The sequence below is a fragment of the Miscanthus floridulus genome, chromosome 15, assembly GCF_019320115.1.
Source record: "Miscanthus floridulus cultivar M001 chromosome 15, ASM1932011v1, whole genome shotgun sequence".
NCBI classification, from domain to species: domain Eukaryota; kingdom Viridiplantae; phylum Streptophyta; class Magnoliopsida; order Poales; family Poaceae; genus Miscanthus; species Miscanthus floridulus.
In genome coordinates, this window is record NC_089594.1 from 5515301 (window position 1) to 5585419 (window position 70119).

The window sequence follows — 70119 nt, forward strand, 5'->3', positions numbered from 1 at the left end:
TTCGACTTGTTGTTTGGGAACGGTGGATGGGATAGCGGCGGAAAACAAAATCACAGCAACGGGCGATTGAACTACGACCACGAACACAATCCTAAACCAGCAACAAGACTCGACCACGGACACAAACTCAACAACACGAATCTGAAACGAAATTGCAAAGGCACAAAGGGCGATAGGACAGCGGAAATTGAAATATTTTTGGGCTTTTTGTGGACTCTAGGGAATGAACAAATATGAATCTAAGGCAAACGAGATTATACCTCGCGGTAAACCTGAAATCTCTGATACCAATTGATGAGTACAGGCCCGATCTTCCGAGAGGTAGCCGGTAAGTTCGATTTGTGGAGATCTCGACGTTGGCGATCCGGCTTCAAATCAGACACGATTCGAACCCTGCAACCGTTACACCACTGCTCCGTTGGTTATCAACCAAGCACAACTTGATTGACCTCGCCAAGAAGGCTTTTTCTGCAAGCGAATCGAAGAGCACAAGCAAGAAGGTAAAACACGCAATCTGAAATTGCAAATATGAATGACGCGAATATGAATAGAGGGTTCAAGAACTCGGTTCCAAAGGACTAATCGACACAGTGGAGGAGATCAAGAACGGGGGCCCTGGATCACTGTAAAAGGATTTGTCACCACAGTTACAATGAACGATTCAGTTTCTCGATGGAAAACTAAACTCTAAACAAAACCCAATTGTGTAGCAGCGGCGGCGGCTGTGTTTATAGTCTAAGACTCGACCTAGGGTTGGGGACGGCCAGGGGTTGGGCGCCCACAACTTGGGCTTAAGGCCCGACACGATACATGGCCAAGTTGGCCCAAATAGGTGACGCAGCACCTTGCCGTGGTCACACAGAATGATCCACGGACCTTCTGGAGCTGGGACCAGATCCAAAACGACGGCATCGTCGTCCCCTTTCCAACGCATCCAAGAACGGCCCGTTTCGATGTCGTATGAGGAAGTTATGACCGAAACAGTGACGACGTGTCTGCTGAATCCGAGGACAACGTGGCAGCTGAGTTGGAAACGAATTGCAACTTGGGGAAGACCATAGCGTCGGTGTGTCCAGTGTGGTGATGTCCTCATCAGTATCTCCCCTATATACATGGAATGATGCAACTGGCGGCATTTCTACCGATCACACAAAGCCAAATGCAGAAATGACTAATCATATCCCTAGGACCAGCCTAGATAATTTCCGACATTCCAGAAATGTTCTTGCATTGTACTACGAGGTATCTCCATCTCTATACTCCTCATGTATATTGAGACCTTTGACGAGGAGCAACTATATCATGCCGTCTCTAGATTAGTAGTGGAAATCATAGATTTGGTTGTTTAATGTTGAAAACATGATTCGAACAATGTGCAATAATATTTTTTAGATAACAATTAATATAATACACACTTATATACATTTGTTATCCTGGTATTTTGTTTTCCTCGTTGCAACGTACGGGCATTTATCTAGTTATACAAAGAGTTAATTTCACGAAGCAACATTATTTCCATCTAAAGGAATGAACTTGTACAATCCTTCTTTAAAGCATCATTTAACAAACCCACTAACAATTTGAACTTTTTAATTTATGCAAAAATTACAAACTAATTAAATCCTAAGGACAAGAGCTATAAACCCACATGTGTTAATTCTCTGCATCTATCTCACCCTGGACCTAGAACCCAGCTCAAATTTGACTTTTCTTCATATATTCGATTGACACGTTGACAATAAAACCCCCATATATAGGATCCCTTCCTTTATATAGACACATCTCTCTTTCAAATTTGAATTTTTGTTCACATTTGAAACCCGCAAACCCTAAAAAAAGTCAATCAAATATATCACTCTGGTGGTGACAGACGGCGCTGGTGGTTGCATCCTAGGCGACTTCAATTGTGAGCAGAAGATGTGAGGGCTCGTTTGGCTCTTTGAAATTGAAAAAAAATGAATTTATTGTAGTTTAGACACATATTTGAGCTAGCTATATACTTAGAAGGGAAAAGAATGCAGTTGGAGAGTGCAAACATAGTATGGTGATCTATGGAATCCATTTCGCATCTCCCACCCTATGAAATTTAGATAAGCTTAAAAATCAACTTTGAAAAAGTAGTGGAATGTTAAATTACAAGTCAAATAGCCTAATTTATTATAGAGATTTCAATTCTCCGAAATGAAAGAATCCAAACGGGCACAGGGAGGAGATAAATAAACAAATAAATATTAACAGAAGAAGCTAATCACTGTCTCCTGTCCTTTGCGTGTGAGAAGGAAGCATGGCCCACCTGTCAGAGGCACAGAGGTAGTTTCCGTTACAGGCAAGATTTGGAAGCAGTTTCCTGTTACCGGGAGCCGTTGTCTTGTGCTATCCATTAATAGGCCACTCCTGGCTGGCTAAGTCCCGTCTTCGGCCCAACTAAGCCCACTCCCTCGGGCGGTGCACTTCTTCTAGCTTCAGCTTAAACTATGGCTGTCTCAGTACTCCCTCCATCCCAAATTATAAGTCATTCCAAGAATCTTAGAGAGATAAAGCATCTCAAGTTTGACTAAAATTATAGAGAGAATTATGAAGTTTTATGACATCAAATTGATAATACTATAAAAATATAATCAACGAGGGATCTAATGATACTTAGTTGACATCATAGATCTTACTCTAACAATCATATAAATTTGGTCAAAGTTAAAATGCTTTGACTCTCCAAAATTCTTGGAATGACTTCTAATTTGGGATGGAGGAAGTAGTACAGTAATTCTCACCATTACGTCACAGTACAGTAATCCATCTCGTAGTTTTTTTTTTGTAAACACTGATGCTTTGCCTGTTTGCATCCTGCCACTCAGGCACTCACACGCGTCTTGCTTTGTTCAGGCCTCCTCAGATCAGTTCGTCACAGAGGGTGAATTCTTCAGGTTTGCACCTGCATCCCCATAACATGCATTTTGCATGCAGTGGCAATACCTGTCTTGAATTTCATCCCATTAAGCATAATTCATGATTCTTGTGCCTTGGTATAATTGTAGTATATTTGATGGCATGAGTTACTTACACCTCTAACAACCTTTCAAAAAAAAAAACCTTACACCTCTAACAAAGCACAGCATATTACCTGTGCTACTGTTATAGTTCCACATCCATTATACTACTAAACATCTAGGTACAGATTCTGATGCAGTGACTTGAATCACATTTAAGTTGTTGCTAGTTGTACATTTGACATTTCCATGCTATATATGTGAATGCTGGTTTAAATATATTAAATAATGGACCAATCACTTAGACCCAAGACAAATTATAGACCCAATACAGCATCATTTTCATATTATTTTGGAAATGAAGATACTAGCTTTCTATTTTTTCTTACAATGCATAGCAAGGCACAAGGTACCTAGCTCGGTGGCCTCCTTCTCCTTCAATCTCTCATGCAGTTGATTGCTACTTTGTTTTTTGTTTTCTTTACCATCTATCTTGTATGATGAACTTGGCTTCATAGTGCTGTGGATTATGTGTGCCTAGGTGAAATTTAGGTGATGCTATCAGGCCACTCATGGTTGTTCATACAATTAGTGAGTAATTAGCTATGTAAACAAGCCCCGCTCAGCCTAGGCTGTGTTGGGGAGCGCAGCTCGCGCTTGTAATCTCGGATGTTAGCCTACTCCTCTTATTCTCAAAGCCGGTTCGCCGGATCTTTCAAAAAAAAAAATTAGGTGATGCAAAGCTTAGATGCTCAAGCAAGGGCATACCTTTGAGCCAATATGTTGCAAAAAATAACTTGATGCGACACATTCTATGATTCTTGTTTGATTCCTCATGGTCTTTTCTCTATAAAGCATTAGCTTAGATCTCATATTATTTCTAGCATTCTTTACTGCTTACTTTTCACAGGTATTTGCTTGCGTTAATTTTATTCAAACATGGTTGTCCTCATGACCTGACGGCTGACCTCATGCTTGCTATTATTTTTACGAACCGAATTTCATTACTCTTTGAGCAACGAAATTACATTACATAAGTTCAACAACAAAACTAATGGACACAGTAATTACTTTCCAGCTTCATCTACTAATGAGTAATGACACAGTTACTTGTTTAATACTATTTGCTGTGTCACATGGTCGTCCTACCTGACATGGTTGGTCTCTGTGTCTTCAGCCATCCGAGCAACAACCAAAGGAGAGGAAACGGAAATCACAAATCTGGTTGCTGGGCTTGGGCTTCGTGTACCGCGTCAGAGACGGCCCAACCCACAATATGCTGGCCCAGAGTGGATTGCATGAGTGCCAGTGGCCTTGGCAGCAGGCGGTGGTGGCCGGCGGGTCAAAGTGTCAAACTTGATGTAACGGATCTCGTGCGTTTGAAGTAGATTACTCTCTCTACCAATACTCGGAGTAGCAACATAGCTCTAATATTACATACATTCCCCTCGGCCCCTGAAATAGCTTTTTCGAGGGATGGCTGTAACCTTACCTGTGATTATTCTGTTATGCTGATTGCTGAACTAATATTGTCACCTACTCCAGAAAGTTATGAGCAAGCTTGTAGTTTTCTTTGAATGTAACGGCAGAAGCTCTGCTTTTTATCAGAAAGAATAGAATTGACCTAGTTTATAAGGGAAAACAAGCCTAAAAACCTTTGTATAGGCACAAATTAAAACATAGAAAAAAAAACCCACAACAGCAAAGCAAGCTTGTAATAATTTAAGAAATAAATTAAAGGGTACAAAAGAGATCACATACAGCTGAATTGTTCGTGTTGCAGTGCTACACACAGTTTAGCACCTTTATATCGATGTAATCAACCTTGATATATAATCTCAAATGAAAAAAAAAACTTATTCATACACCGATTTTTGCAATCTACCACACTCCATCAACGATCCATTTCCAAACAATATTGTCTTCTTCGGTAAAAGAGTTGCCTCTGGGATGATATATGGCGTTTATCAGCATTAAACCAAATTTGTGTGAAGCTCTTCGGTGTGTAAATAAAATTGTTTCATGACTCTCTCTTTATTAAGTACACTGATAGCTGGGCAAACGGTTGTGTCCAAGTCTTTATAAAAATAAGAAAAATTGTAGCGATAGATTGCGATACGAAATCCTGAAAAAACATCTTTAGAAGCACCAGGAAAACAACATTTATCTAAAAAGGAGAAAACAATATAAAAATCTAGAAAATTTCCTAAACATTCTAACCGATGTACAAATATGTTTTTACAGATTTTCATGGAAAATTACGATATGCAACCAACATGAATGCAACATACAGTAATGTCAAATGCATTAATGCCATGCATTTGTGCTAGTTGCGTCTTAAATATAATATTTTGGACATTTTATGGAATATATTCTGGATATTTTTTGTTTTTTTAAGTTGTAAGTCTAAATTTTAGAAGCTTTGAAATATATTTTCACAAGCTTTAAATATTTTATAGATTTATCGTGTCCTTATATATCTCTAGGACCTTTTTTTGGGGATTTATGAGGTATTTTATGTTGTTTATTAATAATCTTATCAAGTATGTACTAGATTTTTTTAAGTAAAAAAAGATAAACCAAGTTTATAAACACTTCAAAACAGGACATAGAAGTAATTTGATCGGTATTGAGATTTCAGCGGCAAGATTTCTGATACTCTGGTTTTAGAGTTCAAAATTCAAGGAGGAAAATGACAATAATTTAGGGAGCTAAATAAACCTTTTCTTTTCCTTTTTGGAACTCAGGCAAAGCAAACGGGCCCTTATCCAATCTGACCCAGCATGTTCGAGGGGAAAGGCCCAACGATATATTGTCATGAGGCCTCTTTGGTTCATAGCGAAACCCACGACTCTTCCGTTCCCCTCTTCCTCCTCTTTTTTCGCCCTTGCGATGACGACGAGGAGGAGGAGGAGGCGGCGCCGCGCTCGTTCGGCTTCGGCGGGCCAGCGCCTCCACCGCCTCATTTGTGTGAAGCTCTTTGGTTTGTACATAAAGTTGTTTCATGACTCTCTCTTTATTAAGTACCCTGATAGCTGGGCAAACGGTTGTGTCCAAGTCTTTATAAAAATAAGAAAAATTGTAGCGATAGATTGGGATACGAAATCCAATTAAATTATTTGGAGCTTCTGAAAAAAACACCTTTAGAAGCACCAGGAAAACTACATTTATCTAAAAAGGAGAAAACAATATAAAAAACTAGAAAATTCCCTAAACATTCTAAACGATGTCCAAATATGTTTTTAAAGATTATCATGGAAAAATTACGATATGCAACCAACATTAATGCAACATGCATTAATGTCAAATGCATTAATGCCATGCATTCGTGCTAGTTGCATCTTAAGTATAATATTTAGGACATTTTATTGAGTATTATGGATATTCTCTGATTTTTTCTAGAGTTGTAAGTCTAAATTTTAGAAGCTTCTAAATATATTTTCACAAGCTTTAAATATTTTTTAGATTTATCGTATCCTTATATATCTCTAGGACTTTTTTGGGGAATTTATAGAAGCAATAGAGGTATTTAATGTTGTTTATTAATAATCTTATCAAGTATGTACTAGATTTTTTAAGTAAAGAAAAAGATAAAACCACCTTTAAACACTTCAAAATAGGATAGAGAAGTAATTCGATTGGTATTGAGATTTGAGAGGGCAAGATGTCTGATACTCTGATTTTAGAGTTCAAAATTCGAGGAAAATGACGATAATTTAGGGAGCTAAATGGACCTTTTCTTTTCCTTTTCGGAACTCAGGCAAAGCAAACGGGCCCTTCTCCAATCCGACCCAACATGTTCGAGGGGAAAGGCCCAACGATGATATATTGTCATGAGGCCTCTTATTTGGTTCCCGAAACCCACGACTCTTCCGTTCCCCTCTTCTCCTCTTTTTTTTTCCCCCGTGATGACGACGACGACGACGAGGAGGCGGCGCGGCGCTCGTTCGGCCTCGGCGGGGCAGCGCCTCCGCCGCCTCATCTCCTTCCTCAGCCGGCACCGCCTGTACCGCACCGCCCACACGTACGTACGCCGCCGCATTCACCTCTTCAGTTTCTCTGCTCCCCCCACCTCTTTCTGACGGACCAGCTGTTGATGCAATTTGTTGAACACCATATCGCAATCGGGCAATCGCAGCGTGGAGCGGAAGACGTGCGTCTTCTTCGACGCGGCGCACCTCCGGCGGATGATGCTCCGCGACCGCTGGGCCGCCGCCTCGTCCTACGCCCTCAGCTTCGTCAATTACCGAGACTGCAGCCGCGAGGCCGACGAGCTCAACCACCGCATCCTGGTTCTCCGCGTCCTCACCGCCTTTGCAGCTGGCCAGGCCCGCTCCGTCGAGACTCTCTTCCGGCGCATGTACGCTTACCTCCGGTTCAAACCAGACCGGGACCGCATCGCAATACGGAGGCTCCTGCTCGCCATGCGCTCCGACGACACCAAGTGCGCGCCTGTACTGCATTGATTGGCTTCCGAGCACTGCAAATATGCATCAGTTGCTAAAATTGTGTGTGCGTGAGTGTGTCCACTGACCCTGGCCGTGGCGTTGGTTTCTCGTGCAGGTCCTCCAGGCTATATGGGCGCTTCAAGCCCACGGCAGTGCAGGGCATTATGGACTTGGCTGCCAAGTGCCCAGAGCTCAAAGCCAAGATTACAGGAAAACGCCTCTTTGCCGACTGCTTGCCCCGGTCGGCAAAGGCATAAACCCAGTCGGCAAAGGCTTTGCCGACCGCAAAGCCACGTGGCAGTCGACAAAGAGCAGTCGGCAAAGCCTGGGTCGGCAAAGGCGGATTTGCCGACTGCCACGTGGCACACAGTCGGCAAATCCTTTGCCAACTGCCACGCCAGCAGTCGGCATAGCCACGTGGCGTCGTCAGCCCTGACGGCAGGCTTTGCCGACTGCTGGTTCCTCGGCAGTCGGCAAAGAATTTTTTTTTTCAAAAATTGTTTGCCGACTGGCCGCCAGCTCGGCAGTTGGCAAAGAAAGAAAATATTTTTTTTTGAAATGTTCTTTGCCGACTGCTTTCAGAGTTGCAGTCGGCAAAGATTCTGTCCTGGGGTTTTTTTGCCCAGCTTTGCCGACTGTAAACAGTCGGCAAAGCTGGAATTTTTTTTTTGCTTTTGTTTTCTGTTTTCTCGCATCAAAACCCTGCAAAATCACAAATTATAATCCAATTTCACCAGAAGCACCGGTAGCACCATTTATATCACAATTTCATCACATTTGTCGCCAACATCACCACATATATCACAATAACGCACAACATCACATATATCTCACATATATGTCACAATAACAACCACACAAGTGCATTACAACCATCACATGAAGTCCAACACGTCGAACACCACAAGTCGACGTCCATCACACGAAGTTCAACATAACAAGTCTAGGTCCATAACGAAGAAAAGAAATACATGACAACAACTTCGACGATACGGTGGATACATGATAACAGAATCGACAAGTACCTAGCTCGTCGCGCCGTCCCCGGTCTCGTCGTCCGCTCCGCCCCTAGAGCCCCCAGGGTTTGCCCACGGAAACCCCGTTGGACCAAACTGAGGCGCCTGCGCGTACTGCCACCCTCCGCGCACCGGCGGCCACGAGTACGTCGGAGGAGGGCCACGCGGAGGTGGATACGGTGGATAGGGTGCAGGTGGTGGATACGACATCATCTGATGGCCGGGACCTCCAGGAGACTGGTTCGAACCCGCCGACTGTACCTACACAAGTTAAACGCCAAGTGATGTCATTAGTATCTGCAGCATGGACGCACAAGTTAAAGCAAGAGTCAATATACTCACCGGGGTCCCTCTAGGAGCGACAGGAGCAGGCACAGGAAAAAACTCTGGAGGAGGAGGTGGTGGAGCGAACATTGGAAGAGGAGGCGGTGTAGACGCCCCGGGCGTCTGCATGGACTGGAAGAAGCTGGCCATGTTCTGCATCTGAGTGTTGTAGTGCTGCTGCAGGCTTTGCTGGTAAGCCATCTGTTGCGCCATCATCTGCGCGTGCAACGTGGCGATCCTCTCCTCCATCTTGGCCTCCATCTGGGCCTGCAATATTACATCCGCAGTGTTGATTGTATGTACAGGTGCGAAACGAGTGAACGACGAACGAAACGGCACTTACCTGTGACGCTGACTGCCGCCGGGGCGCTACGGGGATGTCGCTGGAGCTCGTGGGCGTGGATCGAACCTGGGTCAGCGTAGGAACCTAGGACGGGTCGAGGGCGCTGTGGGCCATGTAGTAGCGGCCGTGCTGCTTCCCTGGTCCCAACCTCTGCAGGAGGTCTGTGTCCAGGGGCTCGGCGGTGGGGTCGAACGTCTCCCCGTAGCGCTGGCGAGCCGCGACGGTGTACTCGGTGGCCTTCTCATAGGCGGTGGGGTTGGTGTACGCATCGGGCCCGTCCTCCGGGTTGTAGACGTTGTTCGGATCCGTCGCCTTGCCCTTGTGAGAGAGGAGGTACGCGGTGTACTCGTTGATTTCCTGCCCACCGTGCGTCTGCGTCTGCATTGAAAACACAAACATGGTTACAAGTATTGACAATTGAGCGCAAGGATTAAGACATGAACGGACGCATACCCATCTTGTCATGAACTGGGGGAGGGGCTGATTCCCTTGGTGGTGTGACACCCCTCGCATCTGCGCGCGGCGGCCCTGACGGTCGGCGCGCCTCGCGTACGCCTCATCCGTGCGCCACATGCGCACAATCTCCGTCCAGCATTCCCTGTGGTTGTCGCACCACGACGGACACACCTGCATGACATCAAGTATTTGACATGCGAGAAGATTAGTGTAATGTTTCACTGAAGGAATCTGAACGAATGTTGTCATACTTAATTACCTGCTCGTATTGCGCTTGGGTGAGGTCGGCCTCCCTCGAGTTCATTCTCTGGCGGATTTGGGGCTTCTTGATGTTCTCTCCAAGCACGTTGGCGTGGAAGTCGCGGATGGCCTGTATGCGCGCCTCATGGTACAGGTCCTTGAGACGATCTTTGCAGACCGCCTCCTGCACTCGCGCCGCCTGGGCCGCTTTACCCTCCTCGCACGTGAAGAAGTCCTACACACAGACACATCATGTAGCATTTCCTTTTTGCAAGAAGTCCGACGAATGCGTACTATTTAGCAATGCGGTGCGATGAAAGACTCACCCAAAACTCCCTCTTTATCTTTGCCGCGATGGTCTCGCCACCCTCCTCGACGAGGTAGAAGTGGGACCACTTGGTGGGCACCTTCATCTCGCCGTTGACGTTGACAAGGCCAGGGTAGTACTCCTTAATCAGGAGGCCCTGGATGCCATTGATATGGCGTGCTTGACCTGCTCCACTCATAATCTTCCAGGAACTGCACGAGTCATTAAGAACAATTGTTAGTCTTCAGTTCGATTTTTGACATGTCATATGAACAAGTAGTGAAATCAATAATGGTTACTTACGTCTGGCCCACGGGTGTGATCACCGGGCGCTGGTGGAATTGCGGCTGCACCCTAGGAAGCTGCGTGGGCCCGCGCGAGTACACCTTGGCCACGCCTGACGAAGTCGAAGCCGTCTCGCCTGGTGTAGGGGCGTCGTCGCCGTCGTCGTCGTCATCGTCGTCGTCGTCGTCGCCGCCGCGCTCGTCGTCACGCGACGTCGTCCCCCCTTGCGAGGACGAGAATGGTAGCCTCCTGGTCGCCTGGCGATGTCCGCTGGGGGGCTGGGACCCCCTACTGGACGACCCGCGCACCAACACCTCCTCCTCCTCCTCCTCGTCGTCGGCGGTCTCCTGCGGGGGGACCTGGTACGCCGAGCGTACTGCTCAATGTGGCCGCCGCCGCCGTCCGCCTGGCATTTTGTCGAGTGCCTGCAATGACAAAGAACAAAACTGTTAGCATAAATAAATGACAAGTACTTGTAAAGGAACATAATAATAACAATATAGTATTACATGGCCTCGTAATTATCTCCGCGAACGGCAATATCTCGGGCGTGGAGTCGTCATCTCTATCACTATCGTCGTCATCGCTTCTGTGCCGACTCCATCATGTCATAGAAGGCCTTCGCGGTTTCCTCCGGATCTTCCTCCACATCCATTCCTTCACCAAACCGTGCTTCGTGGAAGTCTGCCATCATGTCTGCCATCCCGGCATCGCCATCATACTCCTCGAGGACGGGTCGTACCACCTCGTCCCTAATAGGATGGTATTCACCATGGTGGCGCCAACGGGTATAGTTTGGAATGAACCCGTGCTTGAACAGATCTCTCAACACCTAAGCCTTTACTTTCTTCTTCTTGTTCCTGCACTCGCTGCAGGGACACGGCATCCGAATCGACCCTTTAGCAGCTGGGCCAAATGCATGCTCTAGGAACTCAGTCGTCCCCCTGATCCATTCGTGGCTCTTACTTGCGAAGCCCGAGTACATCCACTCACGGTCACCCATGCTCTGTCATGCGGCAATGTTAACATGTGATAAAACCAGCAAGTGCATCTACAACGCGCTCCTACCATCTAATAGGTGAAGGATAGGTCCTAATCCCACCCGAGCATGCGTAGACGAGGTTAGCTTCCATGCTCCGCTCCCGTCCTAGATGGAATTTCGGCAGCACCTCCCCGCTGTTCTCCCGATACACGTCCCGGCGGGGAGAGTGTGTATCCAGAGAACAACGGGGAGGTCCTGCCGAAACTCCGACTCGGATGGGAGCGGAACATGGGAGCTAACCTCGTCTGCGCATCCTCGGGCTGTCCAAATAACGTGGACAATCCGAAACGGATACGGTTATACATATGCGAAGAACGCATACTTCCAACCGTATCCGTTTCGGACGGGAGACGCCTAACTGGGTAACGCGACCTACGACTACATGTGGCGGAAAGAGGGGTCATACCACAGGTGCCGGTGAAGAAAGGCTAGCGGGGCAGTGCCGAATCGTGCTCCTCCGGCTAGCCTCCAATGGGAGCCCTCCTGAAAAAGAAAAACAATTAGTGAGAACGAAAAATTTCGGCAGCACCTCCCCTGTACGGGAAGGTTACCAAACCTGCAAGAAAAGACGGCACGATGGCCGACAAACACATATACATGTCAGGCATGATGGCCGACAACCACAAATGTATTTCCAATCCATGCAGAAGAATATAAGCAGGTATTAACAAAGTAAACTACTACTAGTAGTAGTACTGCTACCTCGTCGTCACGGACGGCGTCACCGGCGCGTGGAGCAGAGGCGCGCGCGAGGACGGCGAGGCGAGGCGAGGACGGCGCGGCGAGGCGAGGACGGCGAGGCGAGGACGGCGCGGCGAGGACGGCGACGCAGGGCCAGCGGACGGCGAACGGCGCGTGGACGGCGGACGGCGCGCGGACGGCGGACGGAGCGGGGCACGCCGGATCGGGGCGGGGCAGCGATAGCGCCGGGGCGGGTCGGGGCGAGGCCGCGGCCGCTGCGGGGCCGACGCCGGAGCTGCACGCGGCGGCGCGCCTGGCCAGGGCCGGATCGAGGCGGGGCAGCGCCGGTGAGGGGCCTGGGCGGGGCGGCCGGCGCCGGGAGGGGCCCAGCGCGGGGGGGCCAGCGCGGGGGGGGGGGGGGGGACGCGCCGCGGGGGTGGCCCAGCGCGGGGGGGGGGGAGCGCGGGGGGAGGGGGGGCGCCGCCGGGGATGGCCGCGCCGCCGGGGAGGGACCAGCGCATGTGGAGATGTCCAGGTTTTAGCCACCCGACGTCGCCACTTGCTTGAAACTTTCTCAAATTTTTACCATAGCCTCCGCATGCGATGACAAGACACGTCGTCAAGTTTCGTCATTTTCGGACTCCGTTTCGATTTATAAAATTTAAAAACACTTTTCACGCGCGTGGCTCGGCGTGTTCCGACACCAACACGGTCGAAATTTCACGCGAGGCCCCGCACACGGCCTCAACATGCTCCAAACATCATGAATATCATTTTCTGAATGGCCGGATTCTATTATTTCATGTACCTGCAGTTTAAATCTGGAGCTGCCGGAAAAAATCAAAGAAACAGAAAAAATCTACGAAATATAGCAAAATAAATCAAAATGATCCCAAACTTGGAATATATCATGTACTTACTGTATCAAGGCAACACAAAAAACTGGGATCGAAAATCAAAAAAAATAAAAATTCTTTGCAGACTGCCAGGGAGGATGGCAGTTGGCAAAGCCTGCGCCTTTGCCGACTGCTGACGGAGTGGCAGTCGGCAAAGGTGACGGTGTGGATGGCGTCAACCATGGCCTGCCTTTGCCGACTGCAATTCTTTGCCAACTGCCTGGCAGTCGGCAAAGCCAGGCAGTCGGCAAATCCTGCTTTGCCGACTGCAGGAAATTCCAGTTGGCAAAGGGACCTCTTTGCCGAGTGTCGAAAAAAAACAGTTGGCAAAGAAAATTGCAGTCGGCAAAGAGCCAGTTTCCTGTAGTGAGACACGGTTACCCCGCTATATGTCTCTTGGTCATCCTGAGTATGCATCACACATTCTCATATAGTCTTGATATACATATATGTTTCCAAGTCAGCTCGGCTAAGTTCGATCTCATCCAATGCCCACACAAGTAGCTCAATCTAGTCGTCCAATTGAGTCAGAAATATGTATCTTGTTATTGCAGGTCATGGCGGAATACTCCTAAGAATCATCAAAAACATAATACCAATCTTCCGGCACGGACCCTTGCCCGTTCCTTTCTGCCAAAAAGGTATTCTACCTAGTTTGCTTTCTTTGCTTGTTTTCCCTACTGCCACTCACGCTTCTTGCTTGTTCAGGCCTCCTCAGATTAGTCACAAGAAGGTTAATCACAAGACGAATTGTTCAGGTATGGTGTGCCGCAGGCACGAAGCCAGCGGTGGGGCTAGGGGGGCTCTAGCCCCCCCCCTACCCATCCTGCGCATGTGGAGCCCCCTTAAGTCCTCTCTTAAAATTTTATGTATATATGTATTAGGTAGGAGGGGCTAAGATTAAGAGAAGATAAAAATGCCTCTATTCTTTTGTTTTAGCCCCTCCTAAATTTTTTTCTGGCTTCGTCACTGGTGTGCCGTGTGCCCAGTGCATGTGCGGTGTAGGTTTTACATACATTTGGCCTGCAGTGGCAATAACTCTCCTGTGAACATCATGATTCTTGTGCCTTGGTATAATTGTCGTATATTTGATTATGACATGAGTTTTACACCTCTAACAATCATGTGCATCAGTTTCATATTATTTTGGAAATGAAGATACTAGCTTTCTATTTTCTTACCTTAATCAATAAGTCAAGCAATTGATTGCACTTTGTTTTTTGTTTTCTTTACCATCTATCTTGTATGATGAACTTGGCTTCATAGTGCCGTGGATCATGTGTGCCGAGGTGAAATTTAGGTGATGCAAAACTTAGATGCTCAATATGTTGCAAAAAATAACTTGATGCAACACATTCAATGATTCTTGTTTGATTCCTCATGATACTTTAGCATAGATCTCATATTATTTCTATCCTTCTTTACTTGCCTTTCACTGGTATTGCTTTCTTTAAGTTTATTAAACATTGGTTGTCCTCATGAGTCATGACCTCACCTCATGTCTTGCTCTTTTTTTTGGTCTCATCTTTTCACTTGTACTTGTGATGCATATGTACAATACAACATAACCTTTTTTGTGCTTGTGCGATACCAAATTTTCTCTTGGCATCATTGTTATATATGCACACACACACTTGCACAATTCTTGTACTTTATAAGTATCACCTTTCACTTGAAACTCCTATGCCCTGCAGATGCTCCAAGTACTGCAGCCTTTGAGGGTATGCTGTCTACTCCACCAGCACCAGCTAAAATGTTTCCAGTTTCATCCACTAATGACACAGGTATGAGTACTCGTGTTAATGTTTATTGTGTCATGGTCCTACCTGACATCGTGTCTTCACTCTTCAGTTACCCAGGCCGCAACCCAAAGAGAGGAAGCTGAAATCACCAAGGCGCCAGCGGCTGCCTCGAATCTTGTTGCCGGGCTTCGTGTCCCACGCCAGCGTCGTCCCAACCCACAATACATTGGCCCAGAGTGGATTGCGTGAGTGCCAGGTGCCTCTGGCGGCAAGCCGGCAACAGCTCTGAGCTCTGTATAAGAGGCGTCTGTGTTTGGCTTGGCGAGGAACTGGACTTACGAACCTACTGCATGACGGTGGTGGCAGTGGCAGCGAGTTGAACTTGATCTAACGCAATTTGTAAACTATTAGCACTATTGCATAGTCTATTCAGAGAAAAGTGTCCATGTGCATGTCGACCCCTGCAGTCCCCTAAAATAGCCTAATGTTCTACTGATTTTTTTGTGGGATGTCTGTATCTTGACCTTCGATTATAAGTTAATGCTGTCCTATATGGTCTGGTTCTGGATTAAACACTAAGGCTCTGATTATATGTTAATTTTGGAGACAACCATTAACTTTGCTCCTCCAAAATAAACAATTGAAGACTCATCTCCATATATACAGTAAGGAACAACTGAAGACTACCCTGATTTATACACCACAATCACAATGTCTGCCTATGGAACAGACGAGAACTGATCCGATCGAGTAATATACCATCGTATACAAAGACAACGAGTAATATACCATCATATACAAAAACAACTGATTAGGCGTACAACACTCACGGACCCGGTGCGCCATCCTGAAGAGGAGGAGGATGCGCTGCTGTTGCTGGTACCGGTGCGCCATCCTGAAGAGGAGGAGGATGCGCAGCTGTTGCTGCCTCTTTTTTTTGCGAGAGAATCACGAATCTTTTTTCGTATGTACTCGGTGGAAGCCAGACACAGCGCCTGTCTTCCTTCCGGATCACATAGCTGGTGATAGTATAGCTTTTTCTCGCTGAATTTCTTCTTCTTGAAGTCGTGGCAGACTAGGCAACGCACCTGGTTACCCTGCCTCTCACCAAATGGACCTACAGGTACCGCTCCATCTTGTATCTCCATATCCCTGCATGCATGTGATAGATATAGCTATCATATAGTTCAACTAAACAGAATTTTATTATCTGTGCTGATCAATTGGGACTACATCTTACCCGAATGCAGGGAAGTAGATCTTTAGGTAGTCGTTAACACACTGGCGAGTTTTGTTCTTGTCACTGAAACGACATTTTCTATATGAAAAGCAAACCATTAGATCACCTGTAAGCTAGCTTGTAAATCAGTTATGCATTCAAAGTGTAAATCAATTATGCATTCAAAGTGTAATTAGTTTCAGTACAGACCTTGGCAGCGCCTCTCTGTGAACCATTGCATGTATTTCAACCAACAATTTGTCCACAAACTCAATGCCGGTGCTAAAACCATCAGGGTAGATCACACAAATATGATTGAGGTAGTATGCATGAGCCCGATTAGCATTACCCATTCCCCTTAAATCAAATAATGCCTGGCCTCGGAGCAGCATTACGAGCTCAGGGTGTGCTCTGGTGATATCTAGAGGATGTGCATCATTGCTCACGGCAGTTGCAGCAGCTCTTCCTTCTCCCACCATCTGAGTCAATATGTCGAGCGCACGGTTCCATTCCCCTTGGCGAAGGCAGGCTTGTAAGTCATCTGATTCCCACCCTGCTCAACCTGCACTTCATCTCTGCAGCAACCAAACCAGAATCTATCAAGTAACTTTATTCACTGGCCTCTCACGCTGCTTTATTGGAAAAATAAAGTTTAAAACACTCCATCTTAAACAATGAAAAAGAAGAACGCTCACGCTGCAGCAATAGGCCCGGCTCCCAGAAATTCTTGCAAAGAAGGTGGCTCCTCACGTACTGATAACAACCTGTACATGGAGTTTATACTCAATTTCACGGATCATATGTATGCTTGCTTATAATAACATGCATGTAAGCCTAAATGCAACTTACGCCTCCAAGTTGTCAAGCTCCTCGTTTTCACCATCATAAGCCTCAATGCGTTTTTCAATAGGGAGTACGGTCCTACAATAAAAGTAGATGCGTGCATATATTCAGAACGTTTGTGACATAAGATGCAGTTAATTTGCTACATTGAACCTTAAACACAAGATGTGGAATTTACTTTTTCCATGGCAGTATAAACTTGTTTAAAAAATGAAGTCTCATACTCCACCGGCCTCAAAACCAAATAACTGAACTCCATAATTATTCCAGCAGCAAAGAATTCCTTCTTCCAGTTCCATAAAAAGCATAGTTTCAAATATTTCCGATTCTATGCATATTCTTCCAGTTCCATAAAATCCATGGTTTCAAAGAATTCCGATTACTCTTGGACGACATCCATACCCTATCTCACCGGTCCCATAACCCTAGCACATTCAGCCAGCATACTATATATCCAATAATCCAATAATAAATCCAAATTCCTCCAACAAGAGCACGTATCCATGACAGCTGATCGATTAAATAAAACTTGTTTCAAATGAATTCCATAACCCTAGCACATTCAGCCAGCATACTATATATCCAATAATCCAATAATAAATCCAAATTCCTCCAACAAGAGCACGTATCCATGACAGCCGACCAATTCGTCCTTGATGTCAATTTCAACGAACCCTTGATTTCAATTTCAACGAACCCAATTCAATCTCACGCCAAACAAACACGAATCGAGCGATTAGTAGGGAGAAAGGTAGAAGCAAACTCTGTGTTTGCCGCCTGATGAGGCTGGCGGCCAGGGTCGTCTCCGCCTCCACCTCCACCCCCAACTCCGCGTCCGACTCCTCCGCCCGCAGCTCCAACTCCGCTTCCGCTGCGCCTCATGGAAGGAAAGGCATCCATACCTCAATCCATGAACAAAGATTGATGACCAGCACAAAAATTTTGGTAGAGGAGAAATAGAAATGCGTACAGCGCGTCGCTTGTCGTCCCCTGAGCGGGATCGCGACGAAAGGGAAGCACCTCCACCTCCGCCTCTCCCTCGGTCTCCACCCCCGCCTCCGTCACCGCCCCCGCTCCTTCTGATGGTCGCGCCTATCCTCGTCTGAGAGGGAGGAGGGAGCAGAGTTTGTTTGCCCAAACGGTCTGATAGCAGAGGAACCTGACGAACCGACTCACGTTGCGGCCCGGCCCATTTCCTGATCCCTATAGCCCCCTGGGCGCGGAGGCCTGCTCCGTGTGCTTTGACTACGGATAGGTTCTTCCAAATTTCCAATCAATCACACAAAGCCACAAAATAGCAGAAGAAAAAGAGATGAGCAAACCAAAGTGCTACACGAAAAATTATAAGTGCGATCTTTTTTTTACCTCCATTCATACATTAAATTGTAAATTTGGTCCATAATACTAAATAATTCATTGACATTTTGATTAGAGTCTACAGTCTAGTCAAAGTTTAGCAACTTTTACTAGATATTACATTTATTGCAAAGAATAAAATTATAATTGCAAATTTAACTTGAAAAAAAACTTTATAATCCCATGCATTTGTTGTATGTAATAATTCTACCTCAATAGAAATGGCGGTCGTATTTAGTATTGAGAAGACATTTTTTTTATTTAACTTTCACTAGTACATTATTGGCTCGTTTATTGAAAGTTCACTCAACAATAGGATATGGTCAATAAAATTTTGGCAGCAGTTCAAATAAGAAGAAGATTAGCCTTATACCCTATACAATAATTCATAATTGTATGTAACGGTGAGTTATTTTTAGTTTTTTTAATCACAATATGCTTACACACTTCGTCCTATATATATGCATACCCACACCTTATATGAGCATATCCGAAAGATTTAGCTAGTAAATATCGAGATTTACAAAGTCAACAAAGATGTGTTGCTGTCAATGTATTGTCTACCACTAAAAGAATAGCCATATTAAATTTTAAAAGACCATTTTAAAAATGAATTCAGAAAAATACCAATACAAGTGTCAACCCGTGGACTTAAACTTAATAAATGAATATATGTTTCATAACAAATGGAAACGAGCAAGCTGTTTGTTTGTCCAGCAACATGTATGGTTAGGGAGTAAAAGAGTCATTTCGTGTACAAGTTAGCACCGGTAGGGGCAAGAAACTAAACAAATTTTTTTTAAGGCTAAATAGGCAAGTTCAAAAGAAAAAGGGCAAAAAAAACTAAGCACAAAATTCTTTTGGGACGAGAAACTAATCTTTTCCTTAAAATAATTTGTCCTAGATAAAGTTTGGCATTTTTTTAATAATCTATCAAGTTTGGCGTTAAGAGAGAAAGTATAAATAACAGTGATAAATCTTGTTTTTGATATTATAACAGTGATAAATCTTACTACAGAATATTCCTCCTTGAACTTTTATTTTTTATAATATATACCCCTTTTTTTCAATTCCCCTTGACCTTGGCACAGGGTGAATAAAAAATAGTGATCCATTGCTTACTAACCAGACGGCTCCGGCCTGGCCCAAGATCCAGCGATCCGTTACACACGCGTGGGAATCCAACGGAGTAGCCCAGTTCTCAGTGTCCACCGGCCGCCGCACTGCCTGGCTCTGTTCTGTTGGTGACCGGAGATGGATGGGGAAGAGGAGAACATCGGGCCGTTCCGCCAGACCAGCGCGCGCACGCGCCGCATGGCGTCCACGCCAAATTTGGTCCGCGCTCGCCAGCTCTGACAACCGCGCCCAGGTAACATGGGGATTGGACTGAGACTGAGACTGACTGCTCCTGCTTTCCCCTTCTTCCTCCTACTCCAAGCTGTTTTTCCCATACAGTTCATCAATGAAGACGTCAATTCCCTTTCCTTTCCGAGTATTAACTGTGCTGAAGTTAGAATTGCAGCTCTCGAGACATTTTGTCTGCTCAAGCGTTGAGGTCAATGTACTCTCCAATTTTATCTAACCAGTATAACATAACCATTTCAAGTATTGGCCTTATTATTTTTTTTCTAGAAGAAGGATTGGGCTCATTGACAAGTAGTTTTGGTAATACTAACTATATGCTCTAGAAAATATTTCCATCCTGGGTTTGCACTGCTCGGTTTGTGGTAGTTCTGCAAACTACACATGTGTGAGGTGTCAGGTCAGGTGTGAAACAAGGTTCTGTTCTTACCACGCTGCCTGAAATTTGTGGCTTGATCAACTGGATGTACAAGCTGCATTTGTTGTGTCCATTGTCCACTCCCTAATGATTGCTAATCTATAGTTTGATCAGTAGGATATGATTGTTGTGTATGTTTTATACTTTGTAGGATGGAGTAGCTTAGTGGCAGGAAACTGTTTTTCTTAGGTATGTACTGCAGTCTGCAGTTGAAATTGCTAGGTTAGATCTCTTGTAGGCTAGCCATTTTTTCGTCAGAAATGTTATGTGAGTAGCTGCATTTACACTGTGGTAGGTTTCACTTTCTTCTGCACCATGTAATGCTTTGCTATTAATTTTGGAAAGCAAAACTTTTACTACAAGTAGGTTTCTGTTTCAGTTTACATAACAATGGAAATTCCTCTGTATGAGGCAAGGAAGTCTCATCATACACATTATACTTTGAAGAATCAGGATAAACCTTATGTCTCTGTTCACTGTTATTATTTGTTTCGAAAGTTCAATGATTGGCAGTGCATCTAATAACAAGAGAATATTTGGTATTCTCTAGCAACAAGTATGTCCAGTAACTCAGTTGTCAGCACCAAATGATGTGGCACCTGTTACTGCTGTAGAACGAGAATAATCCTTCTTTATCTTGTTCAGTGTCACAACCACATCACTCATCGTCACCCTTTCGTCAGGTATGTCACGCAAGCATAGTAAACCCAGTTCAAACATTGACTCAAGGAAGTTATTCATGCAACTAATTGAAGGGTCTTGAAGTAAACATTCATCCATGTCGATGTTTTACCACCGATAGCCTGCCACAGGGGTACCCAGGACAGTTGTTCGGGCTTCGGCGAATAGTGGAACTCGGCGGTTACGCAAAGAGACTCACGATTTATACTGGTTCAGGCCCTCGACTTGGTCGAGTAATAACCTTACGTCCAGTCGGCGTTAGCCTATTTGTGTCATGTTGCTTTGAGTATTGAGTATGCGTTGTTTACAGGTGATACACTCAGCAGCCCTTTATAGTCCAGATGTTGCAGAGGGTTGTTTGAATACTACTCGGATACAAGGTTAGAGTCCTAAGCTATGCTTTAGATGCCTTTCCTTGTATAGTCCGAGTTGTAGATTTGATTCTGCACGTTGCTTTTGTTCCGTGTCATCTTGATGATTGGGCCGTGAGCCTTATTACTAAGGCCCCACTTTCTTGTAGTACGGTCTATAGGGGGCCCATAGGGTTTCCCATCGACAAGCCCCCGAGTATTTCATAATTGAGCTTCAAGGGCCGGGTTGTTGTAGACTTGATCCGGGTTTTTCTTGAAGTGAAATCTTGAGATGTTCTTCTTTGTTTCTTCTTGTGGCTGATGTGCACTTTTTCGCAAAAAGTGCACTCAGTGAGTGTAGCCCCCGAGCTTCTTGCTATTTGGCACAAAAAGTAAAAAGGTCTTCTTGTCTTGACGTCCTCCGGGTTCTTTTGTGGTCGTGGAGAGAGTGCAATTTTAAAATTGCACTCACTGAGTGTAGCCCCCGAGCCTTTTGTTTTTTTTGTACAAAAGGCTGGAGGGTCAAAAAATTGAAAATATGTTTCTCTGTGGTGGGTACTTGCAGCCCCCGAGCCTTCTCCGGGTTCTTTTCTTTTGTAAAGAAGCCGGTTAAAGGATCTTGAAGTGTGTCTTCTGTGTTTTGTCTATATTGGTCACGAGTAGGTTCTGTACATCCACGGGTGGAAATTTTCTTATGCTTGCATGTCTTGTTGTTGACAGGAATCTTGCTTTTTGCCACTGTTTGCTTCTTTTGTTGTTTTGCTCTTTTGTCTCTTGCTTCTTTCTTTTTCTCGTGATCTTTGGCCTTGCATGCCCTTTTGCTGGCTATAAGTATCTCCCTTATGATCTGTAGTTTTGCCTTGAGTAGGAAAAAATTTTGAGTCCCCTTTGTGTCTTTCATCTATGTGTATACTGATGTGCGAGGTTGAGCAGCCCCCGGGCCCTGCCCACTTGATGATGGATAGGGTGGCAGTTAGAAGAGTTCTTGTGCCCCTTGTTGGCATTTCTTAGCGTCACTACCAGGTTTGTAGTCCCAGGCAACGGTGCCAGAAAGCTTGTTGGTATTTGTTAACGCACACAGATAAATCCGCAAGCGAACGAATACCGTTGTAGTTTTCACCCAGGAGTATTCCAGGGTATCGTATTTATCCTCAGGGAAGCAATGGATAAAGTTGATAACTAACCATCATGTATCTGCTAACTAGTGTACCAGCTAGACTAAAGTGGGGGTAAAAGATATAATTCGAGTTTTAGGTAAATGACACACACAGGAGAACTCCATAAAAAGACAGCAGAGTAGATAGACTAAGCTGGGAGGTCAACGGGAGAGGTCAAGGTTCCTATTTTCTCCTCCATTACCGTGCTTCTATTCTAGTTCACACCAAAGGGATAACTAAGCGAAGGTCAAGCATAGCGGTCACACTAAGGCACTTCGGAGCAGCTGTTCCTTTCCGGTTCTCGAAAAGACTGGGAAGGGGTAACCGGGAGAAGGCAGCCAAAAGCTCTACGAAAACACCAACCCAAACGTGGTGGAATACAAAGGCCTGGTCCGAGCTGTCACCCCGGGGGCTACCACAACTATCCGTGGGGTTGGGCGCAAACTCAGGTAACACCCTAGCCCAGACACCACGTCTATGCTAGCGGTTACTACTCTAGCCACATATGATAACTAGAGCATTCGGTCGAACGGAGATCCCATGCCAAAGAGTAAACCACTACACCGACCAAACTTAGCTAAAGAACTAAGGCATAACTAGATAACCATAAGGACAAAACAGTAACTTAGAGAAGATAAATATATTGAAAGTACTCGAGTCTTACAGAGGACCGATATAAGATTGTACCGGTCCTTCGAGGGCTCTTCCGGAACTTTGCACTTCTCTCCCTAACTCCCAACTAGGCTAGTGCTACTCTACTACATCTTGAGGTATGGTGGTGTTGCTCCTTGGTGGTGTGTGTGAGAGAGGGGGAGGTGCCTCTATTTATAGGAGGGTGGAGGAATGTTCATGGAATATTCTCCTCCTAAATGCCCAAAACCGACCTCTAGACGCGTGTAGGTACATTGAACTTGCCTCTCCCCTGCACAACCGACCTCAAGCCATCAATGTGGAACCGCCATAGTGAGGAGGGCCCAGACGACAGTAGAGAGGGTGCGGGCGTGCCCCTAGTGCGGTGGCCAGGGCTAGCCCCCCTCAGCTCCTCCTTGATGTGGCAGGTCTGTGGATGGGCCTGGACTTCAACTACGTTGGGTACTGGCCCAAATTGTTTATGAAGGTGGGCTTCTTCTTCTCTCTGTGTTTGCGCATTCTGAAAATGTGTTTTCTGCACTGCGCTTTCTCCTCTCTCTTGTGCATTTTGATATGTTTTTCATCTATACTGCCCTGCACATGGTAAATCACCAAAACTTGTGGAATGTATTAGTTTATAAACCCTATCACTAGGTTTGGTGTTTATTTGGTTGGATTTTATGTGGCAAATGGCGGTTAAAATTATGCAATAAGGACCGCCAACACCCCTCGGGGAGATTTTCCTGAGAAGTTTGAGGGAGCAGATAGAAGAGTTCTTGTGATGTGGCTTCCATGCCTGCTCTATCTGCTTTTCAATCTTTGGGCTGTCACTGTTGCCGGTCCTGGGTTGGCAGATGTGGTGCGCTCCACCCTCTTGGCGGTCAATGTTTGCACCGGACTCCTACTAGCTGACCCTGAGTTGGAGTTTGGTGACCATATCGGTGTGCTCGTCTAGGACGTGGTTGTCTCACTGTCCACAACTTAGGATTTGCTTCACCTCTTGAAGTTGTAGTATATTCGGGTTGTTTTTATTCTGCTAGGCATTGACTAGGGTCTTCCTGTTCTTTACCGTGGTGATTTTATCGTAGCCTTGGCTTTGCCTTGTATTTTGTGACTTGTGGTCTTCTGTGGTAGTCGAATTCCACGGGATTCCTTGTCATGGTATTTAGAGATTCTCTCTTATTATTATTCTGTAAACCATGTAATCTTGTACCCTTATGACTGAAATGATGAAAATATTCCCATGTTCTGTTTTGTCTTGATACTTGCTCTCCTTGTGGTGACGAGTTCTCTCTTGAGTTCCGAGTTGTTTCTTTGGCCGATCATTGCTGCTGTCATACTGGTTGTTGAAGAATTCAATATATGTCCTCACGGGTTGTACTGTTGTTGTGGAATATACTCTTGGATATGCTTTGTCTTGTACTGCGGCTGTCCTGGGTATGCACTATTCTCTCGTGATGGTCTAGTCACGCCTGACTTTTACTATAGTCCTTGTGACTCACAAGATTGTCCTTTTAGAATCTTTTTTCTTCATAGACTTGGTGTATGTGCACCTGTGTTGTTCTATAAATACTGCCAGTCTGATGCTTCTTTGTTGTATCCCACTTGTAGTCTTTTCTCCATTCTCTTGTAGCCATGTATATTATAGTTTGTGAGCTTGACGAGCCCTCGGGCTTGTTGTCTCTCTTTTATCTCTTCTGCTAGTAAATGGTGTAGGTCTTGTGATAGGGATTAGTAGCAGGCTAATATCTGGGTGGTATTTAGCTATAAGGGGCATTGAGGCAAATGGTGTAGGACTTGTGATGTAGGTGGTGCATGTTGCGCTGCCTGATCTTCCAGTGCCTGCCTTTTATTCTTTTTGCTCTCCTTACAGTGATGATTGGCGCGTGGTCCGGTTTGTTCTTCGATAGTCCGTTGTAGATCAACCATTGTTTTGTCTTCTGCTGTGCCATTGTGGCTCAGTCCGGTGTAGATCAGCACGTGTCGGGATTAGGTGCCGGGTTCTTCCATATTGAAGCGGTTGTCGCTGTCAATCTTGGATGACTTGTGGGTACCGCCTCTACCATCTATAGCAATCTGGATGTGTGTCTTTCCTTTGGAGAAAAGTACGTCCAGGTTGTTTTATCCTGCCTGGCAATATCGAATCTTGTTGCGGGAGGTTGCAACCTCAAATTCCACTGGGTTCTTCGCTGCCACTCTAGAATGATTTCCTTTGCTTTCTTTGTCGAATTCATTAGATCTTGTACTTTGTTGTAATCCCAATGTCTTTCTGATCAGAGAAATTAATAATTAGATTGTTTCTGTTGGAGGCCGAGTTGTCTGTCGTTGTATCTGAGTTCTTTCTTGTATTAATCCTTTCTCTGTACGCTTGGCTGTGATCTAATGTTATTACCAACTTGTTGTATCCCTCTTTCTGTGTTGTTTCCTTGTGAACGGTCTGGTTTGGCATCTGACTGTTATGATCTGAACGGGTCGTTGCTTTCCTTCTCTATCGTGCATGCCACTGATTGCGGAACGGTAATTTTTGGTAACCGCATCATTTGGGCCGCGTGGGCCGCGTAAATTCCCTTTATAAAAATAACTGCCCCGTTACTGTTGGCTTCATCTGCTCTTGCGAAAAAATTCCCCAAATCTTCTGGAGCCCTAGCGCTGCTTCCGCAACCCTAGATCTCCGCTTTTTGCTGCCATTTAGGTTCCCTCTTTGTCTCTGCTGCTGCTTATTGCCTTGCTGCTGCTTATTGCCTTCGATTGATGGTGAAGAAGGGTCAGGGCAAGTTTGTTGACGAAGAAGAGACTTTGGAGAAGATTGGGAACTTGGATTTTATTGTCATGAGGAGGATGCAGAAGTAGTTCCCCAAGCCATCGATGCAGGCGGCGGAATTGGACTTGCTGGTTCCTCATGGCTTGATCCAAGAGCAATTCCTTTCTGGTTTCGAACTCCCAGGTGAACATATAGTTCCTTCTCCTACTCCAAACCAATCTGTTCTTTTTTATTCCCTTTGTGCGGGCGGGGCTCTGTTTTCCTCCGTCCGACTTCCTTCTTGAGTTTCTTGAGTTTTATCAGATCCAGCTTCACCATCTTACCCCTAATGGGGTTATTTTTCTTTCTGCCTTTGCACATCTCTGCGAAGCGTTCATTGGAATTCCTCCTTGTTTTCTTCTGTTTCGACATTTCTTTCGTATGAAACTTTCTGACTCTGCCAATCCTCCTCTTTTTGGGTGCTGCATCTTACAATCCCGTCAGGGATTTAAGGACAGCTTCCCCTCCTTTACTCTTTCTGACTCTGTCAAGGATTGGACCGAAAAATGGTTCTATGTCCCAAAACCCACTCCTTTTTCTTCTGATCTTTCTTCTACTCCAAGTGCCCTTCCTGTCTGGAAGGATAAACTTTTAACTTCTGAGGTTAAGGCAATCAAGCCTTTGCTGGCTCGAGTTAGTCAGCTTAAACAGGCTGGTCTGACTGGCAATGGCTTGGTTGCCAGCTTCATTCGACGCCGGGTTCAACCTATTATGAAGAGGGAGAACTTTGGTTTTGAATACTCTGGTCCCAAGGATTCCTCTCGCCTTGTTCCTGATGCGGAGCTGCCAGTGGAAGTGATTCTTGACCGCTTGAAGCGGGTTTTTAGTAATGTTAGTGCGATGCCTGCTCGCATTGACGAATATGATGCTGCTCATCCTCCTCCTGAGGTAAGTATATATCTCTGACTTCTTTTTATTGTAGTTCTTGTAAAACTTTGTTCTAATCTTGCTATTTGTCCTTTTTTATAGGGTCTTAGACGGGCTTTTGAGCTCATTATTCCTGTTGCTGCGGCAGCTGCTGAAGATACGACTGATGATGAAGCCGTCGAAGAGGAGGCAACTGCTGATGACATAATTCAACCTTGAGATGATGCTGCTCCTTCCGGGCCGGGTTCTTCTTCCGCCAGGTTGTTTACTGGCTTGTTTGAAGGTCAACACTCCTATGTTGAGTATGTTCCTGATCCTCGAATTGCTCAATACATCTTGTTATCTAGGAAGCGGCGGACTGAGGCTGCTTCTAAACAGTCGTTGCCCAAGAGGCGACGCTCAACTCATCAACGTTCCTCGACAGGTAATATTCTCGTAGGTGAGCTTGTACCAAACTTTTTCCTTTGTTGTTTTCTGACTTTGTTCAGCTCTTGTATATTGATCCGGGTTGTTTTTGGTTCCTGATAGATGGACAGTCTGTCACTGTAAATGAGGAGGTGTCACGATGATTTTCCTCTTGCTCTTCGGTCGTGAGTTCTCATTCTCTTATTATATTTTGTGTCCTTTGAGCTTGATTGTCTTGTTCTAACTGAGTTCTTTTTCCTATAGTCGTGCACGGCCCCCTTGTGCCCCTGTACTGTCTGCTGTGCCTATTCAATCAGCCATCCCTCTTGTTTCTTCTGGGGTGGCTGTTGATGACTTGTTCTCTGTGCCTCTTCCTGACTCTATTTTCTTGGAAGTGGCTGTTAGCTTCAACAAGGCTATCAAGTAAGTCCTTTCTTGTTTCTTTTAGTTATTTCTTCTGATGATTTGCTTTGTTTTTTCTTTTTTCTGATGGATCTGAGTTCTTTTGCTAGGTCCTCTGAGGATGCTTCATCTTCCTAGGCTCTTGATGCTGGGAGGCTTGAGGCTGAGAAGTCTTTGGAACAATCTTCTGCTGGTAAGTTTCTTGTCTTGTCTTTCTAGCTTTTGTATAATTATTGTATTCTGCGTCCTTGTAGATTTATATCTCTGTTTTTGTAGCTTCCCCTTCACGTGGTGCCCCTCTTGAGCCCCGTGTTGAGGAGCAATCTGTTGAAGACCTAGTGACCTCCCAAGTAGCGCACCAGGTTGATGATAGTGCTGCTGGTGGGCTTGCTGGTGCCCAATTGCCATCCGGGTTGTCTGTGCTAGACGCCCTCGAAGCCGCTGCTCGTGCTGATGCAGTGGTGGGGGGAGGGTTCTGTTAACAACCCTTCCCCTGCTGTTGCAGATGCTGAAGCTGTTCGTCCTTCGTCATCTAAGCCGAGCACTTTTCTTTTGACTCGTGCTGGGGATGAGTTGGCCCAGCTTGGCCGAGTTGAGCGAGTTTGTGATTTGCTTTCCTCCTGGGAAGCTGTCGATGGGTGCAGTCTTCTCTCAGCCCACCTGTATAGTAGTTAGCTCCTCTTTATTAATACATGGTCTACATGTCTCTCTCATAAAGTTTCTTGGTTCTTGTGCCCAAACCAGTTGTAAGCTTACAGTCCACTTGCCCTCTCTCTCTCTTCTTCCTTCTCTCCTTCATGTCAACATTCAGCCGGCTTATAGCCTGCTATTATACTTACTCTAATGAAGGAGCGAGGTTTACACACACAAAATTACTCAGCACTAAATAAAGTGAACTATATATTGCAGATCTCGATATCATTTCTCGTATCGCTACCAGTATAGTACTAGTATTACCTGTGACCACTGCCACTAGCGACCACTGATTTACGGTCAGATCGTTGATTATTTTGATTACTGTATAGTACACATGTCGTCTTGGTCGCTTGTCGGTGTGGCATTTCAATGTCGACATATATGGAATCTTTACAGGCTATTGGGGCAATAGATACGTGATCACTTATAATTAATCAACGTTGTCCACGTGGGTTTCATTTCTATTCATCATTTGGTCAGCTAGTATGCGACTTAATAAAGTTGAATTTGAACTTCCACTTGATTTATTTTTTTCTTTCATAATCATGTCCTACGTGTGGGCCAATAATGCATGCTAAGGTGATAAGGTTGGAATCTTCTTGTAGGGTATATATATACTACTGAGATATAGGGTCTTTTGGAATGAGTATTTGATCTTGTTGTTGCATATATATACTTAGTTTTTTTCTCGAAAGATCAAAAACCAACGCCCGCTGCTTCAGGGACTCGACATCTTCTGTGGGCAATTTACTGCACGTTATCAAGGCGCTGGCAGAGCTTTGGGTTCAAGCCGGGGCAAAACACTTAGGGAGTCTAGCGTACGCGGGTGTGTGTGTGGTGGTGGTGGTGGTGGTGGGGGTGGGTGGGGGGGGGGGGGGGGGGGGTGGGGGGGGTGGGGGGGGGGGGGGGGGGGGGGTTAGTCCTCTTCCCACCGAGTTCATGGGAGGTAGTCCAAGATGTAGCCTCACGAGTCCTGGCCTCGGCTGAGGGTTTTTTTTTTTTATTTGAACTGCTTCTTCTTCCTTAAAATGATATGCACACTCGTGCATATTCGAGAAAAGAAAGATCACAAACCAACTGGATCTACAAGCACAAGCTACATTTGATACATGTCCACTCCCTAAATGATTGCTTATCTGTGGTTTGATCAGTAGGAGACGACAATAAACGGCAAAAAAGAATCTGTCAAACAAAGCCCGGCTTACGTAGCTAGCAACTAATACCTGCTCCGTCCTACAAAACAAATGACTCGAATGCAGTACACGCCAAAAGTGTGAACATGACACGTACATCGTCCGTAGTTATCGCTGAGACCCATGTGGGTAATTAGGGTTGCGACAAGGCTGAGCATTAGTTGTGTGTGGATCAAATCATGGAAGATAATAATATATAATATAATAATATAATAATATAATCTAGCCTCTTGTCTCGAGCCCGGCAGAATAAAGATCGGCCCGGCACTGGCACTGGCACGGCACGGCTGAGCAAGACACGACGGGGCACGGCGGCACTGCCGTGCCATGCCTGATAGTGCCGCCGTGCCGAGACCTCGGCCTAGGCACGGCACTACCATGCCGTGCCCATCAGCACGACGGCCCATCGGTACCGTGCTGGCACGAGTCGTCCAGGCATGGTGGAGTTGGAGCTGCTGGAGAAGAAGATGCGCCGCCTCCACGCTCTGCTTCGCCGCCGCCGGCCGGCCGCGCGCGCCTCCGCCGCCGGCCACGCACTGCTCTGCGGCTGCCGGCCACGCGCTGCTCCACAGCTGCCGGCCGTGCGCGCCTCCGCCGCCACCCGCCGCGCGCTGCTCCACCGCTGCTGTAGATGCCGGCGCGCCGCGACCCTGAGCCCCTCAAGGCATGGCCCCGCGACTGTGCTGCCCACCCCTGCGCACTCCGCGTCGTGACTGCGCCGCCCGCCTCTCCGCGTCGTGGTGAGGAAATGAGAGGACAGAGAGATAGAGAGAAAGAAAGGTAGGGTTTGGAGAGGAGAAGATGCTTATATATGTCTATCTAACGGTTGTAGTTCATCAGTTGGTCATCTAAGGTGGAGAATAAGCGGGTCAAAATCGTGCTAGCCCATTAACCGTGCCGTGCCCGTGCCGGCACCGCGGGCCGAACTTGCGGCCCAGGCACGGCCCTACATTGTGCCCGTGCCGGCACTGACACTATGGGCTCCGTGCCTGTGCCGTGCTCGGGCCGTGCCCGTGCCGGCCCATAGTGTTAGTGCCAAATGGAAAGTCTTTACGGCAAAAAATGAAGAATGATCATGTTTTATTAATCAGATAGGCATCCTATCAACAATGTAGGAGCACGAGCATCTCCATCAAGTGTTCCCAATCAAAACACTCTCCTAATTCAGAATTTTTGGCAAGATTAAAAAAAATGTATCTCCAACAACTCTCAATCCCAACTCCAAATATTTTGGCACTCAGAAAAAAAACGTCAAGTTACGCTCACTCGTGATAAGAGAATGATTGACCTAATCAGCTGATAACGAAAGCAAATAAGCAATACGAATGTTCACTTATATAAAATCAAATGAGATGGCACTCATGATCAAGGAGCTTTTATTGTTGCTGAAGTGCAATGTGCAACTTTATTTGTGGGTGCAATGCAATGCAAAAGGGGTGTGTGGGCAGAAATCTAGCTCGAACTTTTTTTGTACTACAAAGCTGATGTTGTTGCCATTATTAGAACGCGACAAAACGATGCTGCAGCAGAGCCTCGATCAACCCCTCCAGCTCCCCGTCGGAAAGAATCGGATTGGAAGCGCCGGCCCGGTGTCCAGTGCGGCAACGCCGGGCTCAAGTGGCTGGAGACGACGCGCGAGTCGAGCAGCTCGGCGACCGCCGGAGTGGTGACGCACAGGGGCACCTTGTACTGGCCGACGGACGCGCCGCGTGACACGGCATAGTCCGCGAGCTCCTCGAAGGTCCCCGGCCGGACCACCCGTATCTCCAGTGGCCCGACGGAGCCGTCGGCCACCCGGCTCTGCCTGTACACCGACCCCAGGGCCTCCTCCATCTCCAGGCAGCACCGGTCCAGCACGTCCGTCCTTGGCGGCGGCGGTGATGGTGAACCCCTCCAGCTCCCAGTAGATGACGTAGTGCCCCGGCGCGGTCTCGACGCACGCGCGGCTGGTGTAGTCCGCCACGGCGGCGCCGCGCGGCCGGAGCAGCGCGGACGCCGCGCGATCCACCGCCAGCACGCGCTCCTGCACGGCGTCAACGCTTTAAAAATTTATCTAGGGCAAGGGACCAACGCTTACTACGGTCTCCACTGTTGTTTCTACATAGTCCGAACAATCAACATCAACTAATTATAATAGATAACGAGAGCTTAGACTAGCAAATAAGCACCATGAGTCCATTAAGATCCGAACAATTTGAAGCTAGGCATCAAAAGCAAGAGCATGGCGTTAGAAAAATTAAAACTTGTTTAATAATTTTCCAAACTAAAACAAAGATTATATGAATTTTCTAATATCAAACAAGATTTTATGATTTTTATTGCATTACTTTTCCATGTAAAATTATTTGGACAGATTTTTTTTTTAAAAAATATTTTTGTGATTGTCTGGATACTTTTAAGAAAATTATTTGTAGTCTGATTTATCTAAACCACTATTTTTATTTGAGATCATTTAGGAGCTCAAAAATTCAATACAAGATGTCGTGATTCAAAAAACTGAAGTTATGTGGGGCCCACATGCCATGTTATTTGAAATTACAACCGCAATCAATTTAACTATTTTAGGTGTTTATAATTCATCTACTTTTGAAAATTAAGGGGTAGGTTTTTTGATATTTGAGTTTGAGGTTGTTGTTGTTGTTTTTTTAATAATAAGTTCAGGGACAAATCAGAATTTACTAAAAAAAAAATAATGTGTCATTGTTGGAGACGCATTGGTTTGTGATTGTTAGAGGTACATCGTAAAGCCTGACAAATTGGAAGCTAGTAGCACCCTTGCTTGTTAATTCGGTTTAAACGAGAGCAAGACCAACGAGACGAGCAACGAGAAGCAGACGAAGAGAGTCGAGGTATCTATTTGAGGTCAGTGAAGCATGCTGATTGGCTGATGAGTGAATTTGGTGCCTCTGCGAGTGTGGACTTGTGCAAAGTATAAGTACTGTGTCCCTTAGTGCTGTTCTTTTTTTGAGCTGTAACTCTGAACCTGGATGCTGTAATAAACTACTGTGATCCTTGGTTAATGCAAATGGAATGGACACGGTGTGAGATCCCTCCAATTCTGAAGTCTTATCCGGTCTCTTGCAGAGAGGAGCTGGGGTTAATTGCTTTGCTTCTCCACTGAAGCTGAGAGAAGAGAAGCCCAAACATCTGAAAGCCCATGGGAAGACAAGGAAGAAGAGCCGACGCCGGAGTTCGCAGCCCAGTAGCAGGCATCACCTGCCAGCTGCCGCCGGCCGCCCGCCGCCTCCGCTCACCAGTCAACAGTCACCGCCGCCGCCCGCTCAATCCCACGCGCCCACGCCTGTGCGACTCCACACTTGCCGGCTCATCCACTGCAAGGGCCACCCGCCGCAGCCTGCTGCTGCTGGCGACCGGAGATGGACGGGGAGGAAGAGAACATCGGGCCGTTCCGCCGGACCAGCGCCCGCACGCGCCGGATGGCCTCGCGCATGGCGTCCGCGCTCGCCAGCTCTGACAACCGCGCCCAGGTAACAAGGAGATTCAAGTCAACTGGCTGCTCCTGCCTCCCCTTCTTCCTCCTATTCCAAGCTGCCATTTATGCTTTGCTGCCCGGTTATGGATACCTCATTATCTGTGATGCCACGCAGGCTGCTTTAGCTCGCCTTGAAGCCCTTGAGAGCGACAATGCCGGTGTTGAGGTGGTGGATCTTAATGATGATGAGTATGGATCCACGGATGAGGAAGACCCTGGTCAGTTCCTTTCTCATTTATCTTCGTAGTAATAGTAACAGTAATGCCATGATGTGAAAAAGGATAAGGTAGATACAGTATCAGTATGTACACGCTCGATGACAAAATGTTACTGTTTGCAAACGGCAAGTACTGAAACTCAGATTTCTTGTGTAGGGCATATTTTGATATCACTTCTAGTATCAATTTTGCAGAGAGAAAAAACAGCCTTCTGTGTTTCTTATCCTTGCAAAGGATTCAATGATTAAGGATTAAAACTATCCTTCAAAGGAAATGTTTGAAACATACTTTTGCTAAAACACACCTGCCATGAATAACACCACAAAATCTCTAAGTGACTGTTATTAGCATCTGGAAATTGCCCCTAAAGCCAGTCGTTTGGACACCTTTGAGGTCCACATGCTACAGCCTACAGCTTGTTAACCTTGTGTCGTTAGCATCTGGAATGCCCCTAACCCTAAAGTCAGTAATTTATTTATACATATGTTTGAACTCCACATTCTACAAGGCTACAACTTGTCAACTGTACAGATTCCTGTGTTCACAGTTTCTGTGGATGTGCATTCAACTTATCCACTGTAAAGTTCGATGATGTAAGCCATTTTTTGTTTTTGAATTTCATTTCTACAGTCCTCATGCAAAAGAAGCAGTCCAAGATTATGAAACGCAAGACAAGGCAAGGGAAAGCTTTGGAGAAGCGGGCAGCAAGATCATTCATGGATGTCTTACAAGAAGTAAGTAACCTTGTATACTACAAGTTTCTTTCTCATCATGTTTATTTTCTAAGGAGGGTACTTAGAAGATTCTCACTCTGGAACTGTGACAGGCAAATCTGGAATCCCTGCCTTCTCATGTTCCGACATATTTGAGGGCAGCTGTGGGTCCACCAAGCACATCATCTCGACGGCACTACTGTTCAGTCTGTGGTAGTTCTGCAAACTATACATGTGTGAGGTGTGGAACACGGTTCTGTTCTTGCCGCTGTCAAGTCATACACAATGATACGCGCTGCCTGAAATTTGTGGCTTGACCAACTGGATATACATGCTACTCTACATGTATGTCCACTCCCTAATGATTGTTCATCTGTGGTTTGATCAGTAGGATATGCTTGCTGTGCATGTTTTGTACTCTGTAAGTCTGTATGGTGGGGTAGGTAAGTGGGAGGAAACTGGTTGTATATTAGCTATGTGCAGAATTTGAAATTGCTAGGTTGTAGGCCAGCCACTTTTCTGTCAGAAATGTTATGCTAGCTGCATTTATGCTTAGCTTAGCCTGATTTGCAATAATTTGCTATTATTGTCCTGAATTCGTAATATTTATAATTGTCACTGCCATTGTTCACCCTTGGAAATCATTTCTCGGACTTTTTTTTTATGTCTCCAACAAAATGTGCCTCACTGTGCCAATAAAACACATTTTGTTACAACTTACAAGTGTATTCTTGCTGTGTATGTTTTGTACTCTGTAGGAGTGGGTTGGTAAGGTAAGTGGTAGAAAACTATTTTCTCAGCAATACACTGTAGACTGTAGTTGCAGGTGCCAGGTAGATCTCTTGTAAGTCGACCATCATTTCAGTATATCTAAATAGTAATTTGACATTGTTTCTTGGTGAATCAAATGTGCACACAACTGTACTCTGGTAGTAGATGTGAATTGGTATGTAAATTAATATGCTAGTTAATTAGCATTAGGTAAACAAATGCCAAATACATATTACTGCAAATGCTATGCTAATTCTTGGACCCATCTAGCAGAGTGGCTGATATTAGTAGCACATGGTATGATCCGAATGGAATCTTTCCTACTATAAATTCTTTTTGAGCCTGCTTCAAATGTGAGCACATCTTAATAGCATAAAAAAGTAATTTGCTAAATCAAATATAGACAACTAGTCTGCTAACAAATGGAGGTTCTTAGATGACCTGAGTAGTCACCAGTCTCGCCAGAAATTCAACCAAAATTTTAGAACATTCTGAAAGGAAAAACATACACGTTCACAATAGTCTTTAGCTTCTTGTGCTGCACATAGCTAATTAGTGCCATAATATTATATTTAGTATGTATTGATCTCCTCAATGCTAGCTGAATAATCTCAAATGAAACTTGTTCATAGTAAGTCAACAACATCATGAGATTCGATACATGCTCCAAATTCATTGAAACTCCACTAAAGAGCAGTACAACACATAAGCGGTGGTGCAGTACCAACACTAAGCAAGAGCACACTGTAGATAATTATCATAAAGTAGCACAGCAGTGTCACCTCCCTTTTGAAAGATCAGTAATAACAGTCGATGGACATGACATGGCATGCTGATCATGTATTTCATCCTGAACCAAACCAATCTTCAGCAAACTATTGGGCTCCAAGTCTGATGGGAGACGTGCATCCCTTTGCAGGTACTGCATGACAAGGCGCATGCAAGGTCTCGCATTTGGTGAAGAGTGTGAACAGAGCAAGCCAAGCTTGAGGACCAACTCTATCTCCTCCTCCACATAATCATCTAGTCTTGGATCGACGACATGGGTAATGGAACCACTTCGCCATGCCTCAAGCACCCAGTCACCCAGTGCAAGGGGCTCTCTATGGTTGTTCACTCAGATTGGTTATTTTCCACAAGCAACCTCCACCATCAGCACACCAAGGGCAAACACATCAGTTGCTTTGGTTACCTTGCCAAGCCGGGCCAGCTCAGGGGCAATGTAGCCCCATGTGCCTGCCACACGTGTGGTGTGAGCGTCAGCTCCATGATCATGTGACCTTGCGAGGCCAAAATCACCCAGCCTCGCATTCATCGCGCCATCAAGGAGGACATTGCTGGTTTTGATGTCTCGGTGGATGACGACCTGCTCCCAATCCTCATGGAGGTAGAAGAGACCAGATGCTATACCTTTGATGATGTGGAACCTTTGAGCCCAGCATAGGTTGGTGGTACTGTGATCTTGAGTGTGCAAGTAGCAATCAAGGCTTCCATTAGGCATGTAGTTGTAGACCAAAAGGAGTTGTTGCTTATGGCGACAGTACCCAAGCAGCTGCACAAGGTTGCGGTGGCGAAGATGACCGAGGATGACGATCTCAGCCATGAACTCCTTCATCCCTTGCTTTGAATCTGGCGAAACCCGCTTAATAGCAACTGTCTGCTTGGAAACGGGCAGCACTCCTTTGTAGACACTTCCAAACCCTCCCCTGCCAAGAAGCATCCTGTCCTTAAATCCATTGGTGGCAGCCAAGAGATCTTTGTAGGTGAAAGATGGAGGCTCATACTCCCTCTGTCATTCTATTTCAGTTTTCCTTGCTTTAAATCGCCTCTTCATGTAGAGCTTAATGAAAACAGCAGAAACAAGTATGGAAATTGCAACAGTTGGTAAGAGAACTTTGCATATTAGAGTCTTGTAGTTGTGATGATTGCGAGTGGAAACTTGCTGAGCGAGTTCTTGGATAGCCTTGAGAGATAAGGCGGAGTAGTTGAGTGCTGCAGCCTCTCCGTTGAGATTGAAGCTCCAGCCGAGAATGTAATGCTTGGAGTTATTTACTACACCAGTTGCGGAGGAGAAGCCTGCGTACACTGCTGTATTTGGCAAAATGAAGGAAAGATTATATGTAACCGAGAGGAGTGGTCTGCTGGGTTTGGTGGACAACAAGAAGTAAGGCGCTATTGTGACATTTAGCATGGTGTGCTTGCTGTCGTAGTCCACCCACACCTGCATTGGTTTTGTACTGATGAGGGACAAATTATTAAAGTACCCATCAGAAGTATAGTAACCTGCAACTGCTGATTGAACGGAATTCAAGGCGTTGATGTCAATCCCGATGTGGTTGTCGTTGATGTCTTTGAACTCGGCGTTAAAAATGGTATCGAGCTCAATAGCAAGCAGATGATTTGAAAAGTTGCCATAAGTCCACTTATTGAGAAGGCCCAGGTACTGGCCAGGCAAGGCACTAAACAACTCCTTGGTGGAAGAAAGCACAAAGGCAAGACCATGGCTACTCATGCCATAGTACTGTGGGATGATGGCGAAGACAAATGTTGTGGAGAAGGACGGAATAGAGGAGCTATTTGGGACGGCGGCACTTGTAAAATTGAGAGGGTAAGTGTAGAAAGCATGACCTTGCGACTGGTTCTGCCCGCTGGTTAGCCTCAGAAGTCCATCAGAGACTGATGCTTCACCATCCATGGTTAGGTCGTTACCGAAGAAACCATCAAATATGAACTCACTATCACCAACGGAGGCGCCAGTGGAAGAGGCAGACAGCAGCAGCAGTAGGAGCAGGAGCATGGGGACGAGGAGATGCTGCTGGTGCAGCAAGCAAGGGCGATGCATATTAGCTACACAGGCGAGGCAAACCAAAGCTGATTCGTTCTCTTCTCCACAGTATCGATGGAGAGTGTCTGGAAGCAAGTAAAGCTTGACCGGGTGAGCATGCATATAAGCTTTAAACTAAAGCAAGGATAACGATGGAAAGCTAATACTGTATGTCGTATCCACAATAATCCACACAACTAAATTATGTATGGGGCCGGCCGGAGACCGGTACCCGGTCAAGCTTTCTTTATTTGACTGCAGCTCTGGCCGGTTACCCAACTTTGCTAGACTGGTGTTTTTAACTGAATGATGAAATACTAGGATTTTGCAGATGTACAACGACTGTGACGATGGAGGCCGTCAGATGCCCGCGATGATTTGTATTTTCTTTGAACTCTCTCCTTTTTTAGATTTGCATTTGGTTTGTAGTAGTACTTATTGGTAGATAGGTTTTCAGGATTCAAGCTGTCTAGATAACTGTGGCTTCACTAGATGGGTCGACCCTCCTCCTATCTATCCCCATCAATAGTACATCACATATCTACAGAGACGCATCTTTGACCTAGAGTATAGCCCTGGAAGTGGTAATAGGGACAAGTCGGACGACGACAACAGCAATGATGCAGAGGAGGCAGTATGCAATAATCCATACTGCCAGTGCCCGTACCATAAGAAGCACGGGCCTCCTTCTCCACCGCCACTGCCGCCGTCAACTGGAGGATACTATGGGGAAGGCGCAACTCAGTTCAATATGTGGGAGCATTATTAGGACCAACCTTTGTTAGTCAATCCGAATGTGGAATGCTTGTATGAGTTGTTCTTTTCAATCTCCGAAGGCATGCTAGGTTTAGTTTGCAACATGCCATTATTAGTTTTCATGTGAGTGTGTAATCGTAGTACCTTTGCAACGTTTGTATCACTTGTTTCTTTCAATCCCCTAAGGCATGCTAGGTTTAGTTTGCGACATGCCATTGTTAGTTTTGATGTGAGTGTAATCATTGTGCATTCGCTATTTCATAAATTGCAGTTTACCATGTACTATGGTTGATTCCCAAACTGAAAAAAAGATTTGACTCTCTAAAAATAGGAGATTGAAATCGAACCAACCTTCGGTTTTTCATGCAGGAACAAACATAAATATAGCATGTCTACTGTTATTAGTATAACTCGTGTTAGTAGAAGAGGAATCGTTGAGAAAGATTCTTCATTTGAATCATGCAAATAGGATTTCAACCTATACCAAAGGTTTAGAAGACCTCTGTCTTTAATACTTTATTCTTTCTTTTTTATGATTTATAGGCTCGGCGTCAAGTCGGACGACGCCGAGGTAGATGACCATGGTGTTGATTCGGCCCACGCCAACCCTAGGGTTTGGCTCGGCCGTTTACGTGAAGTGTTGGGCTGAGGCTCGGCGTCGAGTCAGCCCACGCCAACCCTAGGGTTTGGATCACCGCGGCGGTTAGGGCCGAACCTCGGCGCTGAGTCAGCCCACGCCGAGATCGGACAGCTAGGCGTCGAGTCGAGCCACGCTGATGTTTGGGCCATGGGCGTCGTCGCCTACCTCGGCGTTTAATATTTTCACGCCGAGATTAACGGCTCGGCGTCAATTTACGGAACGCCGAGGTTGGGCACCTCGTCGCTTTGAGGCAAAGGATTCCAGTATGCACCAGGGGTCGGCGTCAATTGACTAAACGCCGAGGTGCCCACCCTCGGTGTGTGTTCAATTGACGCCGAGCTCCTGGGTTCACCAAAAAATAATGAACTGAGCATACAGAATTTCACATAACAAATGACCACACCGGCATACACATTCATTCAACATCCATACATACATAAGGTCCAACACATTTAACATCCAACATAGTCCAACACATTCAACATCCATACATAGTCCATACATATGCTTCATCAATCATCCAACATAGTCCAAACATAGTACAAGGTCCATACATAGTGCATTACATAAGGTCCAATGCATACATAGTCCATGCACAAAAGAAGCATATGAAGTCTTTGGATCTTTTAGCTCGCTCCATCATTTTGTCCTTGTCTCTCTTTTTTCCTACAGTAGTCCATTTTCACAACTTTTAGCGGATATTGAGCTAGGTTAGAAACCATTAATGAGACTACCTTCACATAGCTATTTGGTGTTTGCTAAAATCTGAGCCAAGTATCATGATTACCATATCAAAAGATGTACCTTAACATGGATGGCGAGCGTAATGCTTTCCCCTCCCAAATGGATAGTTACCTGGAGTGTACCTGTCCACTGGTCTGAGCGTCCTCTGTGGACATCCAGAACCGGAGGGGCCTTGAGTTCCTTGGGGTGCATCTTCAAGCTGGGACATGCCAATCTCATCATACTCATGCTCATAGTACTCTCCCTGTCCTTCATCATCTTCTCCCTGGTGTTCTCCTTCATCATCATAAGGACCATGTCCTTGACCACCCTCTGCACTAGTTGCTGCACCATGTGAAGAAGAAGTCCCGCCAACATGTGCACCATGTGAAGATGAAGTCCCTCCAACATGTGCAGTAGAAGGTCCAGCACCAAGCTGTTGTGGGACTGTCACATCCGGGGCACGTCTACATCCAAGGCGTGCAGCTACCTTTCGGAGGCGATGCATGGCACGCTGCTTTTTGAAAGCACTATTAGTAAGTGGGGTTGGTCGCAAAACTATATAAAGATGTAACATCAACTGAATGACAGGAGACTACCTGAATGTGCCGTCGTAACATGGAGGCCTCATCAGGATCGCCCACAGGAATCATCAATGCCCTTCCTTGCTCGGCCACTGTCCTCATTATCTTCGTGCTATATGCAACAAAAACAAGAATTTAAGTCTCCATCATAGTAAAGACCTCAGAGATGGAAATAGTTGTATCACTTACAGCTCTGGCTAACGCAGGGGCGATCTCAACTTGCCTGCCTTCTCAGGTAGCTTGGTCATATGGGTTGTTGCCCTCATCCTCGCTCGCAATGTCAGCAATGTCTTGCTCTATCCAAGCGGGCCTCAATTGAAGCCTTGTTCGTTGACCAAGCCAAATAAGGTAATCATCGAATGCCTTGTCACGATGGACGGTGTGGATGCCCATGTTGTTCTGCTCGATCAACATCCACTCATCAATGTAGCACTGGTGCTCTAGCTGCCAGTTGGTGATCTTCTTCTTTTTTTGTCTGCTGAACCTGCAAATTTTACACCATAGCGGCAATATGAAGGCCTACTCAATGATTCATTCATGTGAAACGAACAAAATATTGCATGTTACGTACTTATGGAGCTGCCAACTGGTGGAGAAATCCTCGGGCAGAGAAGGCTGCAGCCTACCAAACTGCCGTGCTACACGGTGAGGGAGATGGTACTCCACTGCATAGAAACAAATAAGGGGGGGGGGGTCCTCATCGTCTAGATGTCCTCGTCTGCCGTGCACAAGGAGCTCAAGTTGAGATCCGTGACTTGCTTCGCCGATATGGGCGCCATTCAACCTGTACACAACGTCGTCATCAACTAGTCGACGCTCAATTTGTGCACATATCCTCGATTAGGCCAAAAGGGTGGGAAACTTACATGCTGTGGCAAATGGGTATCCAGCTCGTTGGTGAAGCTGATGTACGCGTGGCGTGACACGTGGTAAGTTCCGTGGGCTCGCTCGTAGAGGTGTGCCACGGTAGGGGCGACAACTGCGTCTCCTTGAGGAAACCAAGGTTGTGGGGGATCAAGCTGATGCGGTCTCCCAACTGGAAGCCTCTCCCACATCCAAATCTGCAAAAAAGAGTGGAAACTTGCATGTTAATCACTTTTGTTAAGAAAAAACATTGAATTGTAGTGGAAACTTGTACAACTTTGCTTTATTACCTGCAACAGTGTGATGCACCCTGACATTGTAGCGTGCACGCCTCTAGGATGGCGGCAGGCCTCGCAAAGCTGATGGTACAGGAAGGCAAGTATAGCCGAGCCCCAACTCCTATTACCAGCATCCTCCCAGTTCCAAAGGCACGGGATGTACATCCAGGACGCCGTGTCTCCAGTGCCATCAGGGAAGAGAACTGTACCAAACATGTGCAGGACGGAGGCCCAACAGTAGTATGTCATGGTCTGGGCGTGTACGTTGGGTGGGCACTCCCGAAACTACTAACAAAGCCACCTCAGGGACACCCCACTGCTGCGTCGTTTCTTGCTAGCCTCAACTGCCGCTAGGGGACATCCCAAGAAGTGCTCAACCCGCTGCTGCCATCCTTCAGACTCCGTGTCTCCTGTCACTGGGAATCCTCGGATTTTGACTCCAAGGATCATGGCAACGTCCTCGAGAGTGACCGTCATCTCCCCGCATGGTAGGTGAAAGCTATGTGTCTCCGGACGCCACCGATCTATCAACGCTGTCAGCGCCGCTGGGTTGAAAGGTGGCGTGTCTCGACGACAAACACGAGCAACGGTAGCAAGGTTCGCCAGCTTCAAGAGGGGCGTGTACCTCTCGTCGTAGACCATGGTCGTAGAGGCCTCCTGTGTCATTGGCCTCAGCACATTCAAAACCTGCAAAAAAAAGACAAGCATGAAAAGGTATTAGTTCATGTCACTTTATAAAGAGCATGGACTACAGAGCAAAAGATGAACAATGCACTGTTTCATACGAATTATTGAATATACCTCTCCGTTCTCGATCCTCCGAGCCCGGTGGTGCTCATCGAACCTTGGATCAAGAAGGGGGAACCGATCCATCCTATAACATAAGGAATGCCAAAGCATTAGTATAAGTTAAAGCATGTATATGTGGTACGAAGTAACATAACAAATAAAAAAACAAAAGTAAACCAATGCACTATTACACAAAGCAATTCAAGTAGCTAGCTTGGTGTATACCTGTTGTCTAAGTAGTTTAGGACATTTTCTCTTATTGTGGCCCATCTTATGGCAACCAGAGCAACGGCTCTTTTGGGTGTCCTCTACAAAATGTGTCCCAACCTTACTCGTGGTTGATCTACCTTTCGTGGCTCGATCCATGTCCATCCTGAACCGCTTCCGCCGCCTAGGTCCTCTACTCTTCTAGAGTAAACCAAGATCAGCCACATACTTGGGGCCATCATAAGTAGGCCATTGACTCTCGTCAAGAAATGGCTCGAACTGAGGATTCCAGGTGCTCATTAGGTTCCTCAAAGAGAGCTCCGTGGCCATACGGGGAGGGACCTCAGCGTCAACACGTCTAAGGCGACAGGCTGTAATCATGTGGGAGCAAGGCCTATGGTATATGGTCAGTTTTCCACACGTACACTTGTTCTCATTGATCACTACTTTATGTTTTTGAGCACCCCAGTCTTCACCACCAATGTTAGTTCCACCACCCTCTAGAATCTCATATCCATGGTTGATCGGATCGAAACATGAACCCTTTTCTCGTTTAGACTTTTTCTTTGAGAAAGCTAGTTCCTGAGATGCTAAAAGTGGCCAAGCTTTGCCTGCTGTCCATAGAGACCTCGCATGCTTCTTCCTTGAAACGAACCAAGCATTCAACTTGTAGAAGGTGAATGAGGCAATAGCAGTCACAGGCAGAAAACGACTGTAACAAAACCGACCAATTTTACGAAATTAAGTAAGAAAATCATCCACCAGAGCAGACGATTTAGCAAACTTAAGCCCGTATAACCCGGTAGTCCATGAAATCACGAAGGATTCCAAACCAACTTCCATTCCAGCCAAGATCGTAATAAGTTTAGCGGTCACCATCATATATTACATAAAAGTTTGCATCACGGATACATCAGAGTTTCAACATAGTTATTACAAAACCAGTTTGAATAAAAGTAGCGGAAGTCATTTGTTCAAGCCACAGACACACACGCGGAGTTCAAATATAGTGCCAGCGAATGATCATCTCCAACAAAAGCATCAGACGAGACGTAAGGAATGACCATGCCCATGGTCCTAAGCATCACCCATCGCAGGATAAAGGTAGTTGATACAGTAGCCATAATACATCTACCCATCTGCAACAAGTGGGAATAAAACCCTGAGTACGAGAAGGTACTCAGCTAGACTTACCTGACATAACCGAAAATAAGTGACACCAAGGATTATGAAGGGCTTTATAGTAGGGTAGCTGACTCATTTGCAAAAGAAGCATTTTTAGCATTTCAAAAACCTTCCTAAAAGCATTATTGTCGAGTTAATTGTTATTAACCTGTCAACTAGATTTGCACCTACACTAGAGTAACCATGTGATTAAGCAGATAATGATAACCCATGATCATTAAACAACTTCCACACTGTCATATTCATTTTAACTGTCCAAGTGTTCCATAAATATTTACTACGATGAAGTAACTCAAGTCAAGTGCTCACTATCCAGGAGCGATGGCGATTCGAATCGATTCCTAACCAGCTGGTGATTTATTCCTTACACAAACCTCACTCACCCGCTAAAGTGAGATATTGATCACCGAGTCAACTTTCCAGAAATCTTGAGTTTGCTAGGAACCACATGTACCCGGGGGCCGACCGACTGCACTTTGGTCTTATCATCCCGCCCCCGTGTCCTACCACACCTGCTCCGGCACAGTGCGTTGCGGGCAATCTACTCGGCCCGAAAAATCTCCCAGCTTCGCGGTCGGAAGGTACTTTATCCGGCCAGCTAAATGTAAGGCATGCGTTCAACATGACTCGAGGCCCAACAACGGTCGGTCCTTAATCAACACAGATGGAAAGCACTACAGTCCAAAACTCTGCAAGTCACCGTCCGATCTCAACTTCATTTAACACTTAGTTATACCATGACTTCATAGTCATCCAAGCAGATCCAGGTAACCACCTATAGCTCGCAGGTGACAGGGAATCACCCGACTTCTACTGGTCTAAGCCAGCTAAGCATTGACTCGACTACGGATACTAGGGTAACAAGGATATAGTATAACAAAGGTAAACAAGGTATAATGCAGCAACGGTTGCAAATAACTCCTGAACATAATGCATCAATTAAAGTAAAGCATTTAATTAAATAATTGCAAACCGGGAGAAAAATGCTCCGGGGCTTGCCTCTCTCGAAGGAGCTCGAGCGGTGATCGGGGCACTCCAGAAGTTCCTCAACGTCCTCCTCGTCGGCTTCTGGCACTTCCTGCTGCTGCACCTCGAGCTGCTCCTCAGGCTCCTCGAGTATGACGACTGGGCTCTCGGTTTGCGATCCTGTATGATGCAATGTGCATAAGTGCTTATGCAATCGGTGCATCGGATGAGATGAATACAATGGACATGTTTGAATGCAAGGTAGTCAACATCATCCAAGAAAATATACTACAAGCACATGTTATCTACTGCATTCTCTTCTACTACTAATATGTTAAGTCAACATATCTTATGAAACGCTTCAAAGATACACCAAAGCTTTGCTAATTTCTTAAACACATAAAGAATGCTTAATTAAACCCTAATTAATAATAGGTTTGAATAGCAACCTCTATTTTTCTTGCTTAGAAAAAATCTTAGAAAATTACTACAGCATAGTATTACCCTAAGAAGTCTACCATCAGATTTTCATGGTGTTTGAATGAGTGGATTAGCCTACACAAAAATCACAAGCTATGGCATGATTTTGTACATGAAAATACTTTGTACTGTGAAAAGTGTAAAACAACAGAGTTAGTATTTTTCCTATGTTCTTCATAGCATACAATGACTGTACAAAAATTATCACATGCATGTTTTATACAAAGTTTGCTCTCTGGCAAAAATAACAAAAATCGGCTATTAAAGGTACTTGAACTACACCTCAAAATTTTCCCACAGCACATGCATAAAACATATTTTTCCTAGGAAATACATGACATAAGAAGATTAACAAACTTGGAATCATATTTTTCTGAAGCCTATAGATTTTTCTACATATTTTTCAAGTTATCAGCAATATTCATGATTAAATAAAATTCTACAGCAAAGTATCTCAAAAATGACATGCACAATTTTTCCCAAGTAGATCTGATGATAAAGAACCTAGACAAATTTATTTCAACAGATTTGGAACAACTTTGAGTACCCAAACATTTTTCAAACCATTTCAAATTTCAAATAATAAAGAATAAATTGAAAACCATTTATTCAAACGCTACTAGGCCAGCCCGCTGAAATCAGCTGGCCCACGGCCGCTTTGGGCCTGCGCGGCCCGAGCGCAAGGGAGGGGAAGACGGCTCGGCAAGGCGTCGGCCCACGGCCTGGCTCGGCCTGGCTGGCTGAGGTAGGGCCATGCCGGCGCTTGCGCTGGCGCGACGGCGTGGCTCGGCCGCAAGGCCGGCTGCCGTCTCTGACCATGGCAGGGCGAGCTGGCGGGCGCACAGGATGCGCGAGAAGATGGCAAAGGTGGTCGGGCAGCTAGGCGGGGCTGGAGAAGAGAGGAAAGGTGACTTCCATGGCGGCCGAGCACGGCGGCGCCATGGCCGTCGGTGGCGAGGCTAAGGCGGCTCTACCTGAGCTCGGCAGGTGGCGCAAATGCGAGCACAACTTGAAGGAGGGCAAGGCGGAGCTGCGGGCGCGTGATTTCTGGCCGAGGTGGAGGAGCCGCGGCGAATTTTGCCGGCGGGTGCGTGGCACGGCGAGAGGTAGAGTTTGGGGGCGCTCGGCTCTGGCAGAGAGGGAAGGCAGCGCGGGAGGGAGTGAGCGAGCGCACCGGCTCCAGCAGGTGTAGGCGGGCACGTGGGCGCGGGCGCAGGCTGGCTGCGATGCGCGGCGGTGTCGACGGCGCATGGCCACCACAAGGCGGGCACGCTCTGCCGCGGTCGGGCGCGCGGCGCGGCACGTCAGCGGGCAGGCGCGCGAAGGCAGGCCAGCGCGGCGCTAGGCTAGGCTGGGCCGAGGCGAGGTGAGGCGCGCGCGGGAGGCTGGCTGGGCCGACTTCGGTCGTGGGCCGGAAGCGAAGCAGCGGCCCGCGAAAGAAGAAAAAGCCTTTTCCAAATAAAATTTGAAGGAATTTTTAAATGCCATCTTCAAATATTATTTTGAGCAATAAAATGACATCTTTTGAAAATGTACCAAAAATGAAAGTTGATTAGAATTTAATTCTCTACAACTTTGCTATTATGACCAAAGCCAAATTCTTTCTAGATTTTGAATTATAAAATCAAAGTCAATGTTTAACTCCAAACCCTAATTTTTGGGAAATTACTTTTGAAGCCAAATTTTTGAATTAATTTGAATACAAACCTTGCTCAAAAATTGAACTAAACATTTCTAGATGATTTACCATGATAGCCAAACAAGTTCTACTAACCTAGCAAGCAAAAATTTAGGGCAAAACAATTGTAACCAAGGTATGCAACATTCAGGTTTCACACATGTTTCAAATGTTTCAAAACAATGTTTCAGTTGTTATTTACATGATTAGGCATGTGTGATTAGAATGCTTAATGATGCATGATATGCATAATTTGCAGTGCCTAAATGCAGGCATAACACCAGGGTGTTACAACCCTCCCCCCTTATAAAAATCTCGTCCCGAGATTTGGGTTACGAACCATTTGTTATAAAAATCTTCATAAGCTTTTTGTAGATACTCTCCTGTTTCCCAAGTTGCATCTCTCTCATCATGATGATCCCACTGTATCTTGTATGTTTTCACCACACTATTCTGAGTAGCACGTTCCTTAGTGTCTAACACTCGGACTGGCTGCTCACGATACACCAAATCTGATTTGAGTTGAATACCTCGAGGTTCTATTCTTTCCTCCGGAACACGCAAACATTTCTTGAGATGTGATACATGAAAAACTAGGAAAACGGTACTCATTGTCTCAGGTAACTCTAACTTGTAGACTACCGGACCTCTTTGTTCCAAGATCTTGTATGGTCCTACGAATCTCGCGGCAAGCTTTCTTCGGACTCCGAACCTTTTCTTCTTCATTGGCGTGACTTTCAGATAAACATAGTCACCAACTTCAAACATAAGGGGTCTCCTTCTTTTGTCTACATAGTTTTTCTGACGTGATTGGGCCACTTTCATATTCTGCTGAATAATATGAACTTTCTTCTCAGCTTCTTCTACAAAGTCAATGCCATAATACCTTCTATCTCCAGGCTCGACCCAATTCAATGGTGTTCTACATTTTCTGCCATATAAAGCTTCGAAGGGAGCCATCTTGATGCTTTCTTGGTAACTATTATTATAAGAAAACTCAGCTAATGGTAACCATGACTCCCATGATCCCTTAGAAGACAATACACAGGCTCTTAACATATCCTCCAAAATAGCATTTACTTGTTCAGTCTGACCATCTGTCCGAGGATGATAAGCGGTACTACGAATCAAACTAGTTCCTAAGCCTTTGTGTAAATGTTCCCAAAAGTGAGCCGTGAACTGTGAGCCTCTATCATATACTATGGTCTTTGGTATACTATGCAACCTCACAATTTCTGCGATATACTTCTTGGCATATTGAGGTGGTCGATAATCTGTTTTGACAGGCAAGAAATGAGCGGTCTTGGTAAGACGGTCCACAATTACCCAAATCGAATCATGTCCCTTTTGAGTAGTGGGCAAAATTGTGATAAAATCCATACTAATATCGTCCCACTTCCAACTAGGGACTGATAAGGGTTGCAACATACCGGCAGGTTTCATGTGAATGGCTTTCACTCGACAACATGTGTCACATCTGGCAACATATGCTGTAATTTTTTTCTTCATTTTGGTCCACCAATAACGAGATCTTAGTTCTTGATACATCTTACTACTTCCGGGATGGATAGATAGCTTAGAAAGGTGAGCTTCATCCATGAGTTTATTCCTAAGCTCTCGATCTTTGGGAACTACAAGACGGTTGTCAAACCACAACACGCCCTGTTCATCCACTTTAAAGTGCTGAGACGACTTTTCTTTGATTTTCTCTTTGATGTGGAATATTCCCTTGTCGGTTTTCTGGCCTTCTATTATCTTACTCTCCAAAGAGCAACTAATCTGAATACTATGTAACACAGCAGGATGCATTAGATCGAATCCATCTTCAAGTAATGGCTGCACATTCAAGTAATGTGACTTTCTGCTCAAAGCATCTGCCACTACATTGGCTTTTCCAGGATGATATTGCACATTCAAGTTGTAATCCTTTATCAATTCCAACCATCTGCGCTGTCTCATGTTTAGCTCTGGTTGGGTAAAGATATACTTAAGACTCTTGTGATCCGTGAAATTATTGCACACATTACCAAGTAGGTAATGTCTCCAAATTTTTAGGGCGTGCACAACTGCAGCAAGTTCAAGATCATGTGTTGGATAGTTGACCTCGTGCTTTCTCAATTGACGTGATGCATAAGCAATGACTCTCCTTTCTTGCATAAGAACACATCCTAATCCAGTCTTCGATGCGTCGCAAAACACATCAAAGGGTTTCTCGATATCTGGTTGTGCTAGAATAGGAGCAGTGGTCAACAGTTTCCGCAAAGTGTGGAAAGCTGCTTCACACTCCTCTGTCCACACAAACTTGTGATCCTTCTGTAGGAGGCTTGTCATCGGTTTGGCGATCTTCGAGAAATCTGGTATAAAGCGACGGTAATAACTGGCTAGTCCTAAGAAACTTCTAATCTCAGGAACTGTGGTCGGTGCTTTCCAATTCATAACTTCTTACACCTTACTTGGATCGACTGAAACTCCATTCTCTGACAGAATGTGACCAAGGAAAGGAACTTCCTTCAACCAGAATTCGTATTTGCTAAACTTAGCATACAGTTGATGATCCCTCAGTCTGGTCAAGATAGTTCTCAGATGCTCTTCGTGATCTTTCTCATTCTCGGAGTACACCAGAATGTTATCGATGAACACTACCACAAACTTATCCAATTCTGGCATAAAAACTGTATTCATCAAAAACATAAAGTATGCAGGAGCATTTGTCAAGCCAAAAGACATGACAAGATACTCATACAACCCGTATCTGGTGGAAAATGCAGTTTTCGGTATATCCTGTGGCCTAATCTTGATATGATGATAACCGGATCTCAAATCTATTTTTGAGAATACCTTGGCCTTGGATAATTGGTCAAATAGAACATCAATATGTGGCAAGGGATATTTATTCTTGATGGTCACAGCGTTGAGTGGCCTGTAATCTACACACATTCTCAACGTGCCCTCTTTCTTTTTCTTCACAAATAAGGCGGGACATCCCCATTCAGACTTGCTTGATCGTATAAACCCCTTTTTTGATAATTCTTCTAATTGCTTCTTCAGCTCAGCTAACTCATCTAGAGGCATCCGATAGGGTCTCCTTGAAATCAGAGCTGTTCTGGGGACTAGCTCAATTCCAAACTCAATCTCCCTATCTGGCGAAAGACCAGGTAGCTCATCCGGGAATACATCCAGGAATTCACACACTACCGGAATCTGATGAATAGGAATGACTGCCGTAGCACATGTAACACTTATCAGGTCTGTTCTCCGAGGCAATGGTACTTGGAAAGTACCCTCACCCAGGGGATCCTTAAGGGTAAGTACTCGACTTCTAGTATCTATGACTGCTCCCCAATCCTTCATCCAATTCATCCCTATAATGACATCCAAGACTAACCCAGGCATAACTATCAAGTTCACTCGGAACTTCCGGCTACCTAATTCAAGGGTTGCCCCTCGAACCATCCGGTTGGTCAAAACATCAGCCCCTGCTGAACTTATACGGTACCCATAACCCAATTCTGTGCATAGTTGTCCATGTTTCTGTGCAAATGCTTGACTCATAAAAGAATGCGATGATCCAGAATCAAATAGAACAACTGCAGGGTTTTTGTTGATAGGAAACTTACCAGCAGTGACGGGCTCACCCTCTGGAATTTCATCCACTGTCGTACTATGCACTCTAGCATTATAAGTCTGCTGCTTCTTCTTGGGCGGGTACGGACAAAACCTCGAGAAATGGTCGGGTTGATCACAGTTATAGCAGGGTCCTCTCACTTTCCCAGCAGACCCCACAGCTCCCTTGGAACTGCCTTGTACCACAGTTGCGGCTGCTTTGTGGGGCTGTACTGCCATCTTGTATGGCTTCTGAGGTCCACATAAATTCTGACTTCTTGGCTGAGGTGGCCGGAACCTAGCGCCAGGTGCCGATGGGCGATATGGAGGATGACCTCCCATAGGTGCTCTAGCTTGGGACGGACCACCTTCAAAGGCTCTCTTACGTGTCTTGGCTGTGGTGCTGGTGTTGTTATTCTTCTCCTGCTTCATCATTTTTGGATTGAGACCCCTCTTAAAACTGGCTATTCTTTTAGCATCTGTGTCAACCATGTCGGGAGCATAGCGACACAAGTTGTTGAAGGCATGCAGGTATTGCGTCACGGTTTTGGTCCCCTGGTTCAACACCAGAAACTCTCCCAACTTCATCTCAGTCAGCCCGGGTGGAATATAGACTCCACGGAAGGCCTCAGCAAACTCTCTCCAAGAAATCTGAGCATTTGGAGGGAAGGTGGTGCGATGGTGCTTCCACCACATTCCCGCCGTTCCCTGTAATTGAAGTGCAGCATACTCCGTTTTCAGCACCTCAGTCATCCTCAACACACGGAATTTATCTTCCATCGTGTTGATCCATTCCTCAGCATCGAGTGGCTCTGTTGCTTCCTTGAATACCGGCGGCCTGGTGTCCATGAAATCTTTGAAGCTGCTATATTGGTCACTCCCATGCCACCACCTTGATTGTTACCACGTTGAATGTTGTTGGCGATGGTGCGCAGAAAATCCTCCATGTTCTTCTGGGATTATTCTGCGTTGCGCTGACTCCCGAGCAGCTGTGCGAGGAACATCTCAGGGGTAAACGGGGGAGGAGGTGGCAAATGCGGTTCATGGGGAGGCTCATTGTTGTTGCCGTGGTTTCCACCACCACCACCACCAGTCCCCGCACCGTTAGCACCGGCTCAGCGGCCTCATACGTGGTTCGGCGAGTGTTTGTCATCTGCATATTTCAGCAACAAGTAATGATTGAGTGAAGCTGTAATAATTGCGAGTGAAGGAAAAATTATGCCGTACTGAATTTACTGGAGAGAATAAATTCATACAATAAAACAGAGGCACAACAATCGCATCCAATTAAACAACAACACTTAATCAAATTACTTCAACGGCAAACATCGCGTCCATACAATCAAATTGCCAGCATACATACACTGGACTTTTTATGCGTTCAGATATCGCATTCAAAAATCAGTTCCAACTACATGCCAAGTCTCATACGTTCGAAGCAACATATGATAGGTTACATGCCAACAAAAGAAGGGTCATCGCGACAGGGCCTAGATACTAGCGCAAGGCAACTACCCTACTCCTCGGGGCCATCGTCGGGATCGGAGACGTCACCATCGCCTCCAGGTGAAACTACAGGCTCATCCTCGTTGTCGTCGTCGATGTCCATGCCAGTGGCGTCTGGTGGAGCATATGGGCCAACCCCATTGTAGAGCGCATGAAACTCCTCGTGTAGGTTGCCGTTGTATTCCTCTAGCTCATCGACTCTCTACAGCAGAAGGTTTCTTGCGTTCTAGGCTTCATTCCTTTCCTGAACCAACTGTCCTATCATGCGGTCTGCATTGTTGTTGGCTTGAGTCAACGTATGCACTCGCTGCATAGCTCTATCACCTCTCTCAACCGCCTGATCTCGCTGTAAGTTCATATCAGCCAACTGCTCCTGCAAGCTAGCTATAGCACGTGCCTGTCTCTTCTTCTGCTTTCTCCCCTTGAGCTTATCCTCGCCACGCAAGCCAGTCAAAGTCCAGTAGGTACTCTCGAGACCCTCATACGCTCTGATGGTGGCGAACATAGCACTCATTGCCTGGTTATCGCTAGCCTGTCCTTCAGCTGGACCTCTGACCAATGCACTTCCCTGAGGCTGAACCCAAATGGCATCACGAGGATCATCCCTAGGAAAAGTACCAGCTAGAGCTGCTGCAAGCTCACTGGGAAATCTGCTCATAATGTCCCTAATGACACGGAAGGCTGCTCCCTCTGCACCCTCAGCTGGAGTGCGACCCTCAAACTCCAAATGCCAACCATCCCAATCTGGAGCATCACCGAGAGCAGGAACCATGATCTCCACCACTGCGAGTCCATCCTCTGCTAACTGGCTCTCATTCCAAGAGTACACCGGCTCTTGACCCTCTAGGTATCCCACATCATGGAGCACTCTCCAAAGCAAGGTCAGCATGCCAAACTCGCTCAAGAAGGTGTTCGTGGTGCGGTGCTCCCTCAGGGCCAACGGACGTCGAGGTGCTCTTCCTCTGGTGGACTTACGGGCTGTCTGCTTTGTGCGGGCCATTTGTAGCAAAAGTTCTTTTATTACTTTGGGGAAACATATTTTAGGTGATACAACTTATATCAAAATGAGATAATCAATTTATAAGGGGAGGAATGCATGACATGAATGAAATGCACAAGTAACATGATGTATGTACGTGCCGTACGTTCTCACAAACTTAGGAATAATAATTTCTAACGACGAATTCGGTGGCATACCAACGATCTCTCAAATACGTAGCTAATACGTTCTACACGATAGCGTTGTTATGTACCTACAGAAGATCCATTTCAGCCCAATTCCCAATGAATGCATCAAAATAGTAAAGTTTTATCTACACACTCTACACGAATCCCCAGATACGTGTACAACGGTAGTAACTACCCGAACCATCATCCTATTGACGGCATCGCCTCCACAGACGGAAGACCCATACATGAGATACCTTTGTAAAACATGCGTAGAACATGTAATTACTCCAGCATCATATAAGCATTCACCCTAGATCGGCGGTGTATCTGATCATGCTCTCACAACTCACACTTACCGATGCGTAGAGGCAATTGATCCATACATTACCACTCAAACAAGTGGCACTCATACAATAGCACGCCGTATGAGCGACGAAAGAGAAATATGATGCAAGAACCCCAGTCAGTACTTAATTAAGCCACCTAAAGTCCTTAACTGGGCATAAAGGATATGATCACTGGCACACTTTATATTTTGAAAATCACATTTTCCAAATGCCTTTTTGTTTTAAATACACTTGTGAACAGTAACACGCTAAACCATGCTCTGATACCAGCTGTAACAGAACCGACCAATTATACAAAATTAAGTAAGAAAATCATCTACCAGAGCAGACGATTTAGCAAACTTAAGCCCGTATAACCCGGTAGTCCATGAAATCACGAAGGATTCCAAACCAACTTCTATTCCAGCCAAGATTGTAATAAGTTTAGCGGTCACCATCACATATTACATAAAAGTTTACATCACAGATACATCAGAGTTTCAACATAGTTATTACAAAACCAGTTCGAATAAAAGTAGCGGAAGTCATTTGTTCAAGCCACAGACACACACGCGGAGTTTAAATATAGTGCCAGCGAATGATCATCTCCAACAAAAGCATCAGACGAGACGTAAGGAATGACCATGCCCATGGTCCTAAGCATCACCCATCGCAGGATAAAGGCAGTTGATACAGTAGCCATAATACATCTGCCCATCTGCAACAAGTGGGAATAAAACCCTGAGTACGAGAAGGTACTCAGCTAGACTTACCCGACATAACCGAAAATAAGTGACACCAAGGATTATGAAGGGCTTTATAGTAGGGTAGCTGACTCATTTGCCAAAGAAGCATTTTTTAGCATTTCAAAAACCTTCCTAAAAGCATTATTGTCGAGTTAATTGTTATTAACCTGTCAACTAGATTTGCACCTATACTAGAGTAACCATGTGATTAAGCAGATAATGATAACCCATGATCATTAAACAACTTCCATACTGTCATATTCATTTTAACTGTCCAAGTGTTCCATAAACATTTACTACGATAAAGTAACTCAAGTCAAGTGCTCACTATCCAGGAGCGATGGCGATTCGAATCGATTCCTAACCAGCTGGTGATTTATTCCTTACACAAACTTCACTCACCCGCTAAAGTGAGATATTGATCACCGAGTCAACTTTCTAGGAATCTCGAGTTTGCCAGGAACCACATGTACCCGGGGGCCGACCGACTGCACTTTGGTCTTATCATCCCGCCCCCGTGTCCTACCACACCTGCTCCGGCACAGTGCGTTGCGGGCAATCTACTCGGCCCGAAAAATCTCCTAGCTTCGCGGTCGGAAGGTACTTTATCCGGCCAGCTAAATGTAAGGCATGCGTTCAACATGACTCGAGGCCCAACAACGGTCGGTCCTTAATCGACACAGACGGAAAGCACTACAGTCCAAAACTCTGTAAGTCTCCGTCCGGTCTCAACTTTATTTAACACTTAGTTATACCATGACTTCATAGTCATCCAAGCAGATCCAGGTAACCACCTATAGCTCGCAGGTGACAGGGAATCACCCAACTTCTACCAGTCTAAGCCAGCTAAGCATTGACTCGACTACGGATACCAGGGTAACAAGGATATAGTATAACAAAGGTAAACAAGGTATAATGCAGCAACGGTTGCAAATAACTCCTGAACGTAATGCATCAATTAAAGTAAAGCATTTAATTAAATAATTGCAAACCGGGAGAAAAATGCTCCGGGGCTTGCCTCTCTCAAAGGAGCTCGGGCGGTGATCGGGACACTCCGGAAGTTCCTCAACGTCCTCCTCGTCGGCTTCTGGCACTTCCTGCTGCTTCACCTCGAGCTGCTCCTCGGGCTCCTCGAGTATGACGACTGGGCTCTCGGTTTGCAATCCTGTATGATGCAATATGTGTAAGTGCTTATGCAATTGGTGCATCGGATGAGATGAATACAATGGACATGTTTGAATGCAAGGTAGTCAACATCATCCAAGAAAATATACTACAAGCACATGTTATCTACTACATTCTCTTCTACTACTAATATGTTAAGTCAACATATCTTATGAAACACTTCAAAGATACACCAAATCTTTGCTAATTTCTTAAACACATAAAGAATGCTTAATTAAACCCTAATTAATAATAGTTTTGAATAGCAACCTCTATTTTTATTGCTTAGAAAAAATCTTAGAAAATTACTACAGCATAGTATTACCCTAAGAAGTCTACCATAAGATTTTCATGGTGTTTGAATGAGTGGATTAGCCTAGACAAAAATCACAAGCTATGGCATGATTTTGTACATGAAAATACTTTGTACTGTGAAAAGTGTCAAACAACAGAGTTAGTATTTTTCCTATGTTCTTTATAGCATACAATGACTGTACAAAAAGTATCACATGCATGTTTTATACAAAGTTTGCTCTCTGGCAAAAATAACAAAAATCAGCTATTAAAGGTTCTTGAACTACACCTCAAAATTTTCCCACAGCACATGCATGAAACATATTTTTCCTAGGAAATACATGACATAAGAAGATTAACAAACTTGGAATCATATTTTTCTGAAGCCTATAGATTTTTCTACATATTTTTCAAGTTATCAGCAATATTCATGATTAAATAAAATTCTACAGCAAAGTATCTCAAAAATGACATGCACAATTTTTCCTAAGTAGATCTGATGATAAGGAACCTAGACAAATTTATTTCAACAGATTTGGAACAACTTTGAGTACCCAAACATTTTTCAAACCATTTCAAATTTTAAATAATAAAGAATAAATTGAAAACCATTTATTCAAACGCTACTGGGCCAGCCCGCTGAAATCAGCTGGCCCACGGCCGCTTTTGGCCTACGCGGCCTGAGCGCAAGGGAGGGGAAGACGGCCCGGCAAGGCGTCGGCCCACGGCCTAGCTCGGCCTGGCTGGCTGAGGCAGGGCCATGCCGGCGCTTGCGCTGGCGCGGCGGCGTGGCTCGGCCACGAGGCCGGCGGCCGTCTTCGGCCATGGCAGGGTGAGCTGGCGGGCGCACGGGATGCGCGAGAAGATGGCGAAGGTGGTCGGGCAGCTAGGTGGGGCTGGAGAAGAGAGGAAAGGTGACTTCCATGGCGGCCGAGCACGGCGGCACCATGGCCATCGGTGGCGAGGCTGAGGCGGCTCTACCTGAGCTCGGCAGGTGGCGCAAACGCGAGCACAACTTGAAGGAGGGCAAGGCGGAGCTGCGGGCGCGTGATTTCCGGCCGAGGTGGAGGAGCCGCGGCGAATTTCGCCGGCGGGTGCGCGGTGCGGCGAGAGGCAGAGTTTGGGGGCGCTCGGCTCTGGCGGAGAGGGAAGGCAGCGCGGGAGGGAGTGAGCGAGCGCACCGGCTCCAGCAGGTGTAGGCAGGCGTGTGGGCACGGGCGTAGGCCGGCTATGACACGCGGCGGCGTCGACGGCGCATGGCCGCCACGCGGCGGGCATGCTCTGCCGCGGTCGGGCGCGCGGCGCGGCGCGTCAGTGGGCAAGTGCGCGGAGGTAGGCCAGCGCGGCGCTGGGCTGGGCTGGGCCGAGGCGAGGAGAGGCACGCGCGGGAGGCTGGCTGGGCCGACTTCGGTCGTGGGCCAGAAGCGAAGCAGCGGCCAGCGAAAGAAGAAAAAGCCTTTTCCAAATAAAATTTCAAGGAATTTTTAAATGCCATCTTCAAATATTATTTTGAGCAATAAAATGACATCTTTTGAAAATGTACCAAAAATGAAAGTTGATTAGAATTTAATTCTCTACAACTTTGCTGTTATGACCAAAGCCAAATTCTTTCTAGATTTTGAATTATAAAATCAAAGTCAATGTTTAACTCCAAACCCTAATTTTTGGGAAATTACTTTTGAAGCCAAATTTTTGAATTAATTTGAATACAAACCTTGCTCAAAAATTGAACTAAACATTTCTAGATGATTTACCATGATAGCCAAACAAGTTCTACTAACCTAACAAGCAAAAATTTAGGGCAAAACAATTCTAACCAAGGTATGCAACATTCAGGTTTCACACATGTTTCAAATGTTTCGAAACAATGTTTCAGTTGTTATTTACATGATTAGGCATGTGTGATTAGAATGCTTGATGATGCATGATATGCATGATTTGCAGTGCCTAAATGCAGGCATAACACCAGGGTGTTACAACGACAACCTCTTAGAAGGCTATTGAACATCTCTGCCATGTTACTAGTCATGAAGCCCCATCTCCAACCTCCGGTGTCATATGCAAGTGACCACTTATCCTTCGACGCCATCAACTCGCTCAAGAATTGCCTGCCATCAACATTTGTGGCTAACTTCAGGGCATCTAGCTTGTCTTTGAATAATTGAACCTCTTGCTGCCTGCAAACCTCCTCAAATAATTTAAAGTTGTCCTTTGTGTGATCACGCCTTATAAGATTCTGAGCAAGGTGTCTGGTGCACCACCGGTGATGTATTTGGCCGTAACTAGGAATCTCTTGTTCTACGGCATTCAGAATGCCAGCAGGCCTATCGGATATCATACAAACATCACGTCCTAGACCAATTACCACTTGTCTTACTAGCCTGAGAAACCAACACCAACTATCCGTGTCCTCCTTCCGAACAATCGCAAAGGACAATGACACAAGCTGGTCTTCTGCATCTGTCCCAATACAAACAAGCATTGTGCCTTCAAATTTCCCTGTAAGAAAGGTCCCGTCAATTGAGACGACGGGCCTGCAATGCTTGAATGCTTCGATGCTCTGCCCGAACGCCCAAAAGGCCCTTCCAAATACCTGGCTACCATTACTTGTTTCACCCTCCTTAGGTAAATACTCAAAGTGCATCCTAGGATTTACAGCCCTCATTGCGTTCAACATTACAGGGAGACGCTCATAAGCTTCTTCCCAATTTCCAAATATTATTTCTAGTGCACGCTGCTTTGCCCTCCATGCTTTTCCATACTTGACATAGTAATTGTACCATTGGAAGATGATCTCAACCAACGCGGACACCGTAATGGTTGGCATATGCTTCAACACGGGGCATAACTGCCTTGCAATGAACCTAGAATTGAGCTGCAGATGGTTCTCTTCTACCTCAGCAGTGGCACAAACATGTGGTTGGTTCATTGAGGTAATCTTCCATTTGCCTACCTTCGTCTTCCTAGCACATACTCTCCAACCACACTGTTGTTCTTCACAAGCAACAGTGTACCTCTTCTCCTTGAATGAATTGATGACCCTAAAAGGTCAGTTGTGTACAATGGAGTACTCTTGCAACCATGTTTTCAACTCATTCATGGTAGCAAACAATATGCCCTTCCGTATGATGAGACAACCGCTAACATCAGGCACTGTTGTATCACTTGGCCCACCATCAGCTACTGCCCTGTGACCATGGCTAAGGTCCTCGAAATCACCAACTAGTGGATCTCTCCAAGGCAAGACCCTAGATAATATATCTATTTTCCTAAAATTGAGACGACCAACAGGGCGATTGTCATCAGAGTCTTCGGCTATCTCCTCTACGAAGGATTCATCATCTCTAGCTATCTCCATGTCAAAACGGTTCGTAGCCCTAGCATCACCAAAGTCTTCTTCACCACTAAGATCATCTTCGTCGCTAAGCTCATCCTCAATAGAAAAGTCTCCGCTAGCGTCGTCCAAACCTTCTTCTGCATCACCAATTACATAATCACCATCCTCTTCATCACTATCATGATTGCCCCCACCATCGGCAACCGCATTCTCCCCCTCATCTCCACCGCCCTCAAACCAACCTCCATCATGCTCGAGCGATCCAAACACTTCACCTATGTGAGCGGGGGAAGATGGGCATGCTTCGAAGTTATTATTTCCTAAACCGGACTCCTTACTTACTACTAAATCCAAAGATCGCACTTCTAAGGCCAATACAACTGCCTTGTAATCATTCCATTCAGACTCGCTTGTAATTTTGAGCAACCGCTTGATCCGAGGACCCTTCGACGATCCAACATCTATGACACCTTCAAACTGAACATGCACGTCTCCTTCATTCTAGCCTAACTTAACCTTCACTCGCTCCACTAACTGGGTCAAAGATGGTGTTTCAGAAAAAATCAACAACTCCTCACACATGTCCAGAAATTCCAAACTATCATCTCTTGTCCTAACAATACGGCCTCCATGATGCAACCTCACTAATTTATCCATCTACAGCCATCACACAACAAGTAGTGTCACATATCAATATATCATGCGAGTTTTAATCCAATAAGTAGAAACTAAAATATATCATTTCATCTTTTTTAACCCCAACAACATAATCATTTCTAGTCATAAAAAATTGAAATCTAATGACCAATAAATAACTAAAATACATACTAACCCTAATGACCAACAAATAACTAACCCTAATGACACCTACAATAAACAAAGAACCCTAATGACCAAAATAACTAGAAACCAAACTAACATAACATGTTCAGCACATAAAACAGTTAAACAATAATGCACTCAATCAACCTAAGCCATACATTTTGTAAATGCAAATACACATATACCAAAATACCATACACCCATGATTCCATATGATTAGAGACAATGCAAACATATCTACGCGGATAGATTAGAGGAGGAGAGGGACCATTACCTCGAGGAAGCTTCGGAAGACGAGATCCAGGCACCTAGGGTCGCATTTGGGGTTAGGGTTTCGTGGGGGCGTGGAGGGAGGCCTGCTGCAGAGAGTCGACGCTTTCAGAATGGAGGGAGGAAGAAGAAGGGGGCCGCGACGCGGCTTCAAGGGTCCAGACCTCGGCGTTGAGTCGAACCGCGCCGAGTCTGGTGTCTCGGCATTAAGTGACCCCGCGCCGAGCTATTGGGCCACGAAGCGTTGTTGGGCCACGCGCCGGATGGTGCCAATAGCTCGGCGTGTAGTCCCACCGCGCCGAGGTTGGGCCTATGGCGTTGGCTGACACAACGCCCACGTGTCTGACCCCATGTGCCACCGTGTCGCCGTCGACCGGGGTCGTCCGTGACGTGGCAAGACCTCGGCGTCGTGTCAGTGGACGCCGACCCTACCTTGGCGTCATGTTCTAAGACGTCTAAAAATAGTCTATTTTCAGCAAACATTTTGGCATAGGTCTTTTTGTAAAAAATATTTTTAAAAGGGACCAAAATGCAAAAATTTCACCTCCAATCCCGCGGTACAAATTTTTGCAATCCCCGCGACGTCACGCACGCATGCCTCGCTTCCTATTTCCATGCCCGGTTATCACGCACATGTGCATGCAATCAACAAGGTAACCAATCACACGCACGCATGCATGCCAGATGCAATCAGTTAAGATTTCCATGCCCGGCTATCACACGCACGCATGCAATCAGTTAAGAAGGTAACAAATCGTGTGCACGTATTATCAAGAAGGAAACTACACGTGTATGCCATCAGAGGATCAATCACAGGAGGACTACATGTATATGCCATCAGAGGGACAATCACATGAGGATTAAATCACATATAATTCAGCATCAAAAAAATCACATATAATTCACCTTAGGCTCGTGAGCAGCCATCACCACTTGCCCCTTGCACTCCGCCCTCACCTGCTTGCCACTGGTCCTCGACATTGCCCCTTGCAACCGCGCCGTCGTCCTCGACGTCCGCCCGTTCCGTCATCCTCGACGTCCGCCAGCGCCGTCGTCCTCGCCGTGAGTCAGCGCCGCCGGAACATCACCGCCTCGACATCCGCCAGCGCCTTCGTCCTCGACGTCCGCCCGCGACGTCGTCCTTCACTGTGCCATCGTCGTGACCCGCCGCGTCGACGCCGTGCGGCCGCGTCGTCGTCCTCGCCGTGCGTCAGCGCCGCCGGAACATCACCGCCTCGACGTCCGCGAGCGCCTTCGTCCTCGACGTCCGCCCGCGACGTCGTCCTTCACCGTGCCATCGCCGCGACCCGCCGCATCGACGCCGTGCGACCGCGTCGTCGTCCTCGCCGTGCGTCAGAGCCACCGGAACATCACCGCCTCGACGTCCGCCAGCGCCTTTGTCCTCGACGTCCGCCCGCGACGTCGTCCTTCACCGTGCCATCGTCGTGACCCGCCGCGTCGACGCCATGCGACCGCGTCGTCGTCCTCGCCGTGCGTCAGCGCCGCCGGAACATCACCGCCTCGACATCCGCCAGCGCCTTCGTCCTCGACGTCCACCCGCGACGTCGTCCTTCACCGTGCCATCGCCGCGACCCGCCGCGTCGACGCCGTGCGACCGCGTCGTCATCCTCGCCGTGCGTCAGCGCCACCGGAACATCACCGCCTCGACGTCCGCCAGCGCCTTCGTCCTCGACGTCCGCCCGCGACGTCGTCCTTCACCGTGCCAACGTCTTGACCCGCCGCGTCGACGCCGTGCGACCGCGTCGTCGTCCTCGCCGTGCGTCAGCGCCGCCAGAACGTCACCGCCTCGACGTCCGCCAGCGCCTTTGTCCTCGACGTCCGCCCGCGACGTCGTCCTTCAACGTGCCATCGCCACGACCCGCCGCGTTGACGCCATGCGACGCGTCGTCGTCCTCGCCGTGCGTCAGCGCCGCCGGAACATCACCGCCTCGACGTCCGCCAGCGCCTTCGTCCTCGATGTCCGCCTGCGACGTCGTCCTTCACCGTGCCAACGTCGTGACCCGCCGCGTCGACGCCGTGCGACCGCGTCGTCGTCCTCGCCGTGCGTCAGCGCCGCCGGAACATCACCGCCTCGACGTCCGCCAGCGCCTTCGTCCTCGACGTCCGCCCGCGATGTCGTCCTTCACCGTGCCAACGTCGTGACCCGCCGCGTCGACACCGTGCGACCGCGTCGTCGTCCTCGCCGTGCGTCAGCGCCGCCGGAACATCACCGCCTCGACGTCCGCCAGCGCCTTCGTCCTCGACGTCCACCCGCGACATCGTCCTTCACCGTGCCATCGCCGCGACCCGCCGCGTCGACGCCGTGCGACCGCGTCGTCGTCCTCGCTGTGCGTCAGCGCCGCCGGAACATCACCGCCTCGACGTCTGCCAGCGCCTTCGTCCTCGACGTCTGCCCGCGACGTCGTCCTTCACCGTGCCATCGCCGCGACCCGCCGCGTCGACGCCGTGCGACCGCGTCGTCGTCCTCGCCGTGCGTCAGCGCCGCCGGAACACCACCGCCTCGACGTCCACCATCGCCTTCGTCCTCGACGTCCGCCCGCGACGTCATCCTTCACCGTGCCATCGTCGCGACCCGCCGCGTCGACACCGTCCGACCACGTCGTCGTCCTCGCCGTGCTTTAGCGCCGCCGGAACACCACTGCCTCGACGTCCGCTAGTGCCTTCGTCCTCGGCGTCCGCCCGCGACGTCGTCCTTCACCGTGCCATCGCCGTGACCCGCCGCGTCGACGCCGTGCGACCGCGTCGTCGTCCTCGCTGTGCGTCAGCGCCACCGGAACACCAACGCCTCGACGTCTGCCAGTGCCTTCGTCCTCGACGTCCGCCCGCGACGTCGTCCTTCACCGTGCCATCGCCGTGACCCACCGCGTCGACGCCGTGCGACCGCGCCATCGTCCTCGCCGTGCGTCAGCGCTGCCGGAACATCACCGCCTCGACGTCCGCCAGCGCCTTCGTCCTTGACGTCCGCCCGCGACGTTGTCCTTCACCGTGCCATCGCCGTGACCCGCCACGTCGACGCCGTGCGACCGCGCCGTCGTCCTCGCCGTGCGTCAGCGCTGCCGGAACATTCTGCACAGTTTAGTCGTTGTCGCGCTCTGCTGTCTTCATCGCCCTCTCGACAAGGACGACTGCTGCAGTGGCTTGGCGAGTCGCCGCGCAACACCTCCCTCAGGCCCAGGTATTCGCTTCCTCTTCCCTGCAACCACCCATTCTATCCGTTTGAGGAGATTTTTTTATTCGATTGGGTGCCCATGGTGTGGCTGTCTCCTACGCCGTAAGATTTATGCCACTGAAATTGGACTAATATTGAGGATCATATTAGTTGATTGTCCATAAGATTTATTCTCCCGAAACTCAATTAAAAGGAAAGAACAAACATAAAGGATGGGACTTTACAAGGTTGGCCGATGTGGATCTATACATGTGGATCTATAAATGCAAGCTGAGATTATAATTTTGCTAAGATGCTCTGGCTGGTTTATGCAATTCCTTGTCGTACGTTTTAATTCCAAGTATGTTTTAATTCTGGTTGAAGCTGCCATATGCTATTATCTGAATCAATAAATGCCTTTTATTTTACATCTGATGTCCATTATTTGAGCTTAATTTTCTTAGATAGGTGCAGTGGGTTGAGAATATAAATAAAATGGATAAACACTGAGTAACCAATTGGGATATGACAGCCACATCTAACAGATTTAGATATGATATATATCTATGCATCTCATACGTGCTATACGCCGGCCCCAAGCTGTTGATTGGTTAAGTGGGTTCTTTGTTTCAGGTTTTGGATTCATCGAGACAAATAAACAGAGCACAAAGCACCAAACCAGGTTCACACTGCTCTCCATCCATTTATAGATGTGAATCTATAATTTTCATACCTGCACCAAGCTGTTTTAGTGGTGCATTGATTGTTTCAGGTTTTGGATTTATAGATTGAAAAATTTACCATGCTTTTATTGGGCGTGCAAGACTACTCTGAAGAAGCTGACGGAACATTCTAAGTCCCAGATTTTCATTTCGTAGCAATGGCAAAACATTATTTTAGCTCATGCCACTAATTTAGTTGCATGGACATGCCATTGAACTTTCAGATAATAAATTTCATATAATAAGTTGTTATTTTACTCCTTTTGCCACAATATTTTTTCTGAAATAAGTGTAATATAAACTGTGCACGATCCGACAATATAAACTTAATGGTATTTCTAATTTTCAAAACAATCAATTTGGTTTATTTATGCACTTTCTAATTTTATAAAACACAACCGATAGCTGTGTTTACCATGGTTTAGATTAATCACCATGGGCTTTTCTTTTTGTTACTTCATCACATTGATCTATGCAATAGTGATGGAGGCAGCAGATTCCTCAACTAGATTTTTTTTTCATTTGCACGCATTAAGTAAATTTCTTTGTGCTGATTTGTCAACCTCTTTTAATCTGCAAATCAATAATAGTGGGACAACTTTTTACAGGTAGTGTTGATGGACACGCCAAGGCCAACCGGTGATCGGGAACCTTTGGGAGACCTTACAAATACACCACATGGAGGTGTATAAACTTTTACAACATCCTGATATATTCTATGTTCATATGTTTGCAACTCCTCACCAAAATGTATTGAAGGGAACCATACACGATCGGGGTTGGTGAAACTAGATCGTGACCCTAATGAGCAGAGGAGTCAGAGGCACTGCTGATGTGGATGACACTGACACTAAAGAAAGATAACACTATTATTCATGAATTGGGTTCACTTTTTTATGCATTGCCTGAGATTGAATCATGCGTGTGTCCGTTTATTACAATTGTGCTTAGAAACCATCCTAGCGTGCTTGATTAAACTGGCATTCCATGATATATACGTTTTGGATATGCACCAGGTCCCATAAACCGGCTTGTCACGTGTCCAAAGGAGCGTAAGCATGATTATGATAGAGCACGAAATACTGTAATGTCTCCTGAACAAAGGGCGCTATTGAATAAGAGAAAGCGTGAATCATATGCATCCAAAAAGACTGCAAAGAAGCTAGAAATGGCTCCAAAAGAGAATGCCCAATCAACAGGTATGGTAATCAAATTGATTTATTTAGAACTATCATCGCCGTGCCATAGGGTACTTATTATATGAATTGATTTTTAGGCAGTACTGTCCCTTTAAGCATTGGAGATCCTAATGATATTGACAACCGTTTAATTGGGACAGATATCAACACTATTCATGAAATGGGTACGTCTTTATGGAATCATGGCTTTGTTTTTAATTAAAAATAGTTTCAACAAACCATAGTAGTTGACACAGCTGCGTAAACGTTGAGATGCTAATTTTGTATTATTATATATTATAATATAGGTGATGAAAGTGTATCCCGTTCCATCGACACGACAGTCACGAAGGGCTGCAATGTTGTCGATGCGGGACCCATGGGGTTTCCCACGGAGAAGAGAGAAGAGGACCTAGTCCAACTAGTATTCCCTATATGTAATTCTCTAGGACTAGTTACACGTAATCCTACTAGGATTTCTACTTCGTAACCGACTAGGACTCCCGCCTCTCCTGGACTATATAAAGGAGGGCAGGGGTCCCTAGATCGGCACCTACACATAACCAACAGAACTCACAACCACAACATACCTCGCAACACAACAAATAGCGCAGGGCGCAATATACTATCCACACCAGACAAGACGTAGGGCGCCGTGACTTTCCGGCATGCCGAACCAGTATAAATCATTGTTTCCCTACGTTTACCATCGAGTTCCTGCAAACGCCGATACCCCTCCGAACAAATCACTGTCCCGGGTACCCCGTGACAGGTTGCTGGTGGTAAAACATCGACAGCTGGCGTGCCAGGTAGGGGTTCTCGGCGCTTTGCGTTCGAGAGCTTGGTGGACCTCAAAAAAAAAACTCGCCGTGGCACTCGTCGGCTCTCGTCGACAACTTGCTGCAGCTCAGAAGACCTCAAGACCAACTCATCGCGACACTCGTCAGCCTCGTCGACAACTTACGGCGGCTCTCATCAGCCTCGTCAACAACTCGGCATACTGACGGACAACTCGCCATGCTCACAAAGCTTCATCAGCGTCGTTCATGGAGGCAGATCGGCAAGAAGAATCCAATAACTTCAGCCACCGTCTCGCATGCGCGTCGAACGAGTACAACTACTGATGCCTTTAATCATCATCACCACGGATACGTCAAGAAATATACATCCGCACAAGCCACTCCATCGGGATCATCGAGCACAAGTCGGACTACAACGCCGCCTCCGTCTAAGGCTTCAACACGGATCGTGGCAAGTACTCGGAATCGCCCGGCAGATGTACGCCAACTCTAGTCGGACAAGAAGTCAGCTCCCACACCAAGCAGAACTTGGACATGACGAGTTTTGGAGATCTACCTGGATACGACAAACCAAGACCATATGACGACGCATCAAAGCAAGATGACGTCATACATATATATACCTAGATGTGATCAACCTGTACATACATGCAACATGTACAGGCTTCACGTGCTTACTGGCAGCCAATGCCTTCTCGGTTGGATTTCTACTCCAAGCACGAACTGCAACCCACTGCTCTGTCATGGTGTACAACAACTCGACCATGTCAACTGACTACTCTGCCATGGTGTCAACAACTCGGCGACTCCGCCTACGCTCAACGTAACAACGAACAACTACTCGGATGCTACGCCAACTATTCGGCTGCACATTCGACTACTTGGCTGCACATTCGACTACTTGACCGCGCCGACCGACTACCTGGCTGCGGCGAACGACAACCCGGCTGTGGTAATCGACTACTCGGCTGCGGCGATCGACAACGCGGCCACGAACCAAGCTAAGTCACGTCTCATTTTTTTATATATTTCAGATATTATTCATATATGTCTCTGGGAAGACACAAAAATCATCATGCAAGCAAACATAGTGCTCTAAAGTCAAATCATCATGCGAGCAAACATAGTGCTCAAGATACAAAAAATCATCATGCGAGCAAACATAGTGCTCTAGGTCTTCTCTTAACGGTCGCCGAATTCCTCAGGTAGAACACGCCTTAATCCGTGAAGCTTGTCTACTCACATGGACGGTCACGAACCGAGTGCCAGGCTTGCATGGTCACGTCATGAACCTCTGAACCATACGCCAGAGATTCAAGTGCTTAAACGTAACAGGACACTACCTGAGGAATTTGCATGGCCTAGCAAGAGCAAGACGCAAAAAGTTTATATGCATTTCATAATGGCGGGGCCCGCCCCTGATTGATTATTCAAATATGGGACATGCTCCCCACTTTATATCCGGAATGTCATTTACAACATATTTTTATGTTTAACATGCAGGAAAGCTACATCTGTACCATGAGATCTGGAAAAACACGCTCCTAAGAGCTACTTTACTCAGATAAGTCAAGAAACAACCTGGTTTGATCAAAAAAGAACCCCGATGAGGTACGGCAAGAACCAAGACAAGCTTAGAAAGAACCCAGATTGATCAAAAAAGAACCCCGACAAGGTGTGGCAAGAACCAAGACAAGCTTAGAAAGAACCCGGATTGATCAGAAAAGAACCCCAACAAGGAGAGACAGAGATCAAGTCAAGATCAGAAAGAACCCATATTGAAGAAAAACAACCCAGACAAGTTGGGAATAGAAATCAAGACAAAAAAGAACCTGGAGTGATCAGAAAACAACCCGGATGAGGTACATACAAGTTCAGAAAGAACCTGGATGAAGTGCAAACAACCTGGAAGAGGTACATCAAGAACCAGAGAAGTCTAGAAATGACCTAGATGAATAAAAACAACTCAGAAGAACATCACGGCTTAGTCAAACACTAAGCTCGGGGGCTCAACATTCGCTTCAACTACGCCCGGGGGCTCGGATTTAAAGACGAAGGACCAAGAATACAAGAACTCAAGACTACAACAAACGACAACACATCAAGACCCTTCATCCGATTTCTTTTTGAAAGAAAAGAACTCGGAGAAGGCTCGGGGGCTACAGGATACATAACCCCAGAAATTTTTGAAGACAAGAATCTAGACCCTCCAACTTTTGCAAGCAAAAGCAAGAGGCTCGGGGGCTACACTCAGTGGGTGCAATTTTTACCACCGAAAAAGAACTCAGAGCAACCAAGAAGACTAAAGGGACCCTCTGGCTTCTTGTCCCAACAAGCAAGAGGCTCGGGGGCTACACTCACTGAGTGCACTTTTTAGAAAAAAGTGCACATCAGTCATGACGAACCAACCAAAAGAAGACCATCTCAAGGTTTCACTTTAGAAGAACTTGGAATGGATTTACAACAACTCAACGAAGACCAAGAAGAATAAGAAGGCTTCCGAAGCTCATCCATGAGATGCTCGGGGGCTTGTCGATGCGGGACCCATGGGGTTTCCCATGGAGAAGAGAGAAGAAGACCTAGTCCAACTAGGATTCCCTACATGTAATCCTACTAGGACTAGTTACACATAATCCTACTAGGATCTCTACTTTGTAACCGACTAGGACTCCCGCCTCTCTTGGACTATATAAAGGAGGGCAGGGGTCCCTAGATCGGCACCTACACATAACCGACAGAACTCACAACCACAACATACCTTGCAACACAACAAATAGCGCAGGGCGCAATATACTATCCACACCAGACTGGACGTAGGGCGCCGTGACTTTCCAGCGTGCCGAACCAGTATAAATCATTGTCTCCCTGCGTTTACCATCGAGTTCCTGCAAACGCCGATACCCCTCCGAACAAATCACTGTCCCGGGTACCCCTTGACGGGTTGCCAGTGGTAAAACATCGACAAATGTCTCCTGAACAAAAGGCACAAATGAACAAGAGGCGGTGTGAGTTGTATGCGGCAAAAAATGCATCCAAGAGTGCTGCAAGAAAACTGCAAATGACTCCACAAGAGATGAAGTTGAAACGAAAAGAAAGCAACAAAAAATACAATACGATGGTGAGAGAACATCGAGCCAACAATTTGCATCCGGACTCAATAGCCATGGAAAGCCCTCACTTTAACCCTCAGCTTATTTTCCCTTCTTCACCTCAATCGCCTAAACCGATTTCACACGATATGGAAATACCTGAACCGACAGGCACGCCTGTTTACATCGCGCCGGCTGTAGTCCAGAGTCCAGAAGTCCATACTCCTGAATTGGATGCGGCACATACCGTACATAGGCATCAAGTGACCGCTGGAGAGAGAAATGCCCTTCTATCTCGGTGCAATCGGGCTTTTGAAGCAAACATTGGAAGAAGGGCTAGAGGTTGTGCGGATGGAAAGTGCAATGATGCGAACGACCCGACTCAACCGAGTGTGGTTTACAACGGTAATTACTTATATATTATATATATTGTTGGCACTTTCACCTTCACTCTTACGTTCTAAAAAAACTCATACTTTTTTGTTACTACAGATGGTGTCACCTAGGAAACTCTAGTTCCACCACCTAATAATTACACAGGTACACAGACACAACCGTCTATAGTTGATGGTATCTCTACAATGCCTCCAAATGGTGCACAAGTAGATATGCCAGATGATATGGTCGAGGATGGTATGGTCTTTATTAATTTTATCCCTTTTTTGTTGATTTTCTATATCATTATATTTTGTTCATCGTATATGTGCCCGTGTTGCACAGACTATGACACGGATATCATATTTGAGGATGATGAGGAAGAAGATGAAGCGTACTTTTTTGTCGGAGAAGGTACACCACTATAGAGCCAACACATTCTTTCATAAACTTTCTTTCAACACATAACACATCAACATTTTTGGCAGAATACGACGAGGATGGGACCGACGCTGAGCCCAATGATGACATGAATGAGCAAGAGAACAGTGATCCTGATGTCCTAGATCCATACGACCGGGTTTACGCTAATGTCCCGTCAGAGTCGCACACGCTGTCGTCGGTGCCGAACTGTGAGCACTGCCACGCAAAGAAATTCGAGGGTGAACCACCTAGATTCTGTTGTCGGGGTGGAAAGATCCATCTTTCAAGTCCTAATACACCACCAGAGCTCATGAGGTTGTGGACAAGCTCAGACGCTGATGCTAGGCACTTTCGTGCAGACATCAGATATTTCAATGGCCACTTCTCTTTCACTTCTCTGTACTACCACCTAGATCGTGTGACCACTAACATGAAAATATACGGTGTCTACATGTTCCGTGCCCATGGCCAGATTTACCATAACATACGATCATTTGGTAAAGAGGATGGTGTTGAAAAGAGACACCTCGAGCTTTATTTTTATGACAACGATCCGTCCCTCGAGCATCGGATGAGCAAGTGTCGTAAGGAATGCGCCCAAAAAGATAGAGAAGTTATAGAGCAATTGGTTAGAATCCTTAATGGGAATCCCTACTCTCAGGAACTAAGGCGTGTGGGACACAGTGAAAACCACGAGGATTACCATGTCGAGTTGAACCTTGACCAGCGGCTCGACCAGAGAACATACAACATGCCAATAGCATCAGAGGTGGGCGCCGTCTGGGTTGAGGGGAGTGAGCATTTGGGCCAATT

At 46.3% G+C, this 70119-nt stretch overlaps 5 protein-coding genes and 2 pseudogenes across 10 annotated transcripts; 4 read left to right on the plus strand and 3 right to left on the minus strand.

The window, feature by feature from the left end:
- The first annotated feature begins 6669 nt into the window (after positions 1–6669).
- LOC136508716 (uncharacterized) lies at positions 6670–15016 on the plus strand. The gene is made up of 8 exons (XM_066503466.1): positions 6670–7008; positions 7123–7428; positions 7548–7633; positions 13392–13431; positions 13577–13663; positions 13731–13780; positions 14717–14806; positions 14874–15016. Exons 1-8 carry the CDS (start codon positions 6818–6820, stop codon positions 15011–15013), a joined length of 990 nt encoding a protein of 329 aa, XP_066359563.1. The 5' UTR covers positions 6670–6817; the 3' UTR covers positions 15014–15016.
- A 539-nt stretch (positions 15017–15555) lies between these two features.
- On the minus strand, positions 15556–17915 carry LOC136508717 (uncharacterized). 4 transcript variants are annotated; one of them, XM_066503469.1, is made up of 8 exons: positions 17797–17915; positions 17590–17697; positions 17005–17501; positions 16833–16904; positions 16679–16747; positions 16194–16558; positions 16005–16082; positions 15556–15916 (listed from the first exon to the last, which is right to left on the minus strand). In XM_066503469.1, the coding sequence occupies exons 6-8, from the start codon at positions 16460–16462 to the stop codon at positions 15556–15558; spliced, it is 708 nt and encodes a 235-aa protein (XP_066359566.1). In that variant the 5' UTR covers positions 16463–16558; positions 16679–16747; positions 16833–16904; positions 17005–17501; positions 17590–17697; positions 17797–17915. The 4 variants fall into 4 exon arrangements, with proteins under 4 accessions (XP_066359566.1, XP_066359565.1, XP_066359567.1 ...); XM_066503468.1 differs by having other exon boundaries at positions 17005–17697; XM_066503470.1 differs by having other exon boundaries at positions 17590–17879.
- Positions 17916–24399: 6484 nt separating this feature from the next.
- LOC136509506 (uncharacterized) lies at positions 24400–28103 on the plus strand. 2 transcript variants are annotated; one of them, XM_066504281.1, is made up of 7 exons: positions 24400–26468; positions 26550–26707; positions 26795–26886; positions 26976–27037; positions 27117–27275; positions 27365–27447; positions 27531–28103. In XM_066504281.1, exons 1-2 carry the CDS (start codon positions 25962–25964, stop codon positions 26664–26666), a joined length of 624 nt encoding a protein of 207 aa, XP_066360378.1. In that variant the 5' UTR covers positions 24400–25961; the 3' UTR covers positions 26667–26707; positions 26795–26886; positions 26976–27037; positions 27117–27275; positions 27365–27447; positions 27531–28103. The 2 variants fall into 2 exon arrangements, with proteins under 2 accessions (XP_066360378.1, XP_066360377.1); XM_066504280.1 differs by having other exon boundaries at positions 26795–26871.
- Positions 28104–30481: 2378 nt separating this feature from the next.
- Positions 30482–31322, minus strand: LOC136506887 (probable indole-3-acetic acid-amido synthetase GH3.9; annotated as a pseudogene).
- A 1062-nt stretch (positions 31323–32384) lies between these two features.
- LOC136509638 (SWR1 complex subunit 6-like) lies at positions 32385–33884 on the plus strand. Of its 2 annotated transcripts, XM_066504383.1 has the most exons (4): positions 32385–32631; positions 32752–32854; positions 33485–33588; positions 33681–33884. In XM_066504383.1, exons 1-4 carry the CDS (start codon positions 32521–32523, stop codon positions 33882–33884), a joined length of 522 nt encoding a protein of 173 aa, XP_066360480.1. In that variant the 5' UTR covers positions 32385–32520. The 2 variants fall into 2 exon arrangements, with proteins under 2 accessions (XP_066360480.1, XP_066360479.1); XM_066504382.1 differs by having other exon boundaries at positions 32385–32854.
- A 1232-nt stretch (positions 33885–35116) lies between these two features.
- On the minus strand, positions 35117–37180 carry LOC136506708 (L-type lectin-domain containing receptor kinase SIT2-like; annotated as a pseudogene).
- A 23836-nt stretch (positions 37181–61016) lies between these two features.
- LOC136506888 (uncharacterized) lies at positions 61017–62228 on the plus strand. Its single transcript, XM_066501777.1, has one exon. The coding sequence runs from the start codon at positions 61017–61019 to the stop codon at positions 62226–62228; it is 1212 nt and encodes a 403-aa protein (XP_066357874.1).
- Positions 62229–70119: the final 7891 nt, after the last annotated feature.

What these genes read in the sequence shown, in the direction of transcription:
- LOC136508716 (XM_066503466.1), top strand. Translation starts at nt 6,818, where the DNA reads ATGAGGCCTCTTATTTGGTTCCCGAAACCCACGACTCTTCCGTTCCCC. An exon ending in CTGTACCGCACCGCCCACAC is followed by an intron (nt 7,009 to 7,122) that starts GTACGTACGCCG and finishes GGGCAATCGCAG; the next exon opens with CGTGGAGCGGAAGACGTGCG. An exon ending in CGTTCCTTTCTGCCAAAAAG is followed by an intron (nt 13,664 to 13,730) that starts GTATTCTACCTA and finishes TTGCTTGTTCAG; the next exon opens with GCCTCCTCAGATTAGTCACA.
- LOC136508717 (XM_066503469.1), bottom strand. Translation starts at nt 16,462, where the DNA reads ATGGTGGGAGAAGGAAGAGCTGCTGCAACTGCCGTGAGCAATGATGCA. An exon ending in CACAGAGAGGCGCTGCCAAG is followed by an intron (nt 16,083 to 16,193) that starts GTCTGTACTGAA and finishes CTTTTCATATAG; the next exon opens with AAAATGTCGTTTCAGTGACA. An exon ending in ATCTACTTCCCTGCATTCGG is followed by an intron (nt 15,917 to 16,004) that starts GTAAGATGTAGT and finishes ACATGCATGCAG; the next exon opens with GGATATGGAGATACAAGATG.
- LOC136509506 (XM_066504281.1), top strand. Translation starts at nt 25,962, where the DNA reads ATGAAACTTTCTGACTCTGCCAATCCTCCTCTTTTTGGGTGCTGCATC. An exon ending in CTGCTCATCCTCCTCCTGAG is followed by an intron (nt 26,469 to 26,549) that starts GTAAGTATATAT and finishes CCTTTTTTATAG; the next exon opens with GGTCTTAGACGGGCTTTTGA.
- LOC136509638 (XM_066504382.1), top strand. Translation starts at nt 32,521, where the DNA reads ATGGACGGGGAGGAAGAGAACATCGGGCCGTTCCGCCGGACCAGCGCC. An exon ending in CACGGATGAGGAAGACCCTG is followed by an intron (nt 32,855 to 33,484) that starts GTCAGTTCCTTT and finishes TCATTTCTACAG; the next exon opens with TCCTCATGCAAAAGAAGCAG. An exon ending in TCATGGATGTCTTACAAGAA is followed by an intron (nt 33,589 to 33,680) that starts GTAAGTAACCTT and finishes GAACTGTGACAG; the next exon opens with GCAAATCTGGAATCCCTGCC.
- LOC136506888 (XM_066501777.1), top strand. Translation starts at nt 61,017, where the DNA reads ATGCGACCGCGTCGTCGTCCTCGCCGTGCGTCAGCGCCGCCGGAACAT.